Source organism: Triticum urartu, chromosome 3A (assembly GCF_056163025.1).
Source record: "Triticum urartu cultivar PI428250 chromosome 3A, HENAU_Tu73, whole genome shotgun sequence".
NCBI lineage: Eukaryota > Viridiplantae > Streptophyta > Magnoliopsida > Poales > Poaceae > Triticum > Triticum urartu.
Genome location: NC_141875.1, coordinates 694,239,783 through 694,311,871, shown reverse-complemented (window position 1 = coordinate 694,311,871; position 72,089 = coordinate 694,239,783). Strand labels below are relative to the sequence as shown.

The 72,089-nt window shown below is 45.3% G+C and overlaps 1 protein-coding gene, 1 long non-coding RNA gene and 1 pseudogene across 3 annotated transcripts; all 3 read left to right on the top strand.

Annotated features, from left to right (window-relative positions):
- The first annotated feature begins 13,774 nt into the window (after positions 1-13,774).
- Positions 13,775-16,738, top strand: LOC147981736 (uncharacterized). Its single transcript, XR_015599943.1, has 3 exons — positions 13,775-14,042; positions 15,098-15,169; positions 16,488-16,738. It is a non-coding gene; the product is annotated as an uncharacterized LOC147981736 (long non-coding RNA).
- A 2,922-nt stretch (positions 16,739-19,660) lies between these two features.
- LOC125526590 (uncharacterized) lies at positions 19,661-60,811 on the top strand. The gene is made up of 14 exons (XM_087516079.1): positions 19,661-19,682; positions 19,889-20,030; positions 20,104-20,198; positions 20,285-20,658; positions 24,096-24,100; positions 55,616-55,752; positions 58,786-58,948; positions 59,040-59,207; positions 59,291-59,425; positions 59,802-59,883; positions 59,996-60,094; positions 60,221-60,291; positions 60,364-60,441; positions 60,540-60,811. The coding sequence occupies exons 1-13, from the start codon at positions 19,661-19,663 to the stop codon at positions 60,389-60,391; spliced, it is 1,521 nt and encodes a 506-aa protein (XP_087372205.1). The 3' UTR covers positions 60,392-60,441; positions 60,540-60,811.
- LOC147981735 (pathogen-related protein-like) lies at positions 56,114-58,775 on the top strand (annotated as a pseudogene). The gene is made up of 3 exons (XR_015599019.1): positions 56,114-56,613; positions 56,697-57,033; positions 57,979-58,775. The product of XR_015599019.1 is annotated as a pathogen-related protein-like (transcript).
- Positions 60,812-72,089: the final 11,278 nt, after the last annotated feature.

Genomic DNA, 72,089 nt, shown 5'->3' with positions numbered 1-72,089 from the left:
TGGGTCGACACCGATGGCCACAGACATGGGCGTTCTGCGAGCTCGTCTAGGCCAGGGCTTGGGGCCTGTTCACCAACAACAGTGGGCAGTCACAAAGTCATTCCCCAGCTGTTCACCGGGATTGGCCGGGGACGCAACCATGTGCGCATCCTGTGGTGGAGACGCTTATCCAGACTCGGTGGCTGATGCCAGGCAGAGAGTATATGGCATGCCTCTGCTCGTCCTACTGTGGTTGAGTGTGATGTGAAGTGTGCGGTGTACGATGTCTTGCAATAAGATGCTGGGGCAGTGACCCCAGATGGCGGTCCACATAGTTTGCTATGAGGCAGGTAACATCGCGCGGGTGTTGTCTCTCCTTCTGGATCGTGTGGGCGACGGGAGGTGTAGCGGCGGGTGGCTCGGGCGTGCTATTTGTCTCGCAGGGGTAATGCTCTGATATGGATCTAGGATTATGTTCTCGTCGTGCTTGTCCTAGAGATATGGTGGTGGCACGGGTGCTGACGACGTCGACGGCCGCGCGTGCCTCTCTCTTTTTGAAGACGTCGTTGTGGTTCTTCTTTCCGTGTCATGGCTCCAGGTGAAGACCTTTATGCGCAGTGGACTCGGCAGCGGCGATGCACCACATCCTTCTCCCTCTCGAGGGCGTTGTCAGGGAGGTTAGGTGTACCATGGCATAGCGTGGCGTTGTTTTCAGTTCTTCATGTATTCTCTTTCGGTAGCCCAATTGCATGCATTCTGCATCGGTCAACTATCCTGGAATCGGTTTTGTAAGAGGACTACCTCACCATCTTGAATCATTTGACCGTGTATTTTCTTCGATTGTTGCTTTATATATAAGGCGGGACGAAAGCCTGTTTTGAGAAATACGTTAAATGGGAGCTTTTCAAGATACAAAGAAAAGATACAACCCATTGAAAGAGCTATATCTAAAAGCATAAAATATATGTGTATACATGTATACGTTAAATGAGAGCTTTTCAACACATTATTGTATATTTTTGGTATATATATAAAATATAATTGTATACATGTTTAACATTTTACAAAACATGTTTTGAATATATTTTTCAAATACATGTTAACACATTTTTGAAATGATAAAGACATTTTTGGAACTATGAAAAAATTGTGTATAATTTACAAACATTTTCTGAAAATGACACGAACGCATTTTTGAAACATTTCAAATTTTATAAAATGTGACGTACATTTTTTTGAAATATGTTACTTTTTTAATTGCCACAAACATTTTTCTTACATATGATTAACATTTTCTTGTAGAAAATTAACATTTTCTACCTTTTACGTTTACATTTGTACATTTTATATATATCACAAACATTTTCTTAGACACAGTAAACATTTTAAATGCAAGATTAACATCTTCCATCACACATTTAACATTGTTTTAAATGTGACATACATTTTAAATACAAGAACATTTTTCTACATTTGTATAAGCACTTTTTGAATGTCACGTACATTTTTTTAAATGTATGACTTTTTTTAATTGTCACAAACATTTTTTATTAATGTGACTACATTTTTCGTATACACAATTAACATATTTTCTACTTTTTAAATTAAATTTATAACTTTTTTATCTCTCTTTTTATTTTTTGCGGGCTGACTCCTGAGACCAGTGGTGGCGCGTTAAGCAAATATCTGGAATGGATAGTCATTAAGTGGGAGCACTTAGTGCTGGCCAGCGTTTCACAATCTTGGCGCTCCACAAAAGGAAGGTGGGCGAGGACGACAAAAGGAAGATGCGGCCCCCCACCCCCAGTCTGAACTCCAACTCGCCATCGCCAATGAGATCATACTCGATAATGCGTCCCCCACCCTCAACTCCCCATCGCCCGTCTGCATGTCGATGAGGCGATCGAAGTCTAGAGTTCTTCCTACCACCGCCCCGCCCGGGTTCTCCTCCGCGCACCGCCACAGCAGACACGGCCAGGAGCAGGTTGACGACCTTGGAAGCGACAAGGACGACGGCGACCAAGGTGAGCTCACGAACGACTAGACCGATTTTTCTCCTTCGCATCTGGCTGATCTGTTTGTCAGAAACGATTCTCTGGTTGATCTCGGATGATGACCTTGCAGTAATGCGTGCGTGCTGGTAGGTTCGGTGGTCAGTAGGATCGACAGTAGCTCTATCTGTACATCTAGCTCTCTCCACTCTCCTGCCAATTAACGGCTGCTGCCTGCTGCACCAGTTCCCGACCTGCAACGCCTCCCACTATACCGTATGTAGTGTATCCGTTGGCTAGTACTCCAGAGGATGAGGTTAGCTCCAATAAAGAGGCCATGATTCAAGCCGAGCTGATGAATTCCAAGCTGTACGTAGGATGCACTCAATTCAAGTGAGGTTCAGAAATCTCATATTCGAGTAAGTACCACAATAAGTGCCGGCCATCTTTTTGACTTGTCATGCGAATAGCGTCTCTATGTTTTCTTCCAGTGGGGACACGTTCAGTGCACTCAGGTGCAGCCCCCGACACTATGATCGATTGCTTTCAATCGATTAGAGTCTGTATGATTAGTTTATTTCCTTCTTCACAAATGTAGAACCAATATCTTATATTCCTGGCTTCACTAAGGTTGTAAGATCATCCGAGTGTTGTGTGGTAACATTTTTCCAGTGGGGGCACGATCAGTGCACCCACTGGATGGATGTAGCCTATATTATTAGATCATTTTTTTCCAGTGGGGTCAGTGCACGATCAGTACTTTGACTGATTCTTGACAATTAGAATCTATATTATTAGACCGTTTTTATTCTTTGAAATTTAGGTCGATCCTTTAAATCCATAGTTTCGCTCGGTCACCATATTCTTAACTGCTATCTCATGTCTTTCAAACATAAATATTGTGAACTCGAATCCAAGCATTTGGCATTGCAGGAAGAAGTAGAAAGTCTTCGTGCGGAACTGGAGAAAGAGAAAAAGAAGAACGACAAGCTGGAGAAGGAGAAAGCTATTATGAGAGGTACACATTTAATCCGTGACACCACCATGGCACGCCACAACAATCAAGGTGAGCGCACAATCTTCTCATCGCGGTGGTGACTAGTGAGTGTCGTTCCTCATCTCTTTGAGTCATCTATGAGTGTGTTTTGGTTCCATATTTGGTAGGCTAGATCAACTTCTTGCAAAGTGCAAACGGAGAAGCTTTCAAAATACCTCGTCAAGTCCGAAATTATCCCTGATTGTATTACATGTTTGCTTCTTGGAAATTGACATGGTTTCCTAGGATATTCACTAACCACTCATATTTCATTGTATTATTATAGGGGTATCGCATGCCCTTCGGGTTTTAGAGGGCTTGATCAGATCTTTCATATCGTTTATATTATCCCACTCAAAACCAAGTGTTGTCATAGAGTTCCTTATGTATAAGCTTATTGGATAGATTAGTGCCTCCATTGCACCTTTTTTGGCGGTTTATACATTTTCAGTTAGAGCTTCATATCTATAAACACAGGTGATTGCATGTTGACGACTCACTCCAGCTGTTGATCTAGTGCTTGCATAGATTAATCTTGTAGTGCATAGAGCCTACTTATTGTTATTTTAATGCATGGGTTTGCTATGATCAGTTTGTATACTATATATATATATAGATATGTCAGGTCCCTATTCTGCAAGCGGCCCCACATCTAGGGAAGCAGAAAGACCACCTAGCATTAAAGCTCTAAGTTGTGTTCTGATCGAATAGTTATAATTGTTTATAACAATGTAATCACTACACATAATTCTTCTCCTTTTTTGGCAGCTTCTAAGATTTGCTAGTTGTAATCTGAAGTAAAATTACTTTTGAAAATATTGGTTTAGGGGTTGTTTTCGTATTTCCATGCTGAACTAGGTTTAGGTCAACTTAAAGGGATCGTTACAAATAATTCCATGATCTTATTTAATTTAAGTGATCTTATTCTTCAGGTCAATTACGGACTATTAGTTTTCTATGCTGCTTATGTTTGTTAGTGCATTCTAGAATGGTTGCTTTATTATTAATCAATGGGATATGCTTATGAAGTTTTTGTGTTGTTTCATAGGATATATTTCCTAGTGCATAGGACGACCCCATTCTAGGCTGTTTATCTAATCGAACTTTGGAAGTTGCAATCAAAAAGGTTGCTAGTCTGCAACTTCATTAAGAAGGCATTTCTTCTACCCTGGAAACTATTGTTTATGCCGGAAGAAAATAACTTCTTTGATATTTCTTTTTGTTTATATGCAGTGCATAATATACTATCCTGATAACGGTACTAAATTAGTTCATTGGTTACAAATCATTGTTGTACCGTTCTGTCCAAGTAGAAAAATGTTTATCTTTCAAGTACTTGATTTACAATTCTTTATGTATTTCCCATATACCTGAGGAGAACATGACCGCACGTTGTTAGTTGTGCTATTACTAGTTTGCTATATGTGTTTTTTTTATCATTTGAGTCTTATATTCACCCCTATATGTGACTTATGAAGATGATTTGCTACACAGAGGATGAAAAACTTGAAGAGAAATGAATTTTAAATACATGTGTTTTAACATGTTATGTATGTGTGTGTCATTATCTCTAAGTCATTTCTATTTTTCCATGTTTAGAGTGCCAAAACAATTACTCCAGAAGAGCAAAGGCGGAGAAGCAAATACCTCCTTTCAAGATCACCACCGTCCCCCAAAAATTCAAATCATAGCAGTACATATATCGTGTGGGACAAAACAAGTAAAAGGATGCTTCACGATGAAAATTTTGAATTGTACATGACGTATGTCCTGCCTATTTCTTAGATTATAAATTTACAATTTATTATTATTATTATTATTATTATGTTATTTTATATATTGTTACTACAACTGTCTATGTAGGGATCTTTGGACGGGCATAGATCCGGAAAAGAAGAGTGATTATGCGTACCTTGATTCGTTGTGGTTTGATATGTACAACATTGCAAAATGTAAATTAAATCAAAAGTCCTTAAATGGGTAAAAGCTAAGAAAATATTCACAAGACGATATGTATTTGTCCCTGTTGTATATTGGTATGTTGCTCTCTTTGTTATCTAGCACAATGACTTATTTGATTGGCATGATACCGAATATTCACTTCCTTGACTAATATAGGGAACATTGGAGCCTCCTTGTGTTGTGTAATTTTGGCGAGACAAACTACTTGGGTACTCCAAAGGGGCCATGCATGCTACTGTTGCATTCACTTATAACAACACAACCAAAGAGGTTGCTGTCGGTCATCAACAGGTTTGATCCATTTAATTCCTCCGTCTTTAAGCATCCAAAATAATTATGGACACGATGATATGTCTGATAACAACTTTACATATTTCCCTATAGCATGATGTATGCGAGTCAAGATATGAAAACAATTATGTATTATTTTAGATTATTATCCATAACAGTAGCCTACCAAGGTGTTTGTATGTCCGAACTTATAAATACCACATGGTGCATTGTACTTAGAGTCTGCATGGAATGGATGTCAAAAGTCAACTGAGGCCTCAATTTATGTTCACATAATACGTTGTTTACATGATCTATTTCCCATAAATGGCAAACTTATTCTGAATCTCCTATATTTATTAATCGATTAATTATTGGTTGTGTGCCAGCTTCATTATTGATATTTTTAAATAGAAGAGCGGAAGAGATAGGGCAGTTCACAAATCAAGTCCAGCTTGAGTTTCCCGAGGTGTGAAGTTTACATCTGGAACTCTGTCTATTTTTTATCCTTTTCTGAATTATCCTCTAAATTGGTGCTTCTTAATATTATGATTCTTGTTTACGGTTCTTAAATAATTGCAGGTTCCACAGCAAAGTGGAAATTATTGTGGTATATATCTTCTGTATTTTATATACTGTTTTCTCAATCAAAACTGGGAGAAGATTTGAGCCAGCTGGTGCGTCATGGATTTGAAGCTTTACAAAATATTCTTGTTTGTTCCTTGCAAAGTCTTTTATAATATGTTTGTTTGCACAAATTGTTTTACTAACTTGTTGATTGATGCGATGACCCTGTTTTAAGGGTGCCTTGTTCGACCCAGAGGTACTACAGAACGGGAGGACATCCGCAAGGCTATTCTTTCATACCAAGAGTATGCTCATCCTACTGTCTTTATTTTCTTGCATGTTAAACAGGATGCCACAACTACACAGTAGATCATATGACAAGATTGCATCAAGTAAACTGTACACCTACTTGTTATTGGGTAATGGGAGATTGGTGCCTATGATAACATCATTTTATCTCCTATAATGCTCTGCTCTCTTATGTTAATTATCCATGCTTTTCTCTCTTACTTACCCTGGTAACAACATACCATATCTACCGAAAAACCCCATAGTTTCATCTTCAATGGTGGCAAGTTTGAAGGAAGTTGAAGATTGTCGATAATATGTTGTCAAATACAGTTTATACAAACAGTCAAGAAGAAGTTTCAGTGGCAGTCAGCCCATAGTTCTTCATACCAAAGCGGTGGGGGTTGCAATACCATTGTGTCAACGTGCGGATCAACGCCGATGGCCACAGACATGGGCGTTCTGTGAGCTCGCCTAGGCCAGGGCTTGGGGATTGTTCACCAACAGCAGTCAGCAGTCACGGAGTCGTTCCCTAGCTGTCCATCGGGATTTGCTGGGGACGCAGCCATGGGCGCATCCTATGGTGGAGACGCTTACGCAGACTCAGTGGCTGATACCGGGCAGAGAGTAGAAGGCGTGCCGCTGCTCTTCCTAGCATGGTTAAGTGTTGTGAAGTGCGCGGTGTACGATGTCTTGAGACAGGATGACGGGGCAGTAACGCTAGATGGCGATGCATAGTTAGCTCTACGGCAGGTAACATCGCGGGGGTGTGGTCTCTCCTTCTGGGTCGTGTGGGAGACGGGAGGTGTAGCGGTGGGTGGCTCGGGTGTGCTCTCTGTCTCGTAAGGCTAATGCTATGATATGGATCTAGGATTCTGTTCTCGTCGTGATTGTCCTGGAGATCTTGTGGTGGCACAGGTAAGTTGCCGAGCGAAAGCTCTGTGCCTTGGTGCCGATGACGGCGACGGCCGCAGGTGCCTCTCTCTTCTTGAAGACGGCGTTGTGGTTCTTCTATTCGTGTCAAGGCTCCAGGTGAAGAACTTTGTTCGTAGTGGATTCGGTAGCGGCAACGCATTGCGCCCTTCTCCCTCCCGAGGGTGTTGTCGTGAAGATTAGGTGTACCATGGCATAGCGTGGTGTTGTGTTCAGTTTTTCCTGTATTCTCTTTAGGTAGCAAATCGTGTGCATTCTGCATCGGTCAGCTATCCTGAAATCAATTTTATAAGAGGACTACCTCACCATCTTGAATCATTTGACCGTGTATTTTCTTCGGTTGTTTCTATTTATATATTAGGCGCGGCGAAAACCTGTTTTGAGAAATACGTTAAATGAGAGCTTTTCAAGATACAAAGAAAAGATACAACCCATTGAAAGAGCTATATCTAAAAGTTTAAAATATATTTGTATACATGTATACGTTAAATGAGAGCTTTCCAACACATTGTGTATTTTTCGTATACATATAAAATATAATTGTATACATGTTTAACATTTTACAGAACTTCTTTTGAATATATTTTTCAAATACATGTGAATTTTTTTTTGAAATGATAATTACATTTTTTGAACTATGGAAAAAATTATGTATAATGTACAAAAATTTCTGAAAATGACACGAACACATTTTTGAAACATTTCAAATTTTATAAAATGTGACTTACATTTTTTTAAATATGGGACTTTTTAATTGCCACAAACATTTTTCTTACATATGATTAACATTTTTCTTGTACACAATTAACATTTTCTACTTTTTACATTTACATATGCGCAGACGAGGCTTTGCCTGGCTGTGCCCCCTGACGGCGATGAGGAGGGGAAGGACGGGAGGGGGAGGCCCCGGCGGCATCGCTAGGGCTAGCCTCCCGGTCGCTAGTGGGAGGGAGCTCTCTCTTCTTTAAACCACCGCCGAGCCAAATTTTGAGCAGGGTCTGTAAACGCCCGACCTAGAATCATCATGGTCAGGCTTGGCGCATGGCATTTTGTTCGAATTTTAAAATAAATCATTTGCCTGTTTAAATGTTGAAATCTTTGGAAGGGATCGATGCTCATTAATTGGCAGCACATACTGCTGGGGCTGGCCAGCTATGCATGGACTGGAGCGTTACCGTCCTCGCGCTCCACCCTGAAATATGTGTTTAAACACATTTTCCTTTTCATTGTTTTGTTTAATTTGATAATCATATTATCCTTTCCATTGTTTGGTTTAACGTTTCTTGAGGTCTATATGATCTAAACAGTAATATTCTTCTACTTATGTAAACACCTTGGTGTACCATTCTGTCAGCAAGACCCTATTACTATTGTTGATGACATTCCGGTAACCACCAATGGATAAGAATTTTGCCTATTGGTCCACCTCGTTCAACGAGCAGGAAAATAATTCTCTTCGTCCCTCGCCCTTGGTAGCAACGATGATGCCAACATAACTGACCGGTTATTCTCTGACATGCCTTGCTATCATGACCGTGCAAGATGTCAATGCCCTTCCTTCTTTTAACCCACATGATGGGCCCATAACCCACAGTTCCATAGGATCGAAACCTGATTCTCCTATACAACCTTGATTCTGGAGTATGCTTTGCACTTGGCTTCGTATGTATTTTACGAGCCACCTTCCCTCACTTATTCTATTCTTGTGTCAGACACAATACTTATTTCCGTTGCTCTGAACCCCTCTCACCCTCTGTTAAAGGCATCGAACATTTGCATACCGCTCGAAAATTCTCATGCCTACTTTTATTTCTCTCGAGGTATTTCCTGAGTTCCAACTCGAGAGATACTCATATGTTCATTCATGGGTTAACCCCAGGTGATTACCTTTATAGCATTCTATCGTTGTCGAGCTGCCCTTTACCAATTCATAAGTACGATCAAGATTCCGAAGAAAGGATGACGATTTCATCATGATGACATGGAGCAGAGAAATCAAGACATCAACGTAGTGGATCGACCTCTTCGAGGTGGGCAACCAAGGCTGAGAAGACTCGATAGAATTCCGTACCCAAAATCCCCACCCCCCCCCCCCCCTCACTCCCCCTCCTAAATCTCGGCACGGCATTTCTTGTAGTGGAGGAGAATTGTGACGCCCGGATAATTAAGCTATAGTTACCCTCTACTAATGACGCCATGCCACCACGATTACTGTTGATAAAATCACGTTGTTTCAAACCCCGTTCAAATTCAAATGTTAAAATCAAGTCTAACTATAAAAGTTTTCAAACTTTAAAACTAAAATGTTCAAGTTGTCGCAAATAATCTTTTGTTAATATTGGTGGTGAGCCAAAAAAAATTTGTTAAGTGTTTAAATGCACAAAAATAACTAAAATAGTGGCTTAAACAATTCATTAAAAGCCTTTTATAATTTATAAAATAACAAACTACGTTATTTGAGTAGCAAACTTTTTGGGGCAGTGGTATATTAGGTAACACTTTTTATGGTGCAAGTTTCCTATTTTATAAAACTGAAACACTACTGAAGTTTAATACAAAAGAGAGTTAAAACAAAAGAAAACAGAAAAGCAAATATATCTTCTCCACTACTATTAAACAATCAAACAAGAACTTTCTTACGTGCACCCCGTAATTAGTCCCACATCTCCACTACTATTAAACAATCAAACAAGAACTTTCTTACGTGCACCCCGTAATTAGTCCCACAACACCGCAGAAATCAATTAGCACCACACGATTAGACTCACAAGTCTAAATCTAACCGCCATCATTAATCTAATTACATATATGATGTGCATTTAGCAATTTTCAATGGCTGACCGTACTCCACCAGAGAGGCTACGTCCGCTGCAACCCCGCGTCCTCTACAATCACGGAAGGCAATGATCTCGATCCTGAAATCATCTCCACTACTATTAAACAATCAAACAAGAACTTTCTTACGTGCACCCCGTAATTAGTCCCACAACACCGCACGAATCAATTAGCACCACACGATTAGACTCACAAGTCTAAATCTAACCGCCATCATTAATCTAATTACATATATGATGTGCATTTAGCAATTTTCAATGGCTGACCGTACTCCACCAGAGAGGCTACGTCCGCTGCAACCCCGCGTCCTCTACAATCACGGAAGGCAATGATCTCGATCCTGAAATCATCTCCACTACTATTAAACAATCAAACAAGAACTTTCTTACGTGCACCCCGTAATTAGTCCCACAACACCGCACGAATCAATTAGCACCACACGATTAGACTCACAAGTCTAAATCTAACCGCCATCATTAATCTAATTACATATATGATGTGCATTTAGCAATTTTCAATGGCTGACCGTACTCCACCAAAGAGGCTACGTCCGCTGCAACCCTGCGTCCTCTACAATCACGGAAGGCAATGATCTTGATCCTGAAATCACGCAAATGATTCCCTTCTATGCATCATATCCTGCCTGCTGCCGCTTCTAAACTCAGACACATGCACAAGAAGCCTCATCGTGGATCACCACTCGGCCACCGCCCAACGCACACTAGCCTCGCCTTAAGCGCGGAGTCATCGACTGCTGGGCCGTGCGGGAGTGCGTGTCACGTGGCTCGAGGCGGTCGGGGATGCGGGGATCCAGGTGTCGGCGGCGGATCTCACCGGATCCATTGAACGCGACGACGGCAACGACTTGCGGCGGAGCGAGGCGACACGAAGGAGCTCGGGGAGGACGTCGACGCTTCTGTCGGTGCTGGGAAGATTCGGAGGCGACTGGATCTGGGGCGACGGCGGCGGTTGCGGTTGTAGGCGACTTCGGTGGCAGCTCTTCTCCAGCGTTTCCGGCACCAACAAGGCCGTCGGGAGGTCCTGGCTCGCCAACCAGCAACAGGACGACAAAGCCTGGTGACGCGTGGGCGGAACCTCTTCCCACTGCTCCAGCAGGCGTTCAAGGGCATCAAGCATATGGAGTTCGTCAAGACTTGTATTCTTTTGCCCCTTTTTGTGAAAGGTAAAGAATGTACCAAGACTTCATCAAGACCATGACGGAGATTTGAAAAAACAGGTATGTATGTTCTGAATAAGTTGTCTCTATCAGGTGTCGGTATGGTTGCCTTCACATTAATACAACTCCCAAATGCAGTGCTGACCTTGATGCTGAAAACAGGAACATCTGCCCTCAAAACTACATAGAGGCGGCATTGAAACTATCCCAGGGCTGGGCTATAGTTAAACAGAGCTTTCTGAACTTTACTGAAGGTTGTAGCCCCGTCGAAGGCAATGGCAATGTAGATGCTAATGTCAAAGCCCTTGTTGTCAGCCCCTTGCTACAAAAACCAATGGATTTTCTTTCCAGATGAAGGTGCTGAAAAAATTCTCATGGTTGCTCCTTGTGTTCGCCTGCGGTTGCTAACTTGATATTTGATTACCTCATAACTGCAGGCATACCCTTACATGAGCGACGATGATTATTCTGCTTTTTTGCAAACCATGCAAGATTTTTGCAGCGACAGGACCATGACCCCTCGAGAAATTTACAAAAATGTGCCTATTAGTTCTTCTGAAACTGTGCTAAATAATTCTGCAGTGATTTCTCTGAGGAAGATTTGAAATAGTGAGGTGTCTGATTCATAATTCCTTCTTCGTACGTGAAGAGATGTATGAGTAACTGTCAAGTTGTTGGAATAGTTTGTGGACAATTATCTCCCTAATGACCTAAAGGTACCTTTTCTCAACAAGGTAACAACATTCAGTTTATTATGAATTCATGTGTGACGTGATGGTCTCCTTGGTTCTCCTTTGTAGGCCTTTCTAAGGGTTAAAGCATATGATAATCACAACTTGGATGGTATATCCATATGAAAGAAGGTGCGCAGAAGTTTTCTACCCTCCTGCCTTGAATACAAACAGTTCCCATGTTCTTTGTTTCAGCATTCACCTATGGTAACCAGATGCAAATATCCATCCTTTTTGTATGAACTAGTCCCAAAAATGCAATTTGCAGTCCATAACTTGAGCTATTATTTGTTTATTTTTTACTGCTTGCTTCCTAGCTGTTGATCAGTACATGAATATCGTCATACTATCATTCAGCAGCCGGATCAGTAACTTCATATATGTACTCTTTTCTGATCAAGTAACTTCATATATGTACTCATCTCTGATAGGTAACATCATTCTGTGGCCGCTTGAAGATAAACAAGCATTTAACTCTTTATTCAGTTAACAAACTATTGTTTGGTTGTTTTTTCTTTCGCAAAGCTCTACACAGGAGGTGCATTGAAAAACTATATGATGATGATCCTGAGTGTGATGATCTGTTGGTGAGTCAGAATAATTCTTATAGATCGAAGTTAGCACCTATCGTATGTGGGTTTAAAAAATATGAAATTTTGAGAATAGACAAAAACGCTCATCGTTAAAATTATTTGTGTATTTTTAAGTAATATCATTGGTGCCGCGGATATAAACTGTCTTCTTAGGATGAGTTGAGTTGTCGAATTTTATTCCAGGCTTGAGCTTGACAATGATATTTATTTTTAATGGGCTTTATAATGTGCTTTCATTGAATTATGTCAGTAGAGATGCACAATGAGCGTACCTGTCAGGTTTAGCTCAACTCAGTGTTATTGGGGTAGTAGAATGAGTCCTCCGAGCATGCTAAATGTTTTTTTTATATATAAGTACTACATGCCTGATTATTCTTATTGCTTATTACATCAGATTTTGTCTGCTAATTGTCCCAGCAAAAAATATATTAAGTGTTCCCTTTATATTTCGCTTTTGTAGCCTCTATTGTACTTTGCACCCATACAAGAATGAAATTAGTTCATGTTCTTGCATACTTATTTAAAGCATTTATATAAAAGGATCGGGAGAAGTCGAGCGAATGAATCGCGGGAGATGCCACTTCTGCTGGTTGGAACGCTGATGACCGCGTGTGTGCTTGTTGGCGCTGCTTGCATGTGGATGAGTAGTATAGTGCATAGATTGTGCATATATGGAGATGCATTTTGCAAGGTTAATTGTGTACCCTACTTATTGATACTTTGACGGTTTCTAATTTAATGGTTTACACTGAAGGTCCATAGCATCAACGAAGATATGATTAAGCTTAAGATATAAGGAGAAATAATGGTTATATATGAAAGTTAAATACGCATGGCTTGTTGCTTCCGTAAAGGGTGGTGTTATGATAATAGATCAAATATGCCCAATGTCTAACTTACTTTCACATTTTGTTGTATATGGATCCAGAGCTGATGACCAAGATGTTGTCTATGTGTGTGTTACTTAAGTGTCATGCTATGGGACAAAATTGGCAAGATACTGTTGTATGTGATGTGTTTTTGCTAACTTTGTATGGTTGAGAAGTCCATTGCGATATGGTGCACATATGGGAAAAAAAATTATCTGCAAAAGCTATATTTAATTCAAATTGTGCGAGCGAGGCGGCGAACAGGAGCCACAAAATCAGTCGGTTAAGAGAAATCGTTTCCCAATTAAGATTTAAAATACGTATGATGACTCAGAAAATATTTATATAATTATATGTGCGTTGCACGTGCACGCTTACTAGTATAAAAAAGAGAAAAGGCCTAGCTAGCTAGCTTTGTACTAGTGGGTTCCATGTGCAACAACCAGCCCAGCCCGCCTGCCCTGAGCCCCCCGTGCGCCATGGCCGTGCCCAAATACGGCCCCAAGCCCCCGTCCTGACCTAGCTCCATCCCCCCCCCCCCTCGCGCCGCTCACTTTTCCAGTGCGCTGTCGACCCACCGTTACCATGGCCGCCGTCGCTTGCATGCCCCCCCATCGTTCCCGTCGGCTCAGAAGATATCCAGCAGAAGCGCCGTCGTCAACCACTTCATCTTGGAGGAGCAGATCGAAGCCGGGAGACCTCACTGCCATCACCAGCACTTTTCTTCTCCACCGGTCACCGGAGCTCCCCAAGGTCAATTCGCGACCATCAGTGCATTCCCGGGCAAGATGGGCCTCCCTACATGACCGCTGTGAGCCATCCCTCGACCCCCCTGTTTTCCCCTCCGAGCTGATGCCCTAGGACGCCGCCCCACCTCCCCTGCCTGGAGCTGTGCCTCTCGCACTCCATGGTCGCGCTCGCCGGCCTCTGGCCGCGGCCGCCTGCGCCCGATGCGCCCCTGCTCGCGCCCTCACGCACGCATGCCCGCGCATGGCCGCGCGCCGCCTCTACCGTCGTGCTCGCGCGCTCGACCGCGACCGGACATGTCCGTGCCCGCCTCCATTGCTGCTCCAGCCGCGCCCCTGCGCCTGCCCTCGCTCGCCTGCGTCGCCCGCAATTCCCGCAAGCGCCCGCCACAGCTCCCGGCGCGGACCGGCGCCTGTGGCCGCCGGTGCCCCATGGCCGCGCGCGCCCAGCCGGCCCCCTCTGTTGAGTTAGTGGGGATAGCCCCAATTAGATTAGTTCTAACTAACCCCACTAATCCTCACTTCCCGGTAGACCCCCCTTGTTAATTAACCAATTTAATAAACACCTAATTCGCTACCGTCACTGACCAGTGGGTCCAACCTAGTTAGTTTGTTTAATTAAACCCGAAACTAACTCTGAGTCAATGACAGGGGGCCCCACCCTCCTGTTGACCAGTCAAAGTTTGACTGGTCAACTGGGTCCCCCTGGCCCACATGTCAGCCTGCGTGTACATTCTGTGTACACATGGCTGGGTACCCATATCGTTTTGCCTATTAATTTCAAATTAAAAAATAATTTGAAAAAATGAATAAAACTTTGAAAATTAATATAAAATAAACCATAGTTCGGATGGAAAAACTTTGTACATGAAAGTTGCTCAGAACAACGAGACGAATCCAGACACGCAACCTGTACGTCCGCCACACGTCCCTAGCATAGCGAACACATAACTTTTACACTCCGGTTCATCTATCCGAAAACGCAAAGTGTTTTCCCCCTTCGCCGGTATCACCTCCTACTGCGTTAGGGCACACCTGACACCGTTACTTGTCATGCCATGCATCGATATGCATCTGTTTGCATTGTATTCATTGTTTCTTCCCCTCTTCTCTCCGGTAGACTACGAGACTGACGCCGCTTCTGGTGCCTCGATCGACTACGTTGTTGACGACTCCTTGCCAGAGCAACCAGGCAAGCCCCCCCTTGATCACTAGATATCGCCTATTCTTCTCTCTACTACTTGCATTAGAGTAGTGTAGCATGTTACTGCTTTGCGTTAATCATATTATGTTGCATAGCCTGTCATTGTTACTACAATTGTTGATACCTTACCTGCATTCCTAAATGCTTAGTATAGGATGCTAGTTTATCATCAGTGTCCCTACATTCTTGTCCATCTGCCGTGCTATACTATCGCTCCGTGATCACTAGGGAGGTGATCACGGGTATATACCTATATACATATACATGATACATGTGATGACTAAAGACGGGTCGGGTCGTAGAGTACTCGCGAGTGATTCACAGATTGGGGGCTGAAAGGACCTTTGTCCCGACAGCCCTCTGGGTGGATCTTTGTGGCAGAGCGACAGGGCAGGTTGAGACCACCCAGGAGAGAGGCGGGCCTGGCCCTGGTTGGCGTTCGCGGTTACTTCAAGATAACACGCTTAACGAGATCTTGGTATTTGATCTAAGTCTGGCCACTGGCCTATACGCACTAACCAACTACGCGGGAACAGTTATGGGCACTCGACGTCGTGGTATCAGCCGAAGCCTTCGTGACGTCAGCGACTGAGCGACGCGCGTCGGGTTGGACCGCGTAACGCAACTTCCTTTGTAATGGAGGTTGCTAGGTCTGCTCACCGGCCACGTACGCAACGTGCAGATGTGCAATGGGCGATGGGTCCAGACCCCTGCGCTCATAGGATTTAGACCGACGTGCTGACCTCTCTGTTGTGCCTAGGTGGGGCTACGACGTGTTGATCTTCCGAGGCCAGGCATGACCCAGGAAAGTGTGTCCGGCCAAAGGGGACCGAGCGTGTTGGGAAATGTGGTGCACCCCTGCAGGGAAGTTTATCTATTCAAATAGCCATGTCCCTCGGTAAAATGATGACCCGGAGTTGAACCTTGACCTTATGACAACTAGAACCGGATACTTAATAAAATACACCCTTCCAAGTGCTAGATACAACCCGGTGATCGCTCTCTCACAGGGCGACGAGCGGAGGATCGCCGGATAGGATTATGCTATACGATGCTACTTGGTGAACTTACCATCTACTCTTTTCTATATGCTTCAAGATGGAGGCTGCCAGAAGCGTAGTCTTTGATAGGACTAGCTATCCCCCTCTTATTCCGGCATTCTGTAGTTCAGTCCACATATACTACCCCTTTCATTGATACCAATGCATATGTAATGTAGCTCCTTGCTTGCGAGTACTTTGGATGAGTACTCACGGTTGCTTTGCTTCCCCATTTTCCCCTTTCTATACCCGGTTGTTGTGACCAGACGTTGAAGTCCAGGAGCCAGACGCGACTGTCGACGACGACAACTACTACTCTGGAGGTGCCTACTACTACGTGCAGGCCGCTGATGACAACCAGGAGTAGTTTAGGAGGATTCCAGGCAGGAGGCATGCGCCTCTTTCGATCTGTATCCTAATTTGTGCTAGCCTTCTTAAGGCAGACTTGTTTACTTATGTCTGTACTCAGATATTGTTGCTTTCGCTGACTCGTCTATGATCGAGCTCTTGTATTCGAGCCCTCGAGGCCCCTGGCTTGTAATATGATGCTTGTATGACTTATTTTATTTGTAGAGTTGTGTTGTGATATCTTCCCATGAGTTCCTGATCTTGATCGTACACGTTTGCATGTATGATAAGTGTAGGATTGAATCGGGGGCGTCACATAGGGCTACTGCTCTGATATGGATCTAGGATTTTGTTCTCGCCGTGTTTGTCCTGGAGATCTTGTGGTGGCACGGGTGAGTTGCTGAGCGAAAGCTTTGTGCCTTGGTGCCGATGACGACGACAGCCGCGGGTGCCTCTCTCTTCTTGAAGACGACGTTGTGGTTCTTCTCTTCGTGTCAAGGCTCCAGGTGAAGACCTTTGTTCGTAGTGGACTCGGCAGCGGCAACGCGCTGCGTCCTTCTCTCTCCCGAGGGTGTTGTCATGGAGGTTAGGTGTACCATGGCATAGCGTGGCGTTGTGTTCAGTTTTTCCTGTATTCTCTTTAGGTAGCGCAATCGCGTGCATTCTGCATCAGCCAGCTATCGTGGAATTGGTTTTGTAAGAGGACTACCTCACCATCTTGAATCATTTGACCATGTATTTTCTTTGGTTGTTGCTTTTTATATATAAGGCGGGGCGAAAGCCTGTTTTGAGAAGTACGTTAAATGAGAGCTTTTCAAGATACAAAGAAAAGATACAACCCATAGAAAGAGCTACATCTAAAAGTTTAAAATATATTTGTATACATGTATAAGTTAAATGAGAGCTTTCCAACACATTGTATATTTTTCGTATACATATAAAATATAATTGTATACATGTTTAACATTTTACAAAACTTCTTTTGAATATATTTTTCAAATACATGTTAATTTTTTTTGAAATGATAAAGACATTTTTTGAACTATGGAAAAAATTGTGTATAATGTACAAACATTTTCTGAAAATGACACGAACACATTTTTGAAACATTTCAAATTTTATAAAATGTGACGTACATTTTTTTAAAATATGGGACTTTTTTAATTGCCACAAACATTTTTCTTGTACACAATTAACATTTTCTACCTTCTACAATTACATATGCGCCGGCGAGGCTTTGCCGGACCGTGCCCCCTTGTGGCGATGAGGGAGGGAAGGACGGGAGGGGGAGGCCCCGGTGGCGGCTCTAGGGCCAGCCTCCCGGTCGCTCGCTCCTTTTTACACCAGCGCCGAGCCAAATTTTGGGCAGGGTCTGTAAACGCCCGACCTAGAATCATCATGGCCAGGCTTGGCGCATGGCATTTTTTTTGAATTTTAAAATAAATCATTTTGCTGATTAAAATTTTGAAAACTCACATGTCTAACTTTCTAAAAAATCCCACGGAAACAGGCCCCGCTCATCCTCCCAGGGCGCGGCCACCTACTGCTGGGCAGCAAATCTTTGGAAGGGATCGATGCTCATTAATTGGCAGCACATACTGCTGGGGCTGGCCAGCTATGCATGGACTGGAGCGTTACCGTCCTCGCGCTGCACCAAAGGAAGGTCGTCGTCTTCCCCCCACTCTGAATTCCAACTCGCGTCGCCAATCAGATCATACTCCACGATGCCTCCTCCCAGCTCGCCGTCGCCAATCAGATCGTACCCAATACTGCGTCCCCCCAGCCTCAACTCGCCGTCGCCCGTCTGCCTGGCGATGAGGCAAGCAAAGTCCAGGGTTCTCCTCCCCGCGCCTCCACAGCAGCCGCGGCCAGGATTTGGTCGGCGACCTCGGCAGCCACATGGACGACGGCGACCAAGGTTTCCCCCCCTGTCCTTCCCCTTAGGCTGCTCTGCTTGTCGGCTTATCTGTTGGCATGTTGGTTCGGTGATAGATTGTTTCTTGCTCGTTGTTCAGTTTCTGGCAAACGGCGGAGAAGTTTTTACTGTATTTTTGAGAGCGCTCCAATCCAGGATCCGTCCACAGATCTCATGGGAAAAATACTTCTAGGCCGCGCATGGGATGGAACATCGTTTCCGATCCCAAACCCCCCGGAAAACTTATACGCTTGTAAAAATTAATCGGATGGCCGTCGGTTCCGTGCTTGGTTGATCGTTTTTGAGCCGTAAACTTTACACCCGCTTACGGCTGTATTCTGCCTGTTTTCGCCGGTTTCTGAGACACTCCTCTACCGGCCAGTTTTTCCCGTCGTGTTCCCCTCTCCCACGATGTCTCGATCAAGCTAGGCGTGCACGCGCCGCCACGCTGCTTGGCAGTGCTCGGCTAGCGCTCACTCCGGCCGGCGGATTGAGGCGGCGACGAGCAGGCTGCCTAGGGCCTGGACACGAAGAGAGCGCGAGCAGCAGTCGTGGGTCGCTGTACTTGAGGCACTGGTCGTCGAAGACGCGATGAATGGGTTGAGGTGGATCTAAGCACCGGTTCTCCAACCATCTGTAAAAATACTTGTATATCCAGTTGGACAGTACAATACACTTGTAAGTTATTTCCAGGCGTATTAATTTACATGGCTTCCAATCGGGGCCCTATACATAGGTCCTCACCCATCGTCTCCTGCCAATTAATGGCTGCCGCACCCAATTCCAGTTAATTCCTTGATCTCCTTCGTATATCTTCTCATTAGAGCAAGTATAATGAGGTGATGTAATAAGGATTTATACATCATTTGCAAGACTCGCCAAAAAAAAAGGTCAAACCACATCACGAAACTAATGAACGGAAGCTTGACATCAACATGCATCTGATATGAACCTGTCTGCTATGAGCAAGTATAATAAGGTGAGGTAATAAGGATTTACGAAGGTCAAACCACATCACATTTAGCAGGTGGGACAAAACAAACAAAGAAAACCTTGACTTCAACATGCATGGCTTGCTCCTCCAACAATCCCCCAGCTTCAACTCGCCATCACCTATAGCTATATGTGCCGCGATGAGGTAGTCAAACCATAGGGTTCTCCATCCCTGGCACCACCATGCCGCGGCACAGCAACCAAGGTGAGCGCAAAATCATCTCATCACGATAGTGACTAGTGACTAATGAGTGTCGTTCCCTGTGATCTTCTCTATGGATGTCTACGGGTAATGTATGGACTGGTGTGTTATGGTTCGATAATTGTTATTTGGTAGGTTAGCTCCAGTTCTGTCTAGACCTCTCATGGCTATATCTGATATGAACCTGTCTACTAACAAAATTGCTGCAGTGTCCCAGGATGATGTTGCAATAGCACCTGATTTGGCTTCTGTCGACTTGTCTGCTGGAGATACCGCAAGGCCCTCTGAGCAGCTAATGTTGCTAGCCCAGCCTAGCTATAAGACGAAGAATGTGGTGCCATTTGTGTCCAAGTAAGTATAAGTAGTTGAATCTTGCTTTGATCATTCGAATGTTATAACCATCATGTGTCATTTTCTCATGCAGGGTTACCACTTCTACAAGTCATAACTGCCAAGCTATCGAGCAGACAGTGTGCAAAGGCAAAGGACAAACTGACATTGATGTTGTCACTTCAAAAGGTATTCTTTTTCTTGTATAATCATCCAAGTAGAAAAGACAAAGCAAGGACTAATGAACTGTTGCTTTGCATTGTTTGTAGTTGTAGCCATTGAAGAAGTGATTACTGTGGAGGATACTGAAGAGCAAGTTCAAATGGACGTTGATCCACCTAGTCCAAGGCGAAATCAAGTGGCGATGGACACCGATCATGAAAGGGTACAAAAAATTCCGGAAATTCAGTCAGATGCAAGTGTCCACGCACCGACCAGTATTGTACAAGCCAGTCCAAGTGCCTTGGCAGATACGGCACCCCGGCCTGCAACGCCTCCCACTATTCCATGTGTACTGTATCCGTTGGCCAGTCCTCCAGTGGATGAGGAGGTTAACGCTAGCAAAGGGGCCATGATTCAAGTAGAGCTGATGAACTCCAAGCTGAAGGATGCACTCGATTCAAGTGAGGTTCTGAAAGCTCCTATCCAAGTAAGTACCACAGTAAGTGCTGATCATTTTCATTCGGACATTCAACTTTTTGACTTGTCATCCAAGTAGTGCCTGATATGTTTTCTTCTAGCGGGGACACAGTTAGTGCACTGACTAGGTCCCCTGAGACTCTGATTGATCGCTGGCAATCTGTTAGAGTATATAGGATTATTTTATTTCCGTCTTCGTCAATCTAGAGCCAATATCTTAAATTCATGGATTCACTCGGGTTATAAGATCATCTGAGATGCATGTGGTATGTTTTTTCGAGTGGGGGCATGATCAGTGGACCCACTGGGTGTAGCCCCCGAGACCCTGGCTGATTGTTGACCATCAATTAGAGTCTATATTATTAGATCGTTCTTTGTCTTTGAAATTTTGGTCAATTCCTTTCAATCTATAGTTTCACTCGGTCATTATATTGCTAACTTTTTTTTTTGGAAATGGAGGTATACCCCCGGCCTCTGCATCATGATGATGCATGCGGCCATTTTATTAAAAATCCAGAAAGGATCATCATAAAGGTCTTACAGCTCACAAACGGAGCAAAGTCATAGCACATAAATCTGAAAAATACAAAGGGCCTAAAAACAACCGATATGGTGATAATAAGGACAAGCTCTCTAGCCCCCTATCCTGTTATGCGAACGTCATCCGAACCGGTTGAATATAGCCCGAGCCACCATCTCCCATTGGTTGCACCCAGTAACCAAAGGCTCCCTGGAGTCCATAGGAGTGAGTAAGGACCACGTACGGATCCAAGCTGTAACTCTGAAGATAACCTGCAAAAAAGTTAAGTTATGTTGTCTGTTAAAAATCATATCATTTCTGCAGTTCCATATAGCCCATAGTAACGCACATATTCCAATCCGAATACGAGCTGTCGTGATCTGTTCAACCCCAGCTAACCACGTCCCAAACAAAGACGCAATATCTACTGAGGGATTAATATTAAAATCTATATAAATCGTTCTCCAAAGTAACTTGGCAAGTGGGCATTCAATGAATAAATGTTGTATTGTCTCATCCTGAGCACAAAAACAACACCACCAGTTGCCTATACATCGCCTCTTAAGTAAGTTGGCCTTTGTGAGTATTATTTGCTTGTGGACAAACCACATAAAAATTTTAATCCGCAAAGGAACATTAACCTTCCATATATGAAGTGACCTTGAGAGGGGGCCAGAATTAATCAAATCCGTATAAAAGGATTTCACCGTAAATATCCCATTTTTAGTTAACTTCCATTGTGTAGAGTCTGGCACGTCGGAGAGTCGAACTTCAATCAATCTCCGGACCAAGTGCATCCAGGTTATCCATCTCTCACCCACTAACGTATGTCCGAACTGGATATTCAAGGGAATAGTTTGAAGGACGATACCTACGTAATCTTCCTTACATTGCACAATATTGTAAAGGGTAGGATATTGTAAGGCCAAAGGTGTCTCTCCTAACCATGTATCCTCCCAAAATCTTGTTGACATCCCGTTGCCAACCAAGAATTTGACCCTACGAAAGAACAGATCCTTCGTTCTCATAAGTCCCTTCCAGAACGGTGAATCAGTTGGTCTGATGGTAGCCTGGGCTAGCGTTTTCGAGTGCAAATACTTATTGCGCAGGATTTGAGACCACATGCCCTCCGGCTATATCCCTAACCTGTACAACCATTTGCTCATAAGGCATTTATTCTTAATTTCCAAGTTCTCAATACCGAGACCCCCTTGGTCTTTTGGTCGACAAAGGATATCCCATCCTGCGAGACGGTATTTCCTCTTAGCCTCATCAGACTGCCAAAAGAATCAAGATCTAAAGAAATCAAGTCGCTTTCGGACCCCTTTCGGAATTTCGAAGAACGAAAGTAAAAACATTGGCATGCTAGTTAGTACTGAGTTGATCAGAACTAATCGGCCTCCATATGACATCAGCTTGCCCTTCCAGCAGCTGAGTTTTTTTTCAATTTGTTCTTCAATACATTTCCATTCTTTATTGGATAATTTATGGTGATGAATCGGAATACCCAAGTAACTGAATGGTAAAGCACCTAATTCGCATCCAAACAATTGTCTGTAAGTATGTTCCTCGTCTTTGGCCTTCCCAAAACAGAACACCTCGCTCTTATGGAAATTGATCTTTAAGCCAGACAATTGTTCGAATAGACGTAAGATAAGTTACATGTTACGTGCCTTAGACATGTCATGTTCCATGAAAAGAATAGTGTCATCAGCATATTGTAGAATGGACACCCCTCCATCAACCAGATGAGGAGCTAGACCCTCTACATGACCATGTTGCTTGGCCCTGCCAATAATGACGGCCAACATATCTGCCACAATATTGAACAGAAGGGGTGACATGGAATCCCCTTGTCTCAACCCCTTATGCGTCTGGAAATAGTGACCAATGTCATCGTTCACCTTAATTCCGACACTACCCTTCTGGACTTGAGTATCCACCTGGTGCCTCCAAGTTTCATTAAAACCCTTCATGCGCATTGCCTGCTGAAGAAAAGGCCATTTTACTTTATCATAAGCCTTCTCGAAATCCACTTTTAAGATAACCCCATCTAGTTTCTTCGAGTGAATCTCATGAAGTGTTTCATGTAAGACAACTACTCCTTCGAGTATGTGTCGTCCCGGCATGAATGCTGTCTGACTAGGTTGAACCATTGAGTGAGCAATTTGTGTCAATCTATTGGTTCCAACCTTTGTGAAGATTTTAAAACTCACATTCAGCAGGCAAATGGGTTGAAATTGTTCTATCCGGACCGCCTCACTCTTCTTCGGTAATAATGTTATCGTATCAAAGTTTAGGTGAAACAACTCCAAATGGCCATCGAAAAAATCATGAAACATAGGCATAAGATCATCTTTAATGATATGCCAACATATCTTATAGAATTCAGCTGGAAACCCATCTGGTCCCGATGCTTTATTCGGCTTCATTTGAGTTATGGCCAAATGAACTTCTTTTTCAGTAAACGGTGCAGAGAGAACATCGTTCTCCGCTACGTGTAATTGAGGTATATCATCAATCACAGACTCATGAAGAGACACCGTGGAAGTATTGGGAGGTCCAAAAAGGCTTTTATAATAGTTGGAGATATACGTTTTCAAATTTTCATGCCCCACTATTGTTCCCTCGTCCTGTTCAAGCTGTATGATTTTCTTCTTCCTATGTGTACCATTTGCAACCATATGGAAAAACTGTGTGTTGTCGTCCCCTTGGACAACCTTAAGCGTTTTTGCATGCAACGCCCACTTGAGTTCCTCCTCTCTCAAGAGAGCACGTAGGCCTTGCTCAGCCTCGGACTTGGTTCGATGTTCATTAACGGAAAGAAGAGTGGTTTCAGCCTTTACATCGAGTGCCTCAATGAGTTGCGTTAGACATTCTTTTTTCAGCTTATAAATCCCACTCTCATTCCTGGCCCATCCTCTCAGAAATTGTAGGAGGTGTCTAATCTTATTTTGCCATCTCTCGACATGTGTTCTTCTCGTAACCGGCTTAGCCCATTCGCGTGCAATCATCTCCATAAATCCTTCTCACTCAAACCAGCTTTGCTCGAAGGAGAAGGTATTTTTGTTTGCAACATGGGTAGCCTCTCCCGAATCTAAAAAGAGTGGTGTATGATCCGAGATCTCTCTTTGCATCGCATGAACCAACACCAATGGATATTTTTGTTCCCACTCCACACTAGCAAGTACCCTGTCCAGCTTTTCATAAGTCGGAACAGGTAAAGAGTTGGCCCATGTGAACTGTCTATGTGACGCCCCCGATTTAATCGTACACTAGTCATACACGCAAACGTGTACGATCAAGATCAGGGACTCACGGGAAGATATCACAACACAACTCTACAAATAAAATAAGTCATACAAGCATCATATTACAAGCCAGGGGCCTCGAGGGCTCGAATACAAGAGCTCGATCATAGACGAGTCAGCGGAAGCAACAATATCTGAGTACAGACATAAGTTAAACAAGTTTGCCTTAAGAAGGCTAGCACAAACTGGGATACAGATCGAAAGAGGCGCAGGCCTCCTGCCTGGGATCCTCCTAACTACTCCTGGTCGTCGTCAGCGGGCAGCACGTAGTAGTAGGCACCTCCGGTGTAGTAGGAGTCGTCGTCGACGGTGGCGTCTGGCTCCTGGACTCCAGCATCTGGTTGCGACAACCAGAATGAAAGGAAAGGGGGAAAAGGGGAAGAAAGCAACCGTGAGTACTCATCCAAAGTACTCGCAAGCAAGGAGCTACACTACATATGCATGGGTATCAAATGGAGTAAGGGTATCATATGTGGACTGAACTGCAGAATGCCAGAATAAGAGGGGGATAACTAATCTTTTCGAAGACTACGCTTCTGGTAGCCTCCGTCTTGCAACATGTAGAAGAGAGTAGACTGAAGTCCTCCAAGTAACATCGCATAGCATAATCCTACCCGGCGATCCCCTCCTCGTATCCCTGAGAGAGAGCGACCACCGGTTGTATCTGGCACTTGGAAGGGTGTGTTTTATTAAGTATCCGATTCTAGTTGTCATAAGGTCAAGGTACAACTCCAAGTCGTCCTGTTACCGAAGATCACGGCTATTCGAATAGATTAACTTCCCTGCAGGGGTGCACCACATACCCCAACACGCTCGATCCCATTTGGCCGGACACACTTTCCAAGCTCGATCATAGACGAGTCAGCGGAAGCAACAATATCTGAGTACAGACATAAGTTAAACAAGTTTGCCTTAAGAAGGCTAGCACAAACTGGGATACAGATCGAAAGAGGCGCAGGCCTCCTGCCTGGGATCCTCCTAACTACTCCTGGTCGTCGTCAGCGGGCAGCACGTAGTAGTAGGCACCTCCGGTGTAGTAGGAGTCGTCGTCGACGGTGGCGTCTGGCTCCTGGACTCCAGCATCTGGTTGCGACAACCAGAATGAAAGGAAAGGGGGAAAAGGGGAAGAAAGCAACCGTGAGTACTCATCCAAAGTACTCGCAAGCAAGGAGCTACACTACATATGCATGGGTATCAAATGGAGTAAGGGTATCATATGTGGACTGAACTGCAGAATGCCAGAATAAGAGGGGGATAACTAATCTTTTCGAAGACTACGCTTCTGGTAGCCTCCGTCTTGCAACATGTAGAAGAGAGTAGACTGAAGTCCTCCAAGTAACATCGCATAGCATAATCCTACCCGGCGATCCCCTCCTCGTATCCCTGAGAGAGAGCGACCACCGGTTGTATCTGGCACTTGGAAGGGTGTGTTTTATTAAGTATCCGATTCTAGTTGTCATAAGGTCAAGGTACAACTCCAAGTCGTCCTGTTACCGAAGATCACGGCTATTCGAATAGATTAACTTCCCTGCAGGGGTGCACCACATACCCCAACACGCTCGATCCCATTTGGCCGGACACACTTTCCAAGCTCGATCATAGACGAGTCAGCGGAAGCAACAATATCTGAGTACAGACATAAGTTAAACAAGTTTGCCTTAAGAAGGCTAGCACAAACTGGGATACAGATCGAAAGAGGCGCAGGCCTCCTGCCTGGGATCCTCCTAACTACTCCTGGTCGTCGTCAGCGGGCAGCACGTAGTAGTAGGCACCTCCGGTGTAGTAGGAGTCGTCGTCGACGGTGGCGTCTGGCTCCTGGACTCCAGCATCTGGTTGCGACAACCAGAATGAAAGGAAAGGGGGAAAAGGGGAAGAAAGCAACCGTGAGTACTCATCCAAAGTACTCGCAAGCAAGGAGCTACACTACATATGCATGGGTATCAAATGGAGTAAGGGTATCATATGTGGACTGAACTGCAGAATGCCAGAATAAGAGGGGGATAACTAATCTTTTCGAAGACTACGCTTCTGGTAGCCTCCGTCTTGCAACATGTAGAAGAGAGTAGACTGAAGTCCTCCAAGTAACATCGCATAGCATAATCCTACCCGGCGATCCCCTCCTCGTATCCCTGAGAGAGAGCGACCACCGGTTGTATCTGGCACTTGGAAGGGTGTGTTTTATTAAGTATCCGATTCTAGTTGTCATAAGGTCAAGGTACAACTCCAAGTCGTCCTGTTACCGAAGATCACGGCTATTCGAATAGATTAACTTCCCTGCAGGGGTGCACCACATACCCCAACACGCTCGATCCCATTTGGCCGGACACACTTTCCTGGGTCATGCCCGGCCTCGGAAGATCAACACGTCGCAGCCCCACCTAGACCAACAGAGAGGTCAACACGCCGGTCTAAACCTAAGCGCCCAGGGGTCTGGGCCCATCGCCCTTAGCACACCTGCACGTTGCGTGGGCGGCCGGAAGCAGACCTAGCCTAGTGGCGTTCCAGTCCAATCCAGCGCGCGCCGCTCCGTCGCTGACGTCAAGAAGGCTTCGGCTGATACCACGACGCCGGGATACCCATACCTACTCCCGCGTAGATGGTTAGTGCGTATAGACCAAATGGCCAGACTCAGATCAAATACCCAGATCTCGTTAAGCGTGTTAAGTATCCGCGAACCCGACCAGGGCCAGGCCCACCTCTCTCCTAGGTGGTCGGAACCTGCCCTGCCGGTCCGCCTCAAAACTCCACTCGCGGGTGCTCCTCAAGCCGACCCGTCTTTAGTCACCACATGTATCATGTATAAAGTATATAGTATATACCCGTGATCAACTCCCGAGTGATCACGGCCCGATAGTATAGCATGGCAGACGGACAAGGATGTAGGGCCACTGATGATAAACTAGCATCCTATACTAAGCATTAGGATTGCAGGTAAAGGTAACAACAGTAGTAGCAAGGATAGGCTATGCATCAGGATAGGATTAACGGGAAGCAGTAACATGCTACACTACTCTAATGCAAGCAGTATAGAGAAGAGTAGGCGATATCTGGTGATCAAAGGGAGGGCTTGCCTGGTTGCTCTGGCAAGAGAGAGTGGTCGTCAACACCGTAGTCGTACTGGGTAGCAGCGGCGTCGGTCTCGGTGTCTAGCGAGAGAAGAGGGGGAAGAAACAATAAATATAATGCAAACAAATGCATGACGATGCATGACATGACAAAGCGTGATGCTAGGTGTGCCCTAACGCTGTACGAGGTGGTACTGGTGAAGGGGGGGACATCCGGGAAATTATCCCCGGTGTTTCGCGTTTTCGGGTAAAGGAGCCGAAGGGGGAAAGTTGCGTGTTCGCTATGCTAGGGATGCGTGGCGGACGAACGGGCTGCGTATTCGGGTTTGCCTCGTCGTTCTGAGCAACTTTCATGTACAAAGTTTTTTCATCCGAGCTACGGTTTATTTTATATTAATTTTTAAAGTTTTAATTCATTTTCTAAAATTATGTATTTATTTTAATCCGAATTGACCAAGTCAAAAGGACTGGTCTAAATGGGAGTTGGTGGCCCACATGTCACTGATTTAATAATTTCCAAAAGGATTTATCTAAACTAAATAGATGGGACCCACATGTCATTTGCTAATAGGCTAACTTAGCACTAAACTAATACTAAGCTACACCTAACATAATTAAACAAGGACCGGCCACTACTGGGCATAGCCTAGCCGGCCACACGTACGGCACGCAAACACACAGAGCACACACGCACACACAATGCTTGGGTTTAAGAGAAGATAGCATTTTGTGATTTTTGTAGGATTTAAACCATGCATCAAATGAATTTGGTCCAGTGGAGTAATATGTAGTTTGTCAAGTGTACATTCTACTCATATTTATTTTTGGCCTATTAGTAGTTGTTTAACCGCTGATTAGAGGCTGCCTAGGGGGTTAGTCAAAGTAGATATTGAAAAGCTAACTAGTAGTACAGTAAGCAGCAGCAGTTAGCGCAGCAGCAGGGCAAGAGCTTCAGCAGAAGCAGTACGAGCAGGCACAGGGGCGCGTGCGGGATGGCAAGCAGGGCCGGGCGCGGCGTCGGGCGAGCAGCAGGCGACGGAGGCGGGCGCAGCCAGGCGGCGGTGAGAGCGGAATGCTGCGGGGTGACGCCGACGCGGCCGGGCGAAGGCAGGCGCGGCCGGCGCCAGCGGGCGCGAACGGCGACGGCGGACAGGGCCAACAACGGCGCAGAAGTAGACGACCTCGAGGCCAGGCGCGGGCGAGACGCAGGGGGTATGGCCATGGGCAGCAGCACCACGTACGCGTACGTAGACGAGCTCGGGGACGGCGGCTACGGCAACAAATCAAGGGGGTAATGAAGGAGGATGGACGCGGCTCACTTCGAGGGAGGTCGTGGACGTGCCTGGAACCGCCGGGAGGCGCCGGTGGTGGGGATCGACGGCGATGGCGCCGTGGCCATGGCGGGGAAGACGACCAGATGGCAAGGTTGTGGAGGGCTTCAGCTCGAACCGAAGGTTGTAGGCGATGCAGACGAGGCCAACGGAGCTGCAGAGCATAACCTCGTGGGTCGGGGACGGCTCCGGCCATGGGAACGACGGTGACGCGGCCATGGACGTGCTTGGGGCATGGGAGATCTGTGGGGAGGGAGAGAGGGAAGGAGTGGGGGAATGGGATCGAGGGGTCGGGGCGTGGCGCCCTTATCCCCTCCCGGCGCTATCGCGAGAGGGTGCGGCGGCGACCAAGCCCCTGTAGCGACCTGGTCGCGTGAATAGGAGAGAGAGGAGGGTTCGGTGAGGGTGGGCCGGCCTGATGGTTTAGTGGGCCAAAGCCCGGGGGTAGGCTGGTTCTTTTTATTTATTTATTTTTGTTTCGTTTTGTTTTTCTTTCTTTTTATTACACTCTGTTTATATTATTTTAGTAGGAAAAAACAGCTTTACTAAAACATATGACTGGCTCTATAAATCGATTTACAAAATAAACCACAGCCACAAAAAGTTTCACACATAATAAAAATAGTTTAACATTTTAAATTAGGAAAGGCATTTAACAATTATTTTTAGTCACTGTTATATTCACAAAAGAGCATTCAAATACTTTACAAAAGTGTTGGATCACCACCATAATTAGTTATGTAATATTTCCCACACTTTGAACATTTTATTTTGCATGGTCGGGAAATTTAAATTTTAAGCTTTAATTTGAATTTGAGTTTGAACTAAGAGTTGGATCAAACAAGGATTAGCAACAGTAATGTGATGACATGGCACCATTAACGGGGGATTACTGTAGCTTAATGATCCGGGCGTCACAGTCTACCGGTGAGCTCAATTTCTCTCAAATTGAGGCTCTCGATAATCATGTTAAACATCATAGACCACCGTCCATCGAAATTGTCATTATTCTTTTCTTCTCTTCTTTGGATGATGTTAAAATCCACCCCGACTAGTGGTGGCAGATTTTCATCTCCACAAATCCGCACTAAATCGGCAAGAAAATCAGGTTTAAATTCAGGTTGCGCTGCCCCATATACCGCAACTAGCGACCATCGGAACCCATCCAATTTTGATCTCACCCTGAATTTAACTGAAAAGTCTCCCTACACCACATTAAGCACCTCTAACGTCTCACACCGTACTCCTAGTAAAATCCTGCCGGATCTTCCTCATGAACTTAGTCCTGGTAGTATTTTGCAAATTATGTTATAGATCAATAGCTCGCGTTGTTGCTTCCCTGTGTTTATTTTGATATGTTCCTAGAGAAAATTGTGTTGAAAGATGTTAGTAGCAATGATGCGGATTGGATCCATGATCTGAGGTTTATCCTCATTGCTGCACAGAAGAATTATGTCCTTGATGCACCGCTAGGTGACAGACCTATTGCAGGAGCAGATGCAGACGTTATGAACGTTTGGCTAGCTCAATATGATTACTACTTGATAGTTTAGTGCACCATACTTAAATGGCTTAGAATCGGGACTTCAAAGACGTTTTGAACGTCATGGACCATATGAGATGTTCTAGGAGTTGAAGTTAATATTTCAAGCAAATACCCGAGTTGAGAGATATGAAGTCTCCAACAAGTTCTATAGCTAAAAGATGGAGGAGAATCGCTCAACTAGTGAGCATGTGCTCAGATTGTCTGGGTACTACAATCGCTTGAATCAAGTGGGAGTTAATCTTTCAGATAAGATAGTGATTGACAGAATTCTCTAGTCACCATCACCAAGTTAGTAGAACTTCGTGATGAACTATAATATGCAAGGGATAACGGAAACAACTCCCAAGCTCTTCGTGATGCTGAAATCAACGAAGGTAGAAATCAAGAAAAACATCAAGTGTTGATGGTTGACAAGACCACTAGTTTCAAGAAAAGGGCAAAGGGAAGAAGGGGAACTTCAAGAAGAACGGCAAGCAAGTTGCTGCTCAAGTGAAGAAGCCCAAGTCTGATCCTAAGCCCGAGACTAAGTGCTTCTACTGCAAAGGGACTGGTCACTGGAAGCAGAACTACCCCAAGTGATTGGCGGATAAGAAGGATGGCAAAGTGAACATAAGTATATTTGATATACATGTTATTGATGTGTACTTTACTAGTGTTTATAGCAACCCCTCAGTAATAGATACTAGTTCAGTTGCTAAGATTAGTAACTCGAAACGGGAGTTGCAGAATAAACAGAGACTAGTTAAGGGTGAAGTGACGATGTGTGTTGGAAGTGGTTCCAAGATTGATATGATCATCATCGCACACTCCCTATACTTTTGGGATTAGTGTTGAACCTAAATAAGTGTTATTTGGTGTTTGCGTTGAGCATGAATATGATTTGATCAAGTTTATTGTAATACGGTTATTCATTGAAGTAAGAGAATAAACTGTTGTTCTGTTTACATGAATAAAACCTTATATGGTTACACACCCAATGAAAATAGTTCGTTGGATCTCGATCGTAGTAATACACATAATCATAATATTGAAACCAAAAGATGCAAAGTTAATAATGATAGTGCAACTTATTTGTGGCACAGCTGTTTAGGTCATATTGGGGTAAAGCGCATGAAGAAACTCCATGCTGATGGGCTTTTGGAATCACTTGATTATGAATCAGTTGATGCTTGCGAACCATGCCTCATGGGCAAGATGACTAAGACTCCGTTCTTCGGAACAATGGAGCGAGCAACAAATTTGTTGGAAATCATACATACTGATGTATGTGGTCCGATGAATATTGAGACTCGCGACAGGTATCATTATTTCTGATCTTCACAGATGATTTGAGCAGATATGAGTATATCTACTTGATGAAACATAAGTCTGAAACATTTGAAAAGTTCAAAGAATTTCAGAGTGAAGTGGAAAATCATCGTAACAAGAAAATAAAGTTTCTACGATCTGATCGTGGAGAAGAGTATTTGAGTTATGAGTTTGGTCTTCAGTTAAAGCAATGTGAAATAGTTTCACTATTCACGCCACCTGGAACACCACAGCATAATGGTGTGTCCGAACGTCATAACCGTTCTTTATTAGATATGGTGCGACCTATGATGTCTCTTACCGATCTACCACTATCGTTTTGGGGTTATGCATTAAGGATAGCTGCATTCACGTTTAAAAGGGCACCATCTAAGTCCGTTGAGACGACACAATCTGAACTGTGGTTTGGCAAGAAACCAAAGTTGTCGTTTCTTAAAGTTTGGGATTGTGATGCTTATATGAAAAAGTTTCATCCTGATAAGCTCAAACCCAAATCGGAGAAATATATCTTCATAGGATACCCAAAGGAGACTATTGGGTACACCTTCTATCACAGATCCGAAGGCAAGACATTCGTTGCTAAGAATGGATCCTTTCCAGAGAAGGAGTTTCTCTCGAAAGAAGTGAGTGGGAGGAAAGTAGAAAACTTGATAAGGTAATTGTACCATCTCCCTTATTGGAAAGTAGTTCATCACAGAAATCTGTTCTTGTGACTACTACACCGATTAGTGAGGAAGCTAATGATGATGATCATGTAACTTCAGATCAAGTTACTACCGAATCTCGTAGGTAAACCAGAGTGAGATGCGCACCAGAGTGGTACGGTAATCCTGATCTAGAAGTCATGTTACTAGACCATGACGAACTTGCGAACTATGAAGAAGCGATGGTGAGCCCAAATTCCGCAAAATGGCTTGAGGCCATGAAATCTGAGATGGGATCCATGTATGAGCACAAATTATGGACTTTGGTCGACTTGCCCGATGATCGGCAAGCCATAGAAAATAAATGAATCTTCAAGAGGAAGACGGACGCTGATAGTAGTGTTACTATCTACAAAGCTAGAATTGTCGCAAAAGGTTTTCGACAAAGTTCAAGGTATTGACTACGATGAGATTTTCTCACTCGTATCGATGCTTAAAAGTCTGTCCAAATCATGTTAGCAATTGCCGCATTTTATGAAATCTGGCAAATGGATAACAAAACTGCAATCCTTAATGGATTTCTTAAAGAAAGAGTTGTATATGATGCAACCAGAAGGTTTTGTCAATCCTAAAGGTGCTAACAAAATAAGCAAGCTCCAGCGATCCATCTATGGACTGGTGCAAGCATCTCGGAGTTGGAATAAATGCTTTGATAGTATGATCAAAGCATATAGATTTATACAGACTTGCGGTGAAGCCTGTATTTACAAGAAAGTGAGTGGGAGCACTACAACATTTTTGATAAGTATATGTGAATGACATATTGTTGATCGGAAATAATGTAGAATTATTCTGCAAAGCATAAAGGAGTGTTTGAAAGGAGTTTTTCAAAGAAAGACCTCAGTGAAGCTGCTTACATATTGAGCATCAAGATCTATAGAGATAGATCAAGATGCTTGATAAGTTTTTTTCAATGAGTACATACCTTGACAAGATTTTGAAGTAGTTCAAAATGGAACAGTCATAGAAAGGGTTCTTACCTGTGTTACAAGGTATGAAATTGAGTAAGACTCAAAGCCCGACCACGGCAGAAGATAGAAAGAGAATGAAAGTCATTCCCTATGCCTCAGCCATAGGTTCTATAAAGTATGCCATGCTGTGTACTAGATCTATTGTATACCCTACACTGATTTTGGCAAGGGAGTACAATAGTGATCTAGGAGTAGATCACTGGACAGCGGTCAAAATTAACCTTAGTGGAATAAGGATATGTTTCTCGATTATGGAGGTGACAAAAGGTTCGTCGTAAAGAGTTACATCGATGCAAGTTTTGACACTGATCTAGATAACTTTAAGTCTCAATCTGGATACATATTGAAAGTGGGAGCAAATAGCTAGAGTAGCTCCGTGCAGAGCATTTTTGACATAGATATTTGCAAAATACATACGGATCTGAATATGGCAGACCCGTTGACTAAAATTCTCTCACAAGCAAAACATGATCACACCTTAGTACTCTTTGGGTGTTAATCACATAGCGATGTGAACTAGATTACTGAATCTAGTAAACCCTTTGGGTGTTGGTCACATGGCGATGTGAACTATGGGTGTTAATCACATGATGATGTGAACTATCGATGTTAATCACATGGTGATGTGATCTAGATTATTGACTCTAGTGCAAGTGGGAGACTGAAGGAAATATGCCCTAGAGGCAATAATAAAGTTATTATTTATTTCCTTATATCATGATAAAAGTTTATTATTCATGCTAGAATTGTATTAACCGGAAACATAATACATGTGTGAATACATAGACAAACAGAGTGTCACTAGTATGCCTCTACTTGACTAGCTCGTTAATCAAAGATGGTTATGTTTCCTAACCATGGACAAAGAGTTGTCATTTGATTAACGGGATCACATCATTAGTTGAATGATCTGATTGACATGACCCATTCCATTAGCTTAGCACCCAATCGTTTAGTATGTTGCTATTGCTTTCTTCATGACTTATACATGTTCCTATGACTATGAGATTATGCAACTCCCGTTTGCCGGAGGAACACTTTGTGTGCTACCAAACGTCACAACGTAAATGGGTGATTATAAAGGAGCTCTACAGGTGTCTCCAAAGGTACATGTTGGGTTGGCGTATTTCGAGATTAGGATTTGTCACTCCGATTGTCGGAGAGGTATCTCTGGGCCCTCTCGGTAATGCACATCACTGAAGCCTTGCAAGCATTGCAACTAATGAGTTAGTTGCGGGATGATGTATTATGGAACGAGTAAAGTGACTTGCCAGTAACGAGATTGAACTAGGTATGGGATACCGATGATCGAATCTCGGGCAAGTAACATACCGATGACAAAGGGAACAACGTATGTTGTTATGCGGTCTGACCGATAAAAGATCTTCGTAGAATATGTAGGAGCCACTATGAGCATCCAGGTTCCGCTATTGGTTATTGACCGGAGACGTGTCTCGGTCATGTCTACATTGTTCTCGAACCTGTAGGGTCCGCACGCTTAAGGTTACGATGACAGTTATATTATGAGTTTATGCATTTTGATGTACCGAAGGTTGTTCGGAGTCCCGGATGTGATCACGGACATGACGAGGAGTCTCGAAATGGTCGAGACATAAAGATTGATATATTGGAAGCCTATGTTTGGATATCGGAAGTGTTCCAGATGAAATCGGGATTTTACCGGAGTACCAGGAGGTTACCGGAACCCCCCGGGAGGTATATGGGCCTTAGTGGGCCTTAGTGGAAGAGAGGAGAGGTGGCCAGAGATGGGCCACACGCCCCTCCCCCCCTGGTCCGAATAGGACAAGGAGAGGGGGTCGGCCCCCCTTCCTCCTCTCTCTCCTCTTTTCCCCCCTTCGCGAATCCTATTCCAACTAGGAAAGGGGGGGAGTCCTACTCCCGGAAGGAGTAGGACTCCTCCTGGCGCACCACCTATTGGCCGGACACCCCCCCCTTTGAGCCTTTATATACGGAGGCACGAGGCACCCCTAGAGACACAAGTTGATCCACGTGATCATATTCTTAGCCGTGTGCGGTGCCCCCTTCCACCATAGTCCTCGATAATATTGTAGCAGTGCTTAGGCTAAGCCCTGCGATGGTAGTATATCAAGATCGTCACCACGCCGTCGTGCTGACGGAACTCTTCCCCAACACTTTGCTGGATCGGAGTCCGGGGATCGTCATCGAGCTGAACGTGTGCTAGAACTCGGAGGTGCCGTAGTTTCGGTGCTTGATCGATCGAGCCGTGAAGACGTACGACTACATCAACCAAGTTAACGCTTCCCTTGTCGATCTACAAGGGTACATAGATCACACTCTCCCCCTCTCATTGTTATGCATCACCATGATCTTGCGTGTGTGTAGGAAATTTTTTGAAATTACTACGAAACCCAACAATGACGTACCTGCAGTAGTCTCGGCATGACGTAGCATGGCAGCTGAGGGAGTCCTGGATTAGGGGGTCTCCGGACAGTCGGATTATATCCTTTAGCCAGACTGTTGGACTATGAAGATGCAAGATTGAAGGCTTCGTCTCGTGTCCGGATGGGACTCTACTTGGCGTGGAAGGCAAGCTAGGCAATACGGATATGGATATCTCCTCCTATGTAACCGACCTTGTGTAACCCTAACCCTCTCCGGTGTCTATATAAACCGGAGAGTTTTAGTCCGTAGGACACAACAACTACAACATACAATCATACCATAGGCTAGCTTCTAGGGTTTAGCCTCTCTGATCTCGTGGTAGATCTACTCTTGTACTACCCATATCATCAATATTAATCAAGCAGGACGTAGGGTTTTACCTCCATCAAGAGGGCCCGAACCTGGGTAAAACACTGTGTCCCCTGCCTCCTGTTACCATCCGGCCTAGATGCACAGTTTGGGACCCCCTACCCGAGATCCGCCGGTTTTGACACCAACATTGGTGCTTTCATTGAGAGTTCCTCTGTGTCGTCGCCGTTAGGCTTGATGGCTCCTACTATCATAGATAGCGATGCAGTCCAGGGTGAGAATTTTCTCCCCGGACAAATCTTCGTCTTCGGCGGCTTTGCACTGCGGACCAATTCGCTTGGCCATCTGGAGCAGATTGAAAGTTATGCCCCTGGCCACCAGGTTAGGTTTGGGAGCTTAAACTACACGACTGATATCCGCGGAGACTTGATCTTCGACGGATTAGAGCCTCTGCCTTGTGCGTCACGCGGTCACGATGAGTGCGGTTTAGCGCTACCATCGGACAGTGTCCAGGAGATCGCACAGGCAGCCGCTCCGACCCTCAATTCGGAGCCAGGTGCGCCTTCCGCGGACGGGTGGATGGACCCCGCCACGGAGGCCTTACCCTCAGCGGAGATCGAGCCAAACATCGACCTTACCTTGCACAAGAGCCGTGTCGTTAAACTGCTGGATCCTTCTCCGGCCATGGACTCCGAACCGCCCACGCCCATTCCTATCGAATACGATTGGGCGCCGATCATGGAGTTTACCTCCGCGGATATTTTTCAGCACTCGCCCTTTGGCGACATACTGAACTCATTAAGGTCTCTCTCCTTGTCAGGAGGATCCTGGCCGAACTATGTCCGGCAGGACTGGGATGCGGACGACGAAGAAATTCGAGGCCCACCCACCACCCACTTAGTAGCCATTGTCGATGACTTAACCGACATGCTCGACTTCGACTCCGAAGACATCGACGGTATGGACGACGATGCGGGAGGCAAAGAGGAACCACCGCCCACAGGGCACTGGACAGCCACCTCATCATACGATATATACATGGTGGATACACCCAAAGAAGGCAATGGTGATGAGATAGCGGAGGATGACCCCTCCAAGAAGCAACCCAAGCGTCGACGTCAGCGGCGCCGCTCTAAGTCCCGCCAAAGCAAAAGTGGTGATACCGGCACAGGAGATAATAATACTTCGGGTAGTGCCGAAGACAACAACAATCCCCTCCAGCAAGATTTAGAGCAGGAGAATGGAGGAGCCAGCCCTCCTGAGAGAGCGGCAGATGGAGCAGAGGAGGATGATAATTACATGCCCCCCTCCGAAGATGAGGCAAGCCTCGGTGACGACGAATTCGTTGTGCCAGAGGATCCCGTCGAACAAGAGCACTTCAAACGCCGGCTTATAGCCACGGCAAATAGCCTTAAGAAAAAGCAGCAGCCGCTTCAAGCTGACCAGGATTTGCTAGCTGACAGATGGACTGAAGTCCTCGTGGCCCAGGAATATAAACTCGAGCGCCCCTCCAAGAGTTACCCAAAGTGCAGGTTGCTACCTCGACTGGAGGAAGAAGCTTATGATATGGCTGATCGGCCACCTCGTGGCCGCGATAGAGAGGCATTCCAGCCAAAAACTCAGCCTCCACCCCGACGCCATTCAAATAAAAAGGCATGGGAGATACGCCAGACCTGCGAGACATATTGGAGGACAAAGCAAAGCATGCAAGATCGACCTATGGATCACGAGGGCGCGCCACTCTGCGAGATGATAAACATCACGCCGGATACAGCAAAAGCAAATCTGGCCGGGCCGAACATAGCGGGCAAGACCCATTCGAGCTGCGTCGCGATATAGCCCAATATAGAGGCGCCGCACACCCCTTATGCTTCACAGACGAAGTAATGGATCATCAAATCCCAGAAGGTTTCAAACCTGTAAATATTGAATCATACGACGACACAACAGATCCCGCAGTATGGATCGAGGATTTCCTCCTCCACATCCACATGGCACGCGGTGACGACTTACACGCCATCAAATACCTCCCACTAAAGCTCAAGGGACCAGCGCGGCATTGGCTTAACAGCTTGCCAGCCGAGTCCATCAGCTCTTGGGAAGATCTGGAAGCCGCATTCCTCAACAACTTTTAGGGCACTTATGTGCGGGCACCAGATGTCGATGACTTGAGCCACATAATTCAGCAGCCAGAAGAATCGGCCAGGCAATTCTGGACTTGGTTCCTAACAAAGAAAAATCAAATCGTCGACTGTCCGGATGTAGAGGCCCTAGCGGCTTTCAAACACAACATATGTGACGAATGGCTAGCCCGGCACCTTGGTCAGGAAAAGCCGAAATCTATGGCAGCCCTTACGACACTCATGACCCGCTTTTGTGCGGGAGAAGACAGCTGGCTGGCTCGCAGTAATAACATATCAAAGAACCATGGTACTTCGGATACCAAGGACAGCAATAGCAGGTCACACCGCAACAAACATAAGCGCCGCATTAACAGTGATAATAATGAGGATACGGCAGTCAATGCCAGATTCAAAGGCTCTAAACCCGGTCAGCGGAAAAAGCCATTCAAACAAAGTACGCCGGGTCCGTCCAGCTTGGACCGTATACTCGATCGCTCGTGTCAAATACACGGCACCCTAGAAAAGCCAGCCAATCACACCAACAGTGATTGTTGGGTGTTCAAGCAGGCCGGCAAGTTAATTGCCGAAAACAAGGACAAGGGGCCACATAGCGATGATGAGGAGGAGCCCCGGCAGCCACACACCGGAGCACAGAAGAGGTTTCCCCCATAAGTGCAGACGGTGAACATGATATATGCAACCCACATCCCCAAGAGGGAGCGGAAGCGTGCGCTCAGGGACGTATATGCGTTGGAGCCAGTCGCCCCAAAATTCAACCCGTGGTCCCCCTATCCGATCACTTTCGATCGCAGGGACCATCCCACTAGTATCCGTCATGGCGGATTCGCCGCACTGGTTCTGGACCCAATCATCGACGGATTTCACCTCACTCGAGTCCTTATGGATGGCGGCAGCAGCCTGAACCTTCTTTATCAGGACACAGTGCACAAAATGGGTATAGACCCCTCAAGGATCAAACCCACAAAAACAACCTTTAAGGGCGTCATTCCAGGCGTGGAGGCCATTGTACAGGCTCAATCACACTGGAAGTGGTCTTCGGATCCCCGGATAACTTCCGAAGCAAAGAGTTAATCTTCGATATAGTCCCGTTCCGCAGTGGTTATCATGCACTGCTCGGGTGAACCGCATTTGCGAGATTCAATGCGGTACCGCATTATGCATACCTCAACCTCAAGATGCCAGGACCTCGCGGGGTTATTATAGTCAATGGAAACACAGAGCGCTCTCTCCGAACAGAGGAACACACTGCGGCCCTCGCAGCAGAAGCGCAAAACAGCCTCTCAAGGCAATCCAACAGTTCGGCGTTTCAAGACCCGGACACCTTCAAGCGCGCTCGGAGCAATCGGCAAATAGACCGCCTGGCGCGATCTGAGCTCGCGTAGCAATGCGGCCCCCACCCCAGTCCCAGCCAAACGGCGAAGCTCGTGCCACACGTACATAATTACGCATTAAAAATACCATGGGCACAGGTGGGGAGGGGGGCACACTGCGGCACGCCCCAAGACGCGGCTTAAACCACACTAGGGGCTTCCCGTTTGGTTATTTTTCTATTTTTTCAGGACCTTAATCTCTGGAAACCCTGTCCGGCAGCACTATTGCCGAACACATGATGCAGCAACCAAGGAGGCAGAAAGCTACGTCACATCACGGAATTCCCAGGTGGATTACAATACCGAGTGAAATATTTGATTTAATACTATTCCTCAGCTTGCCCTTGGAAGGGACATAGTCCCACTCTTTGCCTATCGCACTATCTGTATCATTCTGCTTTAACGCACCTTTTTGAATAAACAATGCATAACATCACGACTATTATTGCATTGTTGTTATATATATGTGTGTGTTCATTAACGACGCCTTGCAACCGTACACTTTGGTACGGCCAATACACCAGGGGCTTACGTACCCTACAATATGGTGTGAAAATTCCGAACACTTTCACAAGTGCGGCACCCCGAACTTATAGCATTATATGGATCAGCTCCGAATCATGTCTTTGGTCAAATGTTGGGTTTGCCCGGCTCCTATGTTTTGGTACCTTATGTTCCGCTCTATCGACTAAGGTAGCGCTAAGAGAACTACTGTGATTGTGCCCCGGTTCTGCCGGGCTGAGCACCTCAGTAGAGAAAGCTAAAACTGACTGTCATGATAAGGCAAGAGACTGGTCGCTGTTTGGTGAGGTTTTCGAGTCCCTAAAGACTTATGCCGCTTAGGGCGAGGGGCCGGCCCTGTCCGGCTTAAACGCGTGTATCGTGCCTCGTATTCAGCCTTCCGAATACCAGGGGCTTCGCCGAAATTTAAAATTATAGAATTCTATGGCTAAGTGAGAGTGATAAAGCATTATTAGTCCGGTTGCCTTGTTCGTTGTGCTGAGCACCTCCCTCGAAGGACCCAAACATGGGAACAAGAGTGCTCAGGTTTATCCCGAACACCCCAGCACTCGTGGCATGGAGGCAGAAGCCGAGGACTAGCCATCTCTTAGATTGGATAAACAGCCAAACAGAAGGTAATATTTTAAATTCACACAAGCGTTGCATAGCGCATATGAAACAAGGTTTCATCATACAGGATCACACGAGCAAGTTTACTCAAATATTACATACTTTGAACATTCGTCCGCTACAAGACGGGAACCCTTCAGGACACCCTCATAATAAATCTCGGGGGTGCGATGCTCCTTCCCTGCGGCGGCCCTTCCTTGATCAGCTTCACAGCGTCTAGCTTGGCCCACTGCACCTTCACATGGGCGAAAGCCCGGCGTGCACCTTCGATGCAGACGGACCGCTTGACGACCTCCAGCCGTGGGCAGGCATCCACAAGCCGCCTCACCAGGCCGAAGTAGCTGTTCGGAAGGGTGTCGCCAGGCCACAGCTGGACTATAAGGCCCTTCATGGCCTGTTCAGCCGCCTTGTGCAGCTCGACCAGCTGCTTTAGCTGGTCGCTCAGAGGCATCGGGTGTTCGGTCCCGGTATACTGAGACCAGAACAGCTTCTCCGTTAAGCTTCCCTCCTCGGCCTGGTAAAACTGTGCGGCATCCGACACGCTGCGGGGCAAATCTGTGAATGCTCCTAGAGAGCTCCGAATTCGGGTAAGTAATCGGTAATTTACTTTTACATGCTTGCTCTGCATATAGAATGCCTTACCCGCCGCTATCTTCTTCATTGCGTCGATCTCCTGGAGGGCCTTTTGGGCTTCGGCCTTGGCACTTTTTGTGCTCTCGAGGGCCGCGGCAAGCTCAGACTCTCGCGTCTTCGAGTCAAGCTCCAACGCCTCGTGCTTCGTCATGAGAGCCTGGAGCTCTTGCTGCACCTCGCCCACACGAGCCTCTTGTTTTTCCCGCTCGGTGCTTTCCTTGGCCGCTTTATCTTCGGCCTTGGTTAGCGCTTGCTTCAGGGTCGCCACCGCGGTCGTGGCCCCTGGTGAATATACGATGATCCTGTCATTTTGCAATCGCGTCTTCTTTTATATATACATATCTACAGACAGGGTATTACTTACCCTTGTTCTCCTCGAGCTGCCTCTTGGCAAGGCCGAGCTCTTTCTTGGACCCCTCGAGGTCCTGCTTCAGTACGGCGACCTCCGCAGTCAGTGCGGCAGACGCCAGCAGCGAGGCCTGCATACACATATTGACATACTTATATTAGACTCCTGCGATATTATCTGATCCTCTATTCGGCTTTTCTTTGTGAACACCGAACAAAGCATCAGGGGCTACTGTCAATGCAGTAATATTTTTCCTATATTTTAAAAACACTTACCTCAAAGCCTGTTAGAAGGCTGGCACAGGCTTCAGTCAATCCGCTCTTGGCGGACTGAACCTTCTGGACCACCGCACTCATAATAGTACGGTGCTCCTCGGAGATGGAAGCGCTGCGAAGTGCTTCCAGCAGATTGTCCGGCGCCTCTCGATGGACAGAGGTCACCGGCACAGGCGTCTTGCCCGTCTTGGAAGGAGGCCGCCTGCCCAAGCCCGGAACCACAGGAGGTTCCGACGCGGTGTTCGGCTGAGGGCCGAACTCGGAGCTCTCAGGGGCCCCGTCCCCTTGGCTCCCGGAGTCTGGAAGGTCGCCTTGAGGTGCCTCCGGGACTGTCTCCCCTCGACCCGGTGCCTCTTGAGACAGCACCTCGGCGTCGTCAGCAGGATGAGAGGAGGTGGCGGTCGGGACTGGATCGCAATCCATGTCCGACGAGCCCAGGGAGCCGTCCGATGATACATCGATACTGGCTCGTGGCGGCCTACATAATTATGTTCGGCGTTAGGGAAAGCAGTGCGACAAAGGAATGCTATGAGTTACTCTGGTATCCGAATACTTATGATCTCACCAGGGGCTTGGACCTAGGCAACCACTCGTCTTCGCCTTCGTCGGTGGCGGTGGAACTGTCCGGAAGGAGAGTCCTTCCCTTCTTGGACCCTTTGCCCCCCCAGTTGGGGCGGCCTTCCTTTTCTTATCTCCCCCAGGTGGAGGGGGAGCATCTTCTTCTTCTTCCTCGTCTTCGGGGGAGGAGTGCGCCGCAGAGTCATCGGACGGTGAGTCCGACGATGCCTGGCGTCGGGAACTCTTTCAGGTTCCCTTGGCCTTCTAGGTCTTCTCCGGCACCGTATAAGGAGCCGGAGTCAGCATCTTCGCCAGAAGAGCGTCCGCTGGACCTTCGGGCAAAGGAGCCGGACAGTCGATCTGTCCGGTCGTCTCCTGCCAGTCCTGTCGAAAGTACGGGAGTTTAGATCCTGCATGGAGTCAATCTATAAAAGATAAGTATCCTGTGAAAGGTAAAGCAGCTTACCGCACTGGCTTGGCGCTTCGCGCTGAATCCGCGATCCTCAGTAATGGGAGGAGGGAACTCGGCGCTTTTGAACAGCACCCTCCAGGCATCTTCGTGAGTTGTGTCGAAGAGCCTGTTCAGAGTTCGGTGCTGCGCTGGGTCGAACTCCCACAAGTTGAAGTCCCGTTGTTGGCACGGGAAGATCCGGCGGTGGAGCATGACATGGACTACATTGACAAGTTTGAGCTTCTTGTTCACCATGTTTTGAATACATGTTTGGAGTCCGGTCAACTCTCCCGAACTACCCCAGGACAGGCCCTTCTCTTTCCAGGAGGTGAGCCACATGGGGATGCCATATTGGAACTCGGGGGCCGCTGCCCATGCAGGGTCACGCGGCTCGGTGATGTAGAACCACCCCGATTGCCACCCCTTTATGGTTTCCACAAAGGAGCCCTCGAGCCATGTAACGTTGGGCATCTTGCCCACCATGGCGCCTCCGCACTCCGCCTGGCGGCCGCCCACAACCTTCGGCTTGACATTGAAGGTCTTCAGCCATAAGCCGAAGTGGGGCTTGATGCGGAGGAAGGCCTCGCACACGACGATAAACGCCGAGATGTTGAGGATGAAGTTCGGGGCTAGATCGTTGAAATCCAGGTCATCGTAGAACATGAGCCCCCGGACGAATGGGTGAAGAGGGAATCCCAGTCCGCAGAGAAAATGGGTAAGGAACACTACCCTCTCATGGGGCCCGGGGGTGGGGATGAGCTGCCCCTAATCTGGGAGCCGGTGCGCGATGTCGTCGGGCAGGTATCCGGCTCTACTCAGCTTCTTGATGTCTCCATCCGTGACGAAGGAGACCATCCACCTGCCTCCCGCTCCGGACATGGGTGGAGAAGGTTGAGGTGGGAAATGCGGACTTGGGCGCTAGAGCTCGAGTGTGCGAAAACGGATGAGCAAAGGAGGAAGAAGGCATGGATGAAAAGGTGAGTCCTTATCCCTTTATATGGGCGGAAGAAACTAAGCGTCCCCACTAGCCTGGTAAAACTCGCTTATCCCCCAAGCGCCGTAATCGATGGCACGGTTGGGTTACCCACGCCCGTATTGATGAGAATCCCGTGATAAGGGGACACGATCTCTGCTTTGACAAGACGTGTCAAAAAACTGCCTCGCGTTATGTGCGGGGCTAGTTAAAGGAAATGGTTCGAATAATCATCGGGCCATGACATAATGTCGTGTTGTCAAAACAAGTCAGCAAATTGGATTTGTGGAAATATTATTCTCTCTACGGTGGTATGTGGAACTTATTTTGCAGGGTCGGACACTATCCTTGTATTCAAATACTGTGATGTATTCGGGGGAGGAACCCGCCTTGCAATGCGGAAGACAATACTGCGCGCCGGACTCATCATCATTGACGCCTGGTTCAGGGGCTACTGAGGGAGTCCTGGATTAGGGGGTCTCCGGACAGCCGGATTATATCCTTTAGCCAGACTGTTGGACTATGAAGATGCAAGATTGAAGGCTTCGTCTCGTGTCCGGATGGGACTCTACTTGGTGTGGAAGGCAAGCTAGGCAATACGGATATGGATATCTCCTCCTTTGTAACCGACCTTGTGTAACCCTAACCCTCTCCGGTGTCTATATAAACCGGAGAGTTTTAGTCCGTAGGACACAACAACTACAACATACAATCATACCATAGGCTAGCTTCTAGGGTTTAGCCTCTCTGATCTCGTGGTAGATCTACTCTTGTACTACCCATATCATCAATATTAATCAAGCAGGACGTAGGGTTTTACCTCCATCAAGAGGGCCCGAACCTGGGTAAAACATTGTGTCCCCTGCCTCCTATTACCATCCGGCCTAGACGCACAGTTCGGGACCCCTTACCCGAGATCCGCCGGTTTTGACACCGACAGCAGCCCTCTTGGCACGCGCTAGCTGAAAGTCATCCACATCCGGCTGTCCCTGGATCCGGTTGCTGACACGCCTGCCAGCCGACACCGGATCCGTAATCCCACCAAAAGTGATGAGCTCCTCCGTGGTTCTCTCGCGCGGGATACGGTCAGGACTCCCACGCCCTTCCCGTATCGTCGGTGAAGGAGGATAGGGCGTGGTGGAGTGAACTGTCGTTGTAGGTGACAAGGGGGAGGAGGACCGTGGAGCCGCCTGCTCACAAATCTCGTCCCCCTTATCACCCGTGGAAATTGTCGTACCTCGGCCACCCTGCTCGGTGCAAAACTGCAGAGGGGTTACGACACGGGACTCCTTCCCGCATCTCACCCCCAACTCGATCGGAGACGCCGAAGTAGGAAGCGCGCCGTAGATCTCCTGTCCAGGCGATCCTCCCGCTGGCGAAATGTCAGGCTGTGGTATCTAGGTGTGATGGACATCCTGCCCAAGGCCTCCCAAACCCGCGGCCATCCCAACAGAAGCCACCCTCGCACCGGGAGTAGACTCCGTGGTCGTCACATCGCCGACTAGACTCGGCACTGGTGGCAGCTCAAGCTCTGTCAGGTCGTCTGCCTCGACCCTGGTGCTCCATAACCGGCTAGGAGCGGACCCCGATGCAAAAGAGCCAAAGCGAAGCGTGTTCATCGGAGTGGTGGACGGGGGCGCCTCTTTGGTAGAACTGTCTACCTTATCGGACTGTGTAGCAGGCCCCTTGTCCGACTCTGGCAGTGTGTCATCGGGCCCCTTCTCCTGGTTCCCGGGTGCGCCGCCCCCCTCAGTAGTATCCATGTCTTGTGTCCCATCTCCATCCTCGGAAACTGCAGTATCCTCAATCTCAAGCTCTAAGACATAAGTGACTCCAGCATGTGTCCATCTGACTACATCTGGTATATGCTCAACACTCACAACACTGACCAAAAACATCACAGCATTTTGTGCGTGAGTGAATGGCATGTCCACCTTTTCTGTCTTACCAATCAAACCACCCAAACTCCAAGCAATCAGAAAATGTTTTACATATTTAGGTGGCACGCCATAGAAACGAACCCACACCTTCTCCAAAGGTGTACCCTCAGGATCCTCCTGCTTCCACTCGTCGAAAGCGATAACAATGTTTGTGCTCGTAACTCTGCATAAAGCCCACTTGAGAACATGCATCTGATCCTCTTTAGTGGGAAAGTAAACCTTATAGGACTGACCTTCTAACTGCTCCAGGTGCCACTGATAATTATCCGGCACTAGCTCACATAGCTGTCTGACGATCTGAGCCTAGGTCAACTGTCCATTAGTAACTCTGATAACTGCCGGGAAGGAACTCTCAATCATGTGGTAGAGGATCCACCTCCGGTGTCTCAAAGAACATCAACTCCTTACAGCAGACCCCAAAGATGTTAATGCCAGGCTTAGGACCGGAAAGGAGAGGGCATTCCCCGGTCACATGCTGGGAATAGAGGCAGTAATCACAAAGCTCATTCGTACACTCTGCCATGAAATGACCCGGTTCACCACATCTATAATAGGGCAACCTTTTCTTTTTAATTGCCCATTTAAAGAGCTTTTCGCCCTCCGCTTTCTCCGGCCCTTTATCAGACATACCATCCTTAGACTTAACACCTCCTGTAGTCACCGGAACATTCACTTCTGCGAGAGCCCGAACCGTGTCCAGTGCCACCGCGGGTAACGTGGATGTGTCTCCCACCCCCTCAGCTGCATGCTCAAGCTCCTCCTCCGAAAGCATCTCCGCAGTAGGCGGTGGTGGCGGTGGGTAGTGACGAGGCGGTGGTGGTCGTCTCCCTCTCCCACCGCGACGATAGCCACCTCGGAATCGATCCCTGGGTCCGACGACACCTTCAACAAAATTACCGGCTGGACCATGAAAATGTCCAGTGTTATTAGGATTGTACCGGTTATACACGGCCGCCACCATATGAAGATCCACGGTGCAGTCCCTCGCCATAAGCATCATATCCGTCATCTCCCCACTGACCGTATCGGTTGTAGTTCTGAGAATCTCTGCTGTAACCAATGTATCCATCATGCCCTTGCCCGCCACGACCCCTTCCTAGGGCCAACGCCTTGGCTGCCGGTGGTTGCGCCACTTCATCCAGCTTTCGCGTGTTGGTCTTGGATGTGTGGGTCGACATCAGTGCACTTGACGCAACAGCCCCCCGTCGCTCGGAAGACTGGGTACCCCGAGCAGTCCCGACGCGGGGCTGTACCCCTGTTGCCATCGGTCCCGTTGCCACCAGCCTTGAAGGAAGTACAACACCCCGTCCACCACCACCGCCCGACGCTGGACGACCGGCCGCGCTCGCCGCAGCAGTCGTACTGGCGGGCATAGCTCCAGTAGCAGCTCCGCCAGAAGCCGAGGCGCCGCGGCCAACACCACCAGTGGCAACGGCGGACAGTGTTGCACGACCGGCCGTGACCACCGCGTTAGTACACTACAAGAAATTTGTTCATTGTTGACCCTCCATTTTGGTCACTAAATCATCATTATTCATGTTTTATGACCTTGTTTTGACCAAATTCAAAAGGTCAACAGTTAGCCGTCAAGAACAAACAAACATGACCTTTCTAAAATTTTGGTCGCGGATCTCTATTGACCAAAATTTTGGTTTGGTCATTACCCATTTCTCTGAGCCACATAGGATCTGATGTGGCTAAGCTGACGTGGCATTGCTAGTGACCAAATGGAATCATCATAAATTTCACAGCCCGGTCCACCAATCTAGCCTACATGGGCCTGGCCCAATACATATTTTATTATAAGAAATGTCTGATTTGTATGGGCTGATGCATTATTTTGTCAGAAGCATGCATATATCAAGATAGGCCCATTAAAAAGCAAGTACAACAAAATACAATATTGCAGATAAACTGTATATTTCATTTCAGTAACACATCACATCACATGAAATACAATGCATCATCCAATGACTCCTCGATACACCAAGGTTCAAGGCCCAACAAGTGCACCGCAAAATGATTCTAAAAGTGCACAGAAAAATAGTTATATATGTGCAAGTGCATAACAAAAGGATCCAACAAGTGCACAAGCGCACAGCAACATAGTTCTACAAATATTGGATGAGAAGCACAAGTTTTAAGTTATCACACATAACATCAATGAGAAACAAAGCTTCTTGTGCCCTCCTTCTACTCTCCACTTCTTCTGAGTGACTCAGATCATCCTGGTAATAGGAATAAGCAAACATAAGAAAGCATACAAAATATGAGCAAAAGAAAGACAAATGGTGGTTTTACATTCAGCAATGAGACTTAAAAGTTCACATCAATGAACAGAAACACAAGACATTAAGACATACTCCCATAGAAATTTCAGGACTTGCAAGATTATTCGTGTGTTAGCTCTGAACACTTTGTGCAAAACAGCTCACATCAATAACTTCCAAGATCAAGATACATGAATAGTGTATCTTTAACACGGTATAATAAACATCACAACCATGAGCAGTATAACACAACACAGCTCATAAACAACCAAACCAAACTGATTGCAAACTACTCCCTCTGTCCCATAATATAAAAGCGTTTTTTACACTACACTAGTGTCAAAAACACTCTTATATTATGGGACGGAGGGAGTATAAGTTAACCTCAATGCAATGGATGCATTTGTCTGAATTTGTGTGTGACTGTTGCTCATTACATGCTGTGGTGGCAGGCAACAGTTACTACCATTTGCAGATCAAAAAGGACCACTCCGTATATATGCAACAATTACATGATGTGGTCAGTGGTCACACGTCTCATACTGCATTATTAGTGCAGGGAAAAGGACAATGCATGCTGCATTATTTGAGTCTGTCAACTGAAAACAGTAGTATTTCTGGCCATTGCTAGCTAGCATGTGAAAGAAAGAAAGAAAGAAAGAAAAATCACTAGTATTATGTCTGAAAAATCACTAGCTAGCATATGTTTGCATGGCTAATATTCTAGCATATACAATACTTAAATCTATAGATTTACCATCCCTTTCTCAGTTATAGCATATAATAGAAATCCAGCAACATAAGTAAGCACATATCATTTTTTATGATAACCATTGGGCTTCACAACTATATGCAAGAAACAAATATTTTTCAGTTAACATACAACAGAAACATTCCAACAACAGGAGTGGGCACAGATCAGTTTCCTTTTTCTTGTTTTGAATGGTCATACGGAATCAGAGGCATCCTCTTGCCTGTCTATCAGGAGCCTAGGAACCATATCACTGAAGCTAAACATCGCAAATACAATGCCCCTAGGCGAAATTCAGAATTCCTCAACACCAATACTGTACCCACCCAGCCTTCCTCTCACACAAATTCAGAATTCCTCTCAGGCAGCACATGCGTAGCACAACATGGATAATGGAGAGAGAAGAGGGGAATGAATGAATATTACTACCTCCCGATAGAGCTTGAGGTGCAGCTTGAGGGGCTCGACGTAGTCCTCGAAGGCGAGCGTGCCCATGGACCAGATCAGGTCATCTCGGTTGACGATCTTGCACTTGTCCTTCACGGACTTGTCGCTGCCCCTGCGGCGCCCGGGATCACACACGAGTGAGCTCGTACCAGAGCGGGCGCACCCCTCCACCGCCTCCCCCCTCGCCGACCTCCGCGTCCTCGCCCTCGTCATCCTCCACGGGCGGGAGGAGGACACAGCCGACACCCGCAGCGACTACCTGCAGGAACAGCGCGCGGCGACAGCCGGCCCCTTATTTCCATTCCGCGGCGAGCGGTGATGAGAAGAAGTTGGCGGTCCCGCCCCATGGCGCGCTGCTCGTGTTGCTCTTGTGGATGCGCGGCGGCAAAGATGGGCGGCAAAGGTAGGGGAGAGGGAGGGGAGGGGAGGGTGCAGACCGGCGGCGAGCGGAGAGGGAGGCAGCCAGCGGAGAGGGAGGCGGATCTGGATCTGGAGCGGCGGTGGGAGGCGGCTGCAAGGGATAGCGCTAGGGTTTGCGTGCGGGGCTATGGGCCGGGCTTCATGGGGTGAGAGGGTGAGGGAGTTTTTTGTTTGAGACAAAGATGGGGTGAGGGAGAAAGGGCTACCGTCGGATCCGGGAGCATCCGACGGCATTGGAGGCGCGATCCGTGTGACATGCCTATGGACCAATCAGAACCCAGTACACGTTATGACCATCTAAATTGGTCGTAATCGACTAAAAATAAGGTGTTGAATCATATAAACAGTTTTATGATATGAGAAATTAAAAAAAAACAAAAACATTCTCATTGTGTCAGCAAATCTGACCTAGTTTTTAGGAAAACTAACAAACTTGGAATTGGAATAAGAAAAATATCTTTAAAAAGTGTTATGAGAAATGAGTTTTTAGGAAAAAATATTTTCTATTTTCAGAGTGAAAAAATTCTTTTTTTAGAAGAATCTACCAAATATTTGTTTCAAAATGGCACCACACCATTTCCAAAACTATAAGACATCATTTTCTGTACAGTTGACCAAATCTTAACATGTAAAATGTTTTCGATCCACCTCTCATCAAAAAGACAAGTTATGTTTCAAAAAAGAATCTACCTGAGCATTCTTTTGTTTTTCTTCTATATTTTCACATGAAAAATAAAAAAAATGATCTCATATTTTGCACAAGGGTGCATCTTGGAATTCCAAACAATGTTCACTAAGGGAGTTTTCATTTTCTTTGCACAGATATTTCATTTTCCATTTTTTAGTGCCCGAAATGAGTTATTTTGTGAAGGACCTACCATATATTTGTTGCAAAATTAGAACAAATCATGTTTATAAAATTTGAACTATAGCTGGAAGCGGGTCAAATTTGAACTATAGCTGCCTTATAGTTTGCTCTTTATTTTTTCCAAAAAACATTTCTAGGTACGTAAGTATCTATTTAATTAGAGAAACACCAAAACAATTCCAAGATTCAACCACTAGCTAGAAACGGTCATTCCTGCCGTTTTGACCGCATTTTGAAACGTGCATAAAAAATTCAAAAAAAATCAAAAAATTGGGAAACCTTCGCGTTGTGTCATTATATGTGTCTAAGTTCACAGGAAAAATAACAAACTTGTAATGCGACAATTATTTTAAAAAAGTGTTCTTAGAAACGAGCTATCACATATGGAGATCAATGGCTTTCAAGCCAAATGATCAATCTTATGGCCACATTCATGGCATAGTTTGTTCAAATGATCTCATATTGTGCACAAGGGTGCATATTGGAATGGCAAATAATGTTGCCTAAGGAAGTTTTCATTTTCTTTGGATGAAAAAACCATTTTCCATTTTTCGAGTGCCCAAAAGGAGGTTTTTTTGTGAAGGACCTTCCAAATAGTTGTTGCAAAATTGGACCAAATCATTTTTCTAAAATACTAGGACATATTTAATGCACAATTGACCAAATGGTTGGGTGTAAAAAGTTTTGAGCCACCTCTCGTGAAAAAGACAAATTTCCGCCGATTTAGTTGGAAGCGGGTCAAATTTGAACTATAGTTGCCTTGTAGTTTGCTATTTATTTTTTACAAAAATCATTTCTAGGTACGTAAGTATCTATTTAATCAGAGAAATGCCAAAAAAATTCCAAGATTCAACCACTAGCTAGGAATGGTCATTCCCGCCGTTTTGACCGCATTTTGAAACGGGCATAAAAAATTCAAAAAAATTCAAAAAATTGGGAAACCTTCGCATTGTGTCATTATATGTGGCTAAGTTCACAGGAAAAATAACAAACTTGTAATGCGACAATTATTTTAAAAAAGTATTCTCAGAAACGAGCTATCACGTATGGAGATCAATGGCTTTCAAGCCAAATGATCAATCTTATGGCCACATTCATGGCATAGTTTGTTCAAATGATCTCATATTGTGCACAAGGGTGCATATTGGAATGGCAAATAATGTTGCCTAAGGAAGTTTTCATTTTCTTTGGATGAAAAAACCATTTTCCATTTTTCGAGTGCCCAAAAGGAGGTTTTTTTGTGAAGGACCTTCCAAATAGTTGTTGCAAAATTGGACCAAATCATTTTTCTAAAATACTAGGACATATTTAATGCACAATTGACCAAATGGTTGGGTGTAAAAAGTTTTGAGCCACCTCTCGTGAAAAAGACAAATTTCCGCCGATTTAGTTGGAAGCGGGTCAAATTTGAACTATAGTTGCCTTGTAGTTTGCTATTTATTTTTTACAAAAATCATTTCTAGGTACGTAAGTATCTATTTAATCAGAGAAATGCCAAAAAAATTCCAAGATTCAACCACTAGCTAGGAATGGTCATTCCCGCCGTTTTGACCGCATTTTGAAACGGGCATAAAAAATTCAAAAAAATTCAAAAAATTGGGAAACCTTCGCATTGTGTCATTATATGTGGCTAAGTTCACAGGAAAAATAACAAACTTGTAATGCGACAATTATTTTAAAAAAGTATTCTCAGAAACGAGCTATCACGTATGGAGATCAATGGCTTTCAAGCCAAATGATCAATCTTATGGCCACATTCATGGCATAGTTTGTTCAAATGATCTCATATTGTGCACAAGGGTGCATATTGGAATGGCAAATAATGTTGCCTAAGGAAGTTTTCATTTTCTTTGGATGAAAAAACCATTTTCCATTTTTCGAGTGCCCAAAAGGAGGTTTTTTTGTGAAGGACCTTCCAAATAGTTGTTGCAAAATTGGACCAAATCATTTTTCTAAAATACTAGGACATATTTAATGCACAATTGACCAAATGGTTGGGTGTAAAAAGTTTTGAGCCACCTCTCGTGAAAAAGACAAATTTCCGCCGATTTAGTTGGAAACGGGTCAAATTTGAACTATAGTTGCCTTGTAGTTTGCTATTTATTTTTTACAAAAATCATTTCTAGGTACGTAAGTATCTATTTAATCAGAGAAATGCCAAAAAAAATTCCAAGATTCAACCACTAGCTAGGAATGGTCATTCCCGCCGTTTTGACCGCATTTTGAAACGGGCATAAAAAATTCAAAAAAATTCAAAAAATTGGGAAACCTTCGCATTGTGTCATTATATGTGGCTAAGTTCACAGGAAAAATAACAAACTTGTAATGCGACAATTATTTTAAAAAAGTATTCTCAGAAACGAGCTATCACGTATGGAGATCAATGGCTTTCAAGCCAAATGATCAATCTTATGGCCACATTCATGGCATAGTTTGTTCAAATGATCTCATATTGTGCACAAGGGTGCATATTGGAATGGCAAATAATGTTGCCTAAGGAAGTTTTCATTTTCTTTGGATGAAAAAACCATTTTCCATTTTTCGAGTGCCCAAAAGGAGGTTTTTTTGTGAAGGACCTTCCAAATAGTTGTTGCAAAATTGGACCAAATCATTTTTCTAAAATACTAGGACATATTTAATGCACAATTGACCAAATGGTTGGGTGTAAAAAGTTTTGAGCCACCTCTCGTGAAAAAGACAAATTTCCGCCGATTTAGTTGGAAGTGGGTCAAATTTGAACTATAGTTGCCTTGTAGTTTGCTATTTATTTTTTACAAAAATCATTTCTAGGTACGTAAGTATCTATTTAATCAGAGAAATGCCAAAAAAATTCCAAGATTCAACCACTAGCTAGGAATGGTCATTCCCGCCGTTTTGACCGCATTTTGAAACGGGCATAAAAAATTCAAAAAATCAAATAATTGGGAGACCATCGCATTGTGTCATTATATGTGGCCAAGTTCCCAGGAAAAATAACAAACTTGTAATACGGCAATTATTTTAAAAAAGTGTTCTCAGAAACGAGCTATCACGTATGGAGATCAATGGCTTTCAAGCCAAATGATCAATCTTATGGCCACATTCATGGCATAGTTTGTTCAAATGATCTCATATTGTGCACAAGGGTGCATTTTGGAATGGCAAACAATGTTGCCTAAGGAAGTTTTCATTTTCTTTGGACGAAAAAACCATTTTCCATTTTTCGAGTGCCCAAAAGGAGGTTTTTTTGTGAAGGACCTCCCAAATAATTGTTGCAAAATTGGAACAAATCATTTTTCTAAAATACTAGGACATATTTAATGCACAATTGACAAAATGGTTGGGTGTAAAAAGTTTTGATCCACCTCTCGTGAAAAAGACAAATTTCTGCCGATTCAGTTGGAAGCGGGTCAAATTTGAACTGCAGCTGCCTCATAGTTTGCTATTTATTTTTTACAAAAATCATTTCTATTTACATAAGTACCTATTTAATCATAAATACATGGTTTGGTGGCGATACGTTGAGGTTTGGGCGGTGGCCGAGGGCCCCAACTCTAGACCGCGTAAACTCGCATGCCCGCCGCGTGGTCACCGCGTGACCGTGGCGTTGCCATGTGTTATGGGCGGCCTAGGAATGTCTGGTGGGTTGGGCACTCCCCTGTAGGTGATAGGAAGAAAATTACAACATAAGATTCTCACGAGGAGACCGATCGATGCTCAAACATGAATTAGCAGCCAAGTGTTTGATTAGCGGTACAGGAAATGTAAATGGCTAATGGGCGTGAGTTTTGGCTGAGGATGATCAGTTGCTAAGAAGACCGTCTTCACAAACTTTTATCTCAAAAGGAGGAGCCTAGATGGTACTTGCTTTGCAAAGTACCACACTGGACATAAATACGAATGTTGAAGCTGGGCTCAAAATAATGAATGGATTGAACTGGCATTTGGTGGAGGATGGTTATTCGGGTATTGGAAAGCACTGTAGAAAATGGATACTATTTCGACATGCCAAAATGGTACTTCCTTCACAAAGTGCTGCTCTGAACAGAATAGGAAAATGAATATTGTTGAATTATTTTTGAACTAGGCAAGGGAGGTTTTTGACATATTTTATGAAGATATGATCCAAACAATTTATGAGAATTTTTTGGGAATTTTTGGAATAACAGCAATATAGGTTGCTTCACAACCTCGGGCAAAAATTGACACATGGACATGACACATAGGCAAAACTGATGAGATGACGCCTAGTCATCGCAACCCACCACAATTTACAAGGCTGTGACCATCTATATTGGTCGTTAACAACTAGAAATAAGGCAACGGACTAGCATTGTTTGCTTTATGACCATTTCGTGTAAGGAAATTATGACCTTTCTGACCAAAATGGTCGCAATGGTTTAGGGTTTGGAGCCCCCCGAACAGCTTTTGACCAATTGGTCTCAAATGGTCATAGATCTACGACCAATTCTTTCAGGGTCACTGACAGAAGGTCACTAGTTGACATATTTCTTATAGTGGTAGTACCGGTCGGCAGAGCGCCGCGACCAGCTCTGCCACAAACCGAGGTGGCAGCGGCGATAGGTGGCCCTCGCTTGGAGGGTGGCTGACCGCGACCTGCCATGCCGCCGGCGGATGAGATCCTCCTCGCCCGTCCAGTGCCCAACGAAGGAAATCCCGGACTCGAAGCCCTAGACACAATCGTAGGATGGACTGTCGGCGGTGATACATGCACGTACGTCCGCTCTGGGTTGCGCAAGGCTTGGGCCTCTGGTTGGGCCTCGCCCGCACCATGAGAACCCACGACCGTCGCCACATCCAAAACCATATCCAACTCAGGCCCACAGCCCAATACCGCATTCAAACGAGCCCGTCTGGCCGCTCGAACAGTGTTCACCAACGGCGGTGGCCGGGAAGAGTTGTGAACTACGGTACAAGCATCTGGTATTGCAAGAAGAAGTAGAAAGTCTCCATGCGGAACTAGAGACAGAGAAAGCAATCATGGGAGGTAAACTTTTCATCCCAGGAACCACCATGCCGCGCCACAACAACCAAGGTGAGCACATGTTGTTAGTTGTGCTATTGCTAGTTTGCTACATGTTCACTACTAGGGAAAACCTTATACACAGAAATTTATCAGTAGCGCGGTTTAAAAATGGACGCTACTGCTAATTAGTAGTAGCGAGGGGTATAAAAACCGCGCTACTAATAAGTTGATAGTAGTAGCGAGGGGTATAAACCTGCGCTGCTACTAAATGGTCTCCAACAATGTCTCCGGGATAGACCATAGTAGTAGCGAGGGGTATAAAACTGACGCTACTACTAAGTAAGTAGTAGTAGCACAGGTAAGACCCCACGCTACTACTAAGCGTGTCCACCCCGACCGATCCATCCCACCCCACCAACCATCGTCCCACTCCACCCACCCCCGTCTAAAAAAAATCCACCTCCCATCCAGATCCCCTCCTCCTCCTCCCGCGGCCGCACGACGCGCCAGTCGCCCTTCTTCCGCGACCTCGCCTCCCTCGTCCCCCATGGAGCAGCAGAGGAGGGAGACCAGGCGCCCAGATCCGCCCTTCTCCGGCCTGCGCCAACACCGGCCATGGCGCGACCCAACAGGTGAGGAGGGAGACCAGTAGTGAGGGGGTGATGGCCATGGGCGGCTACAACGCGTTCCTAGCGACCACGCTGCCGCTGGAGCACCGCATATACGACCCGGACGCGGAGTCGCTGTAGTCGGCCACGACCACGTTCCTCACGGCGTTCCCCCGGGGCTTCGCCATCGAGGTGCTGGACGTGTACAGCGGCCCGCCCATGGGTGTCTTCAAGTTCCGGCTGGGGCTACATGGAGGGCCCGTTCAAGGGCCACCCTCCGCACAGCCGCCGCGTTGAGTTCTTCGACGTCCGTGTCTTCCACGTAAGTTCATTTGACAGTAATTAATGGTGTATTATTGGTTTTGTTCAAAGATAAGTGACCTGCAACCCTGTGATGATATATAGGTCGATGAAGACACCAAGGTGGAGAAGGCAGAGTTCTTCTACGAGCGTGGCAACTTCCTCGCAAACTTCTTGTCTGCGCCTGCTACTTCTGCTTCTGCTGCGTCGGCTTCAGGTTGCCCTGTGATGAGAGGAGACTGAAGCGCGACAGAATCGACGAAACATGCTTGTCACTAGCTAGTATTGTCTTCAGGCTCTCTCTCTCTCTCGGGAGGACGCCGCCCTTCCTCTGCTCCCTGTCCAAGCAAGCGAGCTCTGGATCCACCCCCACAACCACGGCATCGGCACCGGCACCGGAGGCCGTGGAGATGCAGCTCCGTCGCGCAGTCGTCGAGCCAAGGTACTCAGTCCCCTCTTCCTTTTGCTTCGCTCATGGGTCATCAAATTTGCTTGCTACAGAAACATTAGAGAGGACAAGTCAATAAAACTGAACCTTTCTTCAGAGACGAGATGAGAGGAGAAAAGTTTGATATTTTCCTGTGATTGGAGACAGTAGGAAAATTTGACACTTGCGGAAATGCCAAGCTGATTAGGCATAGGAACCCAATCCATTCTGATTAGGGAGAGCCACTAGTAATTGCAGCAGACTTGACTTTGCACTCGTACGTTCAGACGAATGAATATATGCATCAGTCTTTGTTTGGCATGCCAAAACTGAGACGTGCAGATTCATCCATTTCTAAGCATCACCAATCCTGATCAGTTCCTAATGTAGATTTGGAGTTGGACACAGTAGAAACAACACACGCAACTTGACTTGATTCAGTCGGTTAATTTTACTGCTGTAGGTGTATCATGTGCCTTACTTCCTAAAGTTGGATCATCACCGACAGTGTATAATTTTTTTGTTCGATTTGGATGCAGCAGTAGTGCTCCGTGGGGGACATCAACATCAGCCTCGACGGTTCGGTCATCTACTCCTACCACCACGACTCCCCGCAAAAGGTCGATCTCTCTCTCTCTATCTCTCAGCTGTGAGCTAGTTCCTAATACTGTTCCTATTAAGAATCCAATACATCCTGGGAAGAGCCCACTGTAGGTACTACAGCACACCTTCTTTATGGATATCAACATGCCTGTCTGAAAAACATAGATAGTAGGTGACACTAGTAACTCAGCAAACTTGACTTTGCACTTGTACGCACAGACAAATGAATCTGCATCATTCATTGTTTGGCATGTCAAAACTGAGACATGCAGATTCATTTGCAAGCATCACTGATGCAGATCGGTTCCTTCTCTGTTTGTTGGAAACTGAGCTTTGTTCTCTGTTTGGTTGGTGCAGTGATGAGCGAGCAACTTTGGCAAGCACCAGGCCAACTGGAAGGCAGGCCCCATCAGAGCCAAGAGCATGCCGAAGAAGGCGGCGGCGTATGTATGATGCTTGCTTCTTCTAATCTGCCGTCTTATGTCATGCCTGTAGTGTATGGTGGCTGTATATATATATGGTGATGATTTTATTTGTTTCTTCCATTTGGATGCAACAGATGTGGTCCATGGATGTTAGAATGAGGAACTGTATGATAATAGATACGGCAACAGTGTAATAGTATAATCAGGAATAACAACATTTCCATCACTGTTGTGTTTTCTTGAACTGTATGCATAAAATGGAATTTGTCGATTTTATTTTTTTTAATTCCTAATTCGTTAGTAGTGGCGTGGGGACAAATTTGCACGCTACTGGTATTTAGGATACTAGTAGCGTTGGTATTATAGACGCGCTACTACTATTTCATTAGTAGTAGCGTGGGTTCATAATAGTAGTAGCGTGGGTGGAAACGCGCTACTACTAGTAGTAGCGCGGGTTGAACCCACGCTACTACTAACTATTAGCTGTAGCGCGATACTAGTAGCGCGGGTACCCGCGCTGCTAGTAGCCATTTTACCCGCGCTGCTAGTAGCCTTTTCCCTAGTAGTGGTTATATATTATTTTAGTATTGTGCTCACCCCTATATGTGACTTATCTAGATGATTTCCTACACCGAGTATGAAAAACTTAAAGAGAAATGAATTTTAAGCGCATGTGTTTTGACCTGTTATGTATGTGTGTGTCATTATCTCTCAGTCATTTCTATTTTTCCATGTGTAGAGTGCCAAGACAAATACCCCCATAAGAGTAAAGGCGGAGAAGCAAATTCCACCTTTCAAGATCACCTCCCTCCCCCAAAAATTTCAAATCGTAGTACATATAACGTGAGGGACAAAACAAGTAAAGGGATGCTTGGTGATGAAAATTTTGAATTGTATATGGAGTATGTCCTGCCTTTTTCTTAGATTATTAATTTCCAATTTACTTTTATTAGTATATTATTGTATAATTTGTTACTACAACTGTTTATGTAGGGATCTTTGGATGGGCATACATCCGGAAAAGAAGAGTGACTATGCGTACCTGGATTCGTTGTGGTTTGATATGTACATCATTGGGAAACATAAATCAAAAGTCCTTAAATGGGTAAAAGGTAAGAAAATATTCACAAGAAGATATGTATTTGTCCCCATTGTTTATTGGTATGTTGCTCGCTTTCTTATCTTGCACAATCACTTATTTTATTGGCATGATACTGAATATTCACTTCCTTGACTAAATGTAGGGGACATTGGAGCCTCCTTGTGTTGTGTAATTTTGGCGAGACTAACTACTTGGGTACTCCAAAGGGGCCACGCATGCTACTGTTGGATTCACTTAGAACAACACAACCAAAGAGGTTGCCATCCGTCATCTACAGGTTTGACCCATTTAGTTCCTCCATCTCTAAGCATCCAAAAAAATATGAACATGATGATATATCTGATAACATGTTTACGTATTTCCCTATAGCATGCTGTCCGCGAGTCAAGATATCAAAACAATAATGTATTGTTTTAGATTATTATCCATAATAGTATCCTACCATGGTGTTTGTATGTCCAAAATTATATATACCACATGGTGCATTGTACTTAGACTTTGCATGGAATGGACGTCAAAAGCAAACCGACGCCACAATTTATGTTCACATAATTGGTTTGTTCATACATTTACATGATCTATATATAGCCCATAAATGGCAACCTTATTCTGAATCTCTTATATTTATCAAACCATTATTGCTTGCGTGGCAGCTTCATTATTGATATTTTAAAAACAGAAGAGCGGGAAGAGATAGGGCAGTTCACAAATCAAGTCCAGCTTGAGTTTCCTGAGGTGTGAAGTTTACATCTGGAACTCTGTCTATTTTTATATTTTGCTGAATTATCCTCTAAATTGGTTTTTCTTAATATTATGATTTTTGTTTATGGTTCTTATATAATTACAGGTTCCACGGCAAAGTGGAAATGATTGTGGTATATATGTTCTGTATTTTATATACTGTTTTCTCAAAATCGAAAAACTGGGAGAAGATTTGAGCCAGCTGGTGCGTCACGGATTTGAAGCTTTACAAAATATTCTTATTTGTGCCTTGCAAAGTCTTTTTCCAATTTGTTTCTTTACGCAAATTGTTTTACTAATTTGTTGATTTATGTGATGACCCTGTTCTAAGGGTGCATTGTTCGACCCAGAGGTACTACAGAACCTGGAGGACATCCGCAAGGCTATTCTTTTATACCAAGAGTATGCTCATCCGACCGTCTTTATTTCTTGTTTGTTAAACTGTGGTCTTATTTCCCCTATACTTCTCTGCAGGAAACAGGATGCCACTATTACAGAGTAGGTCATATGGCAAGATTGAATCAAGTAAACTGTACACATACTTGTTATTGGGTAATGGGAGATTGGTGCATATGATAACATCATTTTATATTCTATAATGCTCGCTATCTTATGTTAATTGTCCATGCTTTTCTCTCTTACTTACCCAGGTAACAGTCAAGAAGAAGCTTCAGTGGTAGTCGGCCCATAGTTCTTCATACCGAATCTAGAAACGTTTCCAGTCGTTCAATAAAATCTAAGATACCATTTGCATTTGATATATTTATTTTGCAGTTCAGCATTACCAACTTATATTATTTGGATCACATGTGATCGAGTATAACTGTCCTTTTGAATAATTATTACCAGGGGTAATTCTTGTCCAGATAATTTCTCTTGGGGCATTTGTTCTGTCTAGATGCTTCCCGTTCTGGATGAATAATGTGCACCATTACTGTTATTTTCACGAATATGCATCGGGTTGGTTTCAGTAACCAGAAATTAATTAGCAGTATGTTATGATGGTTTCAGTAGAAATATCACTTTTTGTTTGGGTAATTAAGAAAAGAGTAGACCGTGGTCACAGCACAGTCGATCTGTAGCATGCAGGTAGCTGGGTAGGAGCGATGGTGGATCGGCATCATGCATGATGCGTAAAGGATTGAGTTGAGACCTTGGAATTGAAATGCCTTTTGCTTACTCAGCATCTGCATGGCTCCGGTACGTACGTCGGTGTGGAATCCACCGGAGTGCAGTACTAGCTCAGCAGGAAACGTCCCCTAATAAAAAGGGGAAAAGCTCAGCAGCAAACTTACTCAAGATTGGAGATGCTACCATCCCATTCATATGTGTCTGTGGCAAAAACATCCGTTCGCCAGTGTGTTGATGCCAGGTAGAGTGTGATTTGCTTACCTTGCCAGAACTGTGCCGACACGGTTTTATTTGTGGAGCGCCACTAGCCGTCGATCGATCGGTGCTGGAGCATGCACATCCAGCATTCGAGTTCTTGGCTTAGAGCATCTCTAGCTAGCTGATGCTATATATGGTACAATCAATACTCGAAATTAGGGGGGGGGGGGGGGGGGGGGGGGGGGGGATCGTGGTATAGCAGATAGTCGGTTCCATCGTCCATAGCTTGATGTCCGCAAAAATATCCTAGACTTGAAAGACGCCTCCACGTCTATGCTGAAGCGTGTTGAGCTAGAGTTTTTTGGGCACCTCCAAGTCCGTGATGCAAAGCTTGTACACGTGCACAGTCCCGTCCTGGTTTGCGATGATCCTCAGGCTCTGTCACTTTTTCGGAATATCAATGACATAAAGTCATCTCGTTGGACAAAACATGGAACTGTCCTTTGTGTGTAGAGTGCTCTACAAGGTTTGCTGAATACTTAATGTTCTTTTCTAGATTCTTTAGAATTTTTAGGTTGATTTTTTCCTTGCCAAGCAGGTGCTTCTACTGATTCCCTTAGCTTGATTTCATGTTTTTGCATAATCTTGTGGAATATACTTTCCAACATGCTAAGAACAGCCAGCTCCCTTGCGTCTAAGATGTAGCCGCATGCCAAAAGTTAGGGTTCTGGGCATAGTTGGTATGACTGATAGTGGATAAGTGCGAGAACCTATCATGCCTATGCTATATCAGTGAGAGTAGTTATAAAGTGTGATAGCTGGTATGATAAGTTGCAGAGCTTGTCATACTTGTTGAAACCTCAGGCAGATTGTTTAGCAACGTATAACATTTAGGGAATTTATTGAAAAATGTTTTGGATCCATGTGTGAATATCATGTTTCTCAAGCTAGTAGTAAGCATCCAGACAATCTACCCACATGTTATCACAGTTTTATGTCCACTTGGGGCGGTTGGCAGATCTTGCAATAGCCCAAAGTTGCTTCTTCAAAGTCTCACCTCTGAATTCTGCATGATTAAAGTTCTGGTTGCAGTGCATTAATCCAGCCCCGCATAGGATCAATTAGCAAGAGTTTGAACAAAAATCAAGCATGGAACACAAATCGGAAAACAATGTCAGGACGACTTACTTTCTGCCAGGCACTCACTATTGTGTAAGGAGCAGTGTTGGTGATATTCAGGTCGTTTTTGGGAGTGGTCAGGAACCACTTCAAGGAACCTATGCACTCTACTTTAGCCTAAGCCATTGTTGCTATTAGGAAAATGCAGTCATTAGGATCAATGCCAACTATTGTGAATATCTTCTCCTTATACTTTGTTTCATGTGGCAAGCATCAATGAATATGATAGGCTGCAACCTACTAACCAGCCTCTTTTGCAAGCATCATAAGGCCAATATATAGTACGCAGGCAATCCCTTGGTACCGGGTCTTCTTTGGTTGACGCCAACTCAGTGGAAAGGAAGAACGTGGACCCTGGGTTTGACCTTGTCAGCTCATGTCCATAATCCCACAATATCTGAAACCGTTGTGTCTAATCACGGACGCGGATTTTTAGAGCTCAGGTTTCTGGACACCCCTTATCCTTATACCCTCCAACATTGCTTTGAGATCCGTGCTAGACAACTAACTTTGTACATCAGATTTTCTCTTTTTTGTTTCTTCAAAATAAAATAACATATGAACTTCAAACTTTGCAAGACACCAAAACGTTCTAACTAGAATGTGAGAAAAAACTTTCAGATTTTTGTGTCAAACATAAATATACGAAATTAGATTTTTTGTATTAATAAAAGTACTTTTAGTATTTATATTGCACGAAAAATTCTGAAAGTTTTTTCCCACATTCTAGTAAGAATGTTTTGTTGAGCTGCCAAGTTTGAAGTTCATATGTTGTTCTATATGGAAGAAACAAAAAAGACAAATGTACTCGCACGAATCGCGATGCAAAAATTAATGGCTAGATAAGGGGGTGTCCCAAAGCCTATGCTCTACAGAATATTTTCCGTCTAATCATCATGAATCTTCTAAAGCCAATTCCTTTGCCTTTCCTAGCTTCCATCGGACATGTTGAATTCCTTTATGACCTTCTTTTTGCAATGCCCTAATTGGCATGTTCGGGTTAGCTTTGAACTCAACCATAAATACCTTTGCAAGAAATACAGCAGTCATGCATCTCACACTCCAAACCCTCGGGGAGGTCTGCTCGGGGGCATAACTATTTATTAAGAACCCCCCCCCCCTCCCCCCCGGTTCTATTGTCCTGATCTGCTTTTAGAAGCCATTGGCAACCAGCCGTGGAACAAAGTACTTCCATACATTTGTAAGTATTCCTCACCTTTCTCACAACAACCCTTTCCCTGACAGAATATGAAGTCAATGCTGACCTAAGTTACATCAGTAAAAGCCATACCAACTTGAAAGACAAGGTAATTTTTCTTGCAATTTAAGAGAGAAAAGGCATTAGAATTGCATCTAAAAGTGATATATATCTTTAAAATAATAGGAAAACATGATGCAAAATAGACGTATCACATGCCAGTTATGGTCAACTTGTAGATTAAACTGCCTATGTGCTGGCATGGCATTCAACATATCTACTATATCAATGCTCATGACATGCCTTCCCACACATATCTGCATGAGGACACCACAACAGATTATGCTCTTCCTTAGGGTACACCAACCAATTCAGAATGCTCTCACTGCACACATTATTGGAGCCCTGCCTGCCCCAATGCACGCGCTTCCCGATTGACAATGGGTTGTGGCCCTAGTTCGCGATGCTCTTAGAGACCACGGAGACGGAGACGCTATAGTCAAGGTTCGTGGAGCCGTTGGCTCGTACTGTGGACATGAAGGCCTCGTACGACTGCGTCCACACGATGATTCTGCCCCCACCTATACATCTAGATGGTCAGGAACACACACTCTGCCACAAGCACCATCGCGCCCTCATGGCTGCGACCATGATGGCAACGACCTTTGGCCTACTATCCATTCTTGTGCTCCTCTTGGTGCCTTCCCGCCGAGGCCAAGACGACTCGCAAGCCAGCGTGCTCCGCTCTCCCTCCTCTTTTCCATGGTCGGTAAAGGAATGGGATGGGATGGATGGGAAGTAACCCATCAAGATGCATATCTTGTGTGGATGGGTTTGTCATCGAAGGGCCATTGGTCGATCTTTATTAGATAGAGAAGAACAATACACCAACATCCAATAGTCTAGGAGGTCTAGAACTGTTAGTACCTGGAGGAGTACAAGGGAACAACAAGAACCCTAAACCCGTGCGACGCTGTGGTGACTAACTTCCCAGGTCAGCCACACAACCAGCGGATCTCCATACTATGTGGATGAGTTTGGAAAGAAAAAACCGAATCGGCATGGATTGGAAAGGATCGATGGAAGGAGGCCAGAATCGAACGAAAATATTGAGGATAAAAAACTAGTCAACGTGGTGCTCTCTGGTAAAGATCCGTTGGGGGATGTACCTTTGAAAAAAACAGTGGGGTTGTTTTTGTCAATCGATAGGAGGTTGGGTACGAACAACTATATACGGATTGCCCTTTAATAGGAGAGAGTGCCAAACAGCCCCCCCCCCCCCTAAAAAGAGCATCGAGTATGACTTTTTTTATAAACACATGTAATTTTATGCATACCCATAACGATTACAGGTACACTGATTTGGATCTAAGATCCAAGAAAATATGAACTAACTTCTATGAGTAAGAATTACAATGAAATCTTTTGGAAACACCTTCTTCGTTGCATTAATCTAGAAGAATTACTTCAAAGCATTGTAATCGGGGGCCGTGACAAGCTATAAGATTCAAGGCCCAAGAGGCGGGTTGAGGAGAAGGCCGGCTCACAGCCCGGAGTCTGGCAAGACTGGCTCAAGAAGGAAGCCAAAAGGAATCTTCCTTACATGAGGAACTAGATAAGTAGGAAATAGACTGAGACACGAGTTGTACTACGACCCAGAGTCAATTGTAATCGGGGGACTCGCCTGTTATATAAAGGGGAGCTCCTAGGACAGACATGACTAAGTGACAAGCTCTCGGATACTATGTTAGCCTAAGTTGCACCCTTGTAATCAAGATCTCAAGCAATAATCAATCAAGCAGGACGTAGGCTTTTACCTCCATTATGATGGGCCGAACCTGGGTAAACTTGCGTCTCTCGAGTCTGATCAACCCCTGTTCAAGCTACTACCTAGCTGCGATGGCCTCATGACTAAGTCCTTTTTCGAGGACATTTGCCGTCACAAAACCATGACAGGTGGGTCTTCTCCGATTTATCAGACTTGCCCACGAGTGGTGTCTTTATCTGCCGAGGGCTGGCCAGTGATACGTCCTTTTTGCATCATGCTTTTATATCAATATTTATTGCATTATGGGCTGTTATTACACATTATGTCACAATACTTATGCCTATTCTCTCTTATTTTACAAGGTTTACATGAAGAGGGAGAATGCTGGCAGCTGAGATTCTTGGCTGGAAAAGGAGAAAATATTAGAGACCTATTCTGCACAGCTCCAAAAATCCTGAAACTTCACGGAAGATGTTTTCCAAATATATAAAAAATATTGAGAGCAAGAACTTCACCAGGGGGCCACACCCTGCCCACGAGGGTGGGGGGCACGCCCTACCCCCTAGGCGCGCCCCCTACCTCGTGGGCCCCCTGGTGGCCCTCCGGTGACCATCTTCTGCTATATGGAGTCTTTCGATGGGAAAAAAAATCATAAGCCATCTTCTCGGACGAAACTCCGCCGCCACGAGGCGGAACCTTGGCGGAACCAATCTAGGGCTCTGGCGGAGCTGTTCTGCCGGGGAAACTTCCCTCCCGGAGGGGGGAAATCATCGCCATCATCATGACCAACGCTCCTCTCATCGGGAGAGGGCAATCTCCATCAACATCTTCATCAGCACCATCTCATCTCAAAACCCTAGTTCATCTCTTGTATCCAATTCTTGTCTCCAAGTCCGGGATTGGTGCTAGTAGGTTGCTAGTAGTGTTAATTACTCCTTGTAGTTGATGCTAGTTGGTTTAATTGGTGGAAGATCATATGTTCAGATCCTATATGCATATTAATACTCCCTCTGATTATGAACATGTTTATGCTTTGTGAGTAGTTACTTTTGTTCCTGAGGACATGGGAAAAGTCTTGCTATTAGTAGTCATGTGAATTTGGTATTCGTTCGATATTTTGATGAGATGTATGTTGTCTCTCCTCTATGTTGGAAATATGCCCTAGAGGCAATAATAAAATGATTATTATATTTCCTTGTTCATGATAATTGTCTATTATTCATGCTATAATTGTATTATCCGGAAATCGTAATACATGTGTGAATACATAGACCACGACACGTCCCTAGTGAGCCTCTAGTTGACTAGCTCGTTGATCAAAGGATAGTCATGGTTTCCTGACTATGGACATTAGATGTCATTGATAACGGGATCACATCATTAGGAGAATGATATGATGGACAAGACCCAATCCTAAGCTTAGCTCAAAGATCGTGTAGTTCGTTTGCTGTAGCTTTTCTGAATGTCAAGTATCATTTCCTTAGACCATGAGATTGTGCAACTCCCGGATACCGTAGGAGTGCCTTGGGTGTGCCAAACATCACAACGTAACTGGGTGACTACAAAGGTATATTACAGGTATCTCCGAAAGTGTCTGTTGGGTTGGCACGAATCGAGACTGGGATTTGTCACTCCATATGACGGAGAGGTATCTCTGGGCCCACTCGGTAATGCATCATCATAATGAGCTCAATGTGACCAAGGGGTTGGTCACGGGATCATGCATTACGGTACGAGTAAAGTGACTTGCCGGTAACGAGATTGAACAAGGTATTGGGATACCGACGATCGAGTCTCGGGCAAGTAACGTATCGATTGACAAAGGGAATTGAATACGGGATTGATTAAGTCCTCGACATCGTGGTTCATCCGATGAGATCATCGAGGAGCATGTGGGAGCCAACATGGGTATTCAGATCCCGCTGTTGGTTATTGACCGGAGAGGCGTCTTGATCATGTCTGCGTGTCTCCCGAACCCGTAGGGTCTACACACTTAAGGTTCGGTGACGCTAGGGTTGTAGAGATATTAGTATGCAGTAACCCGAAAGTTGTTCGGAGTCCCGGATGAGATCCCGGACGTCACGAGGAGTTCCGTAATGGTCCGGAGGTAAAGATTTATATACAGGAAGTCCAATTTCGGCCAGCGGGAAGGTTTCGGGGGTTACCGGTATTGTACCGGGACCACTGGAAGGGTCCCGGGGGTCCACCGGATGGGGCCACCTATCCAGGAGGGCCCCATGGGCTGAAGTGGCGTGGGAACCAGCCCCTGATGGGCTGGTGCGCCCCACCCAAGGGCCCAAGGCGCCTAGGGTTGGAAACCCTAGGGGGCCGTTGCCCCCCGAGGGGGCATGCGCCCGCCTGGTTGGAAACCCTAAGGGGGCCGTTGCCCCCAGGGGCCGCCGCCCCCCCTTTTAGATGGGATCTCCAAGGGGGCATGTGCCCCCCTAGCCCCTATATATAGTGGAAGGGAGGGAGGGCAGCCACACCTTTGCTCTTGGCGCCTCCCTCTCCCTCTGTAACACCTCCCCTCCCCGCTTGTGCTTGGCGAAGCCCTGCCGGGATCCTGCTGCATCCACCACCACGCTGTCGTGCTGCTGGATCTTCATCAACCTCTCCTTCCCCCTTGCTGGATCAAGAAGGAGGAGACGTCTTCCCAACCGTACGTGTGTTGAACGCAGAGGTGTTGTCTGTTCGGCACTTGGTCATCGGTGATTTGGATCACGGCGAGTACGACTCCATCATCCCCGTTCACTTGAACGCTTCCGCTCGCGATCTACAAGGGTATGTAGATGCACTCCTATTCCCCTCGTTGCTAGAATACTCCATAGATTGATCTTGGTGATGCGTAGAAATTTTTTAATTTCTGCTACGATCCCCAACAGTGGCATCATGAGCTAGGTCTATGCGTAGTTACTATGCACGAGTAAAACACAAAGTAGTTGTGGGCGTAGATATTGTCAATTTGCTTGCCGTTACTAGTCTTATCTTGATTCGGCGGCATCGTGGGATGAAGCGGCCCGGACCAACCTTACACGTACGCTTACGTGAGACCGGTTCCACCGACTGACATGCACTAGTTGCATAAGGTGGCTGGTGGGTGTCTGTCTCTCCCACTTTAGTCGGATTGGATTCGATGAACAGGGTCCTTATGAAGGGTAAATAGAAATTGGCAATTCACGTTGTGGTTTTGGCGTAGGTAAGAAACGTTCTTGCTAGAAACCTATAGCAGCCACGTAAAAACTTGCAACAACAATTAGAGGACGTCTAACTTGTTTTTGCAGCAAGTGTTTTGTGATGTGATATGGCCAAAGGTTGTGATGAATGATGAATGATATATGTGATGTATGAGATTGATCATGTTCTTGTAATAGGAATCACGACTTGCATGTCGATGAGTATGACAACCGGTAGGAGCCATAGGAGTTGTCTTTATTTATTTATGACCTGCGTGTCAACATAAACGTCATGTAATTACTTTACTTTATTGCTAAAGCGTTAGCAATAGTAGTAGAAGTAATAGATGACGAGACAACTTCAAGAAGACACGATGATGGAGATCATGATGATGGAGATCATGGTGTCATGTCGGTGACAACGATGATCATGGAGCCCCGAAGATGAAGATCAAAGGAGTAAATGATATTGGCCATATCAGGTCACTATTTGATTGCATGTGATGTTTATCATGTTTTACATCTTATTTGCTTAGAACGACGGTAGCTTAAATAAGATGATCCCTCGTAATAATTTCAATAAAGTGTTCCCCCTAACTGTGCACCGTTGCGAAGGTTCGTTGTTTCGAAGCACCACGTGATGATCGGGTGTGATAGATTCTAATGTTCGAATACAACGGGTGTAAGACAGATTTACACACGCAATACACTTAGGTTGACTTGACGAGCCTAGCATGTACAGACATGGCCTCGGAACACAGAAGACCGAAAGGTCGAGCATGAGTTGTATAGAAGATACGATCAACATGAAGATGTTCACCGATGTTGACTAGTCCGTCTCACGTGATGATCGGACACGACCTAGTTAACTCGGATCATGTTATACTTAGATGACTGGAGGGATGTCTATCTGAGTGGGAGTTTATTTAATAATTTGATTAGATGAACTTAATTATCATGAACTTAGTCTAAAATCTTTACAATATGTCTTGTAGATCAAATGGCCCATGTTGTCCTCAACTTCAGCGCGTTCCTAGAGAAAACCAAGCTAAAAGACGATGGCAGCAACTATACGGACTGGGTCTGGAACCTGAGGATCATCCTCATAGCTACCAAGAAAGATTATGTCCTAGAAGCACCGCTAGGTGACGCACCCGTCCCACAGAACCAAGACGTTATGAACGCTTGGCAGACACGTGCTGATGATTACTCCCTCGTTCAGTGCGGCATGCTTTACAGCTTAGAACCGGGGCTCCAAAAGCGTTTTGAGAGATACGGAGCATATGAGATGTTCGAAGAGCTGAAAATGGTTTTTCAAGCTCATGCCCGGGTCGAGAGATATGAAGTCTCTGACAAGTTCTTCAGCTGTAAGATGGAGGAAAATAGTTCTGTCGGCGAGCACATACTCAAAATGTCTGGGTTGCATAACCGCTTGACTCAGCTGGGAGTTAATCTCCCGGATGACGCAGTCATTGACAGAATCCTTCAGTCGCTTCCACCGAGCTACAAGAGCTTTGTGATGAACTTCAATATGCAGGGGATGGAAAAGACCATTCCTGAAGTATTTGCAATGCTGAAATCAGGAGAGGTAGAAGTCAAAAAGGAACATCAAGTGTTGATGGTGAATAAAACCACTAAGTTCAAGAAAGGCAAGGGTAAGAAGAACTTCAAGAAGGATGGCAAGGGAGTTGCCGCGCCCGGTAAGCAAACTGCCGGGAAGAAGCCAAAGAATGGACCCAAGCCCGAGACTAAGTGTTTTTATTGCAAGGGAAGTGGTCACTGGAAGCAGAACTGCCCCAAATACTTAGCGGACAAGAAGGCCGGCATCACGAAAGGTATATGTGATATACATGTAATTGATGTGTACCTTACCAGTACTCGTAGTAGCTCCTGGGTATTTGATACCGGTGCAGTTGTTCACATTTGTAACTCAAAGCAGGAGCTGCGGAATAAACGGAGACTGGCGAAGGACGAGGTGATGATGCGCGTCGGGAATGGTTCCAAGGTCGATGTGATCGCCGTCGGCACGCTACCTCTACATTTACCTACGTGATTAGTTTTAAACCTCAATAATTGTTATTTAGTGCCAGCTTTGAGCATGAACATTGTATCAGGATCTCGTTTAATACGAGATGGCTACTCATTTAAATCCGAGAATAATGGTTGTTCTATTTATATGAGAAATATGTTTTATGGTCATGCTCCGATGGTGAATGGTTTATTCTTAATGAATCTCGAGCGTAATGCTACACATATTCATAGTGTGAATACCAAAAGATGTAAGGTTGATAATGATAGTCCCACATACTTGTGGCACTGCCGCCTTGGTCACATAGGTGTCAAACGCATGAAGAAGCTCCATGCAGATGGACTTTTAGAGTCTCTTGACTACGAATCATTTGACACGAGCGAACCATGCCTCATGGGTAAGATGACCAAGACTCCGTTCTCAGGAACAATGGAGCGAGCAACCAACTTATTGGAAATCATACATACTGATGTGTGCGGTCCAATGAGTGTTGAGGCTCGCGGTGGCTATCGTTATGTTCTCACCCTCACTGATGACTTGAGTAGATATGGGTATGTCTACTTAATGAAACACAAGTCTGAGACCTTTGAAAAGTTCAAGAAATTTCAGAGTGAGGTTGAGAATCAACGTGACAGGAAAATCAAGTTCTTGCGATCAGATCGTGGGGGAGAATACTTGAGTCACGAATTTGGCACACACTTAAGAAAATGTGGAATAGTTTCACAACTAACGCCGCCTGGAACACCTCAGCGTAATGGTGTGTCCGAACGTCGTAATCGCACTCTATTAGATATGGTGCGATCTATGATGTCTCTTACCGATTTACCGCTATCATTTTGGGGCTATGCTTTAGAGACTGCCGCATTCACTTTAAATAGGGCTCCGTCGAAATCCGTTGAGACGACACCGTATGAATAATGGTTTGGGAAGAAACCTAAGCTGTCGTTTCTAAAAGTTTGGGGATGCGATGCTTATGTCAAGAAACTTCAACCTGAAAAGCTAGAACTCAAGTCGGAAAAATGCGTCTTCATAGGATACCCTTAGGGAACCAATGGGTATACCTTCTACCTCAGATCCAAAGGCAAGATCTTTGTTGCCAAAAATGGATCCTTTCTAGAGAAGGAGTTTCTCTCGAAAGAAGTAAGTGGGAGGAAAGTAGAGCTTGATGAAGTACTGCCTCTTGAAGCAGAGAGTAGCGCAGCTCAGGAAAATGTTCCTGTGGTGCCTGCACCGATTAGAGAGGAAGTTAATGATGATGATCAAGATACTTCGGATCAAGCTCCTACTGAACTTCGTAGGTCCACAAGGACACGTTCCGCACCAGAGTGGTACGGCAACCCTGTCTTGGAAATCATGTTGTTAGATAACGGTGAACCTTCGAACTATGAAGAAGCGATGGTGGGCCCAGATTCCGATAAATGGCTAGAAGCCATGAAATCCGAGATAGAATCCATGTATGAAAACAAAGTATGGACTTTGACTGACTTGCCCGAAGATCGGCGAGCCATAGAAAATAAATGGATC

What these genes read in the sequence shown, in the direction of transcription:
- LOC125526590 (XM_087516079.1), top strand. Translation starts at nt 19,661, where the DNA reads ATGCCGCGGCACAGCAACCAAG. An exon ending in AATTTTGAATTGTATATGGA is followed by an intron (nt 58,949 to 59,039) that starts GTATGTCCTGCC and finishes CTGTTTATGTAG; the next exon opens with GGATCTTTGGATGGGCATAC. An exon ending in GAGAAGATTTGAGCCAGCTG is followed by an intron (nt 60,095 to 60,220) that starts GTGCGTCACGGA and finishes CCCTGTTCTAAG; the next exon opens with GGTGCATTGTTCGACCCAGA.